At 42.2% G+C, this 72,089-nt stretch overlaps 2 protein-coding genes across 2 annotated transcripts; one reads left to right on the forward strand and one right to left on the reverse strand.

Moving 5' to 3' along the window:
* LOC109715212 (uncharacterized protein At5g49945-like) lies at positions 18,813-26,893 on the forward strand. Its single transcript, XM_020240116.1, has 3 exons — positions 18,813-19,985; positions 25,749-25,952; positions 26,338-26,893. The coding sequence occupies exons 1-3, from the start codon at positions 18,927-18,929 to the stop codon at positions 26,563-26,565; spliced, it is 1,491 nt and encodes a 496-aa protein (XP_020095705.1). The 5' UTR covers positions 18,813-18,926; the 3' UTR covers positions 26,566-26,893.
* Positions 62,733-68,596, reverse strand: LOC109721091. The gene is made up of 3 exons (XM_020248512.1): positions 68,487-68,596; positions 64,051-64,121; positions 62,733-63,628 (listed from the first exon to the last, which is right to left on the reverse strand). The coding sequence occupies exons 1-3, from the start codon at positions 68,536-68,538 to the stop codon at positions 63,017-63,019; spliced, it is 735 nt and encodes a 244-aa protein (XP_020104101.1). The 5' UTR covers positions 68,539-68,596; the 3' UTR covers positions 62,733-63,016.

Consider the following 72,089-nt stretch of genomic DNA (forward strand, 5'->3'; position numbering starts at 1 on the left):
TGTTTTCTTTCAGCAGCCTTCACTTCGAGGAGGCTCGGATCTGGCGGGAAAGGTTTCGCTCCTCGAGCTAGCATCGAGGGATTTGCGATAGGTTGGTCGCCTCTTCTGTTTGTTTTCTGTTGAGAGGTTGTGAGAGTCTTTGGTACGCTTGTTTAATAGAGACACCCTATAACTTTGTTATGCCTGGAGTTTATATGTATCAGTTTTGCTTATGGCTTTAGTAGTATGATGTTTCTTTTGGAATTCTACTTGATTAGAACGCTAGCTATATATTGCTCTGATATTGCTAGTTGTTAGATCTTCTCATGTCTTTACTTTCTTCCGCTTTTGTAGTAGCGCCTTAATATTGTGTAGACATAATGGCGGTCCTGGGCGCGCACCAGGGGCCTATGTCCCGGGTCCCGGCGTGACCCAGATTAATTTGGTATCAGAGCCTAGGGTTGAGTCTCTAGTGGACCTAGTAAACCTTTAGGGTCCGGTTGACTAATAGGAATTGACTCGTGAGAGACGAGATCTAATCTTGATTTATAAAGCGAAAGTATCATGAATTGGGTTTTCTTGATAACTCCAAAAAGGTTGGAGTTCGATCGAAGTGTATGGCTTCTAACTTCGCGGAGGGTTACGTTGGCGGCCGACAACGTAACATCGGGAGTTAGTAGTTGGGGCACTTCTTTACTTTCGCATGATTTGGGGTATTGTCATTTGAGCGGGGTTCCGATAGCATGGGTTATATTAACTTGCGCTTTTATGATGTTGTAGTGTTGATGCCGAATACACACTCTAAGTCTGTTAGAGCGGACGATGCGGCGACTTTTGAGGAAGCGGAGACATCCGCTACCCCCGGATCCGGTGAGGTCTGTGAGTTGAGGAGTCAGCTTGCGGCCCTCGCTGATTTGGTAACACAGCAGGCGGTGACGGCTCGACAGCTGGTGGACACGGCACGCCGGCAGGAGGTACGGATGCAGCGCCTGGAGGACCTTCTTCTACAGCAGACAGCTGCCGGGGAGGCTCAGGTCTCGGTATTACCTGCGCCAGTGGAGACAGTTGCGCCCAGGGGGTCGTCCCCTGTACTCGACCCTTCGCAGACGACACTTACGGTAGCCCTTCGGGAGGAGGTATTGGCAGCACCACCAGCTCAGGTGCCTGTGGCAGCGGCGACTTTTCCCTTGATGGTTGAAAGAGCGGAGCGGCAGCGGCTCATGGATTGCCTCGACGAGTTCAGGAGGTGCGATCCCAGGATCTTTGATGGAAAGAAAGTCGACCACTGGATCGTCGAGAAGTGGTTGATGCATATAGAGAAGTTATTCCGCGACACCTTCGTGGAGGAGAGAGATAGAGTTTGGCTCGCCACTCACCACTTGGATGGCGAGGCCTATAGTTGGTGGGTGGGCATCCAGGATAATCCAAACACCGACCCAGCGGCGATTTCTTGGAATAGATTCAAGGAGCTCTTATTGGAGCATTACTTCCTCGTCCGCGTGAAGAGGAAGATGGAGCAGGATCTACGCGAGATGCGCCAGGGGGATCGGACTGTGGCCGAGTACGAGAGGGAGTTCTCTCGGCTTCTACACTATGCGCCCTTTGTTGTGCGGGACGATGAGGATAAGGCTCGCATCTTCGAGCGAGGACTTCAGCCGTCGATCTTTCAGTTGGTGCAACCCTCCAACCTTCGGACTTACCAAGATGTGGTGAACCGCGCTCGCATCATGGAAAGCTGCGTGGCAGACTTGCAGGAGCGTCGAGAAGGCTCGAACAAAGGAAAAGGCAAGAGGCCCGCGGCTGAGGGTGCGAGTCAGACGCACTCTGGGAGGCCGCCGAGACATTTTAGGAACCGGAGCCAGTCGCGAGGACGTGACGCATCAGCAAAGCGCGGAGGATCTGAGCGTCGCCGGACTCGGAGCTGCGTGATCTGCGGTGGTCGTCATTACCCACGGCAGTGCTCACAGAGGCAGGGCAGGTGCTACTTGTGTGGCCAGGAGGGTCACTTCCACTCAGACTGTCCGAGGGGTTTAGTATCAGCACCAACTTTATCGGGTCCCAGCCAGGGGACGCCTTCTGCTTACTTTCAGACCGGGAGGCCACCTGTCCAGAGACAGACGGAGGGGTCACGACGGGCCCTGATCGGGCGCATGTATGCGGCCCAGACTGAGGAGACGGCAGCAGCCGAGTTTGTGGCTACAGGTATTAGTTTCGTTTGTGGCATTCGAGTTGTGCATTGTTTGTGGTTGGTGCATTGCATCCATACTCTGATCGGCTATTTGCCGAGTTGCATGGCATCCCGTTAGCTCGCTGTTTGTGAAATTGAGTAGCTCCTCTCGAGCTAGACGATTGATTGCGGGTTTGGGGGTAGCGTGTTTGCTATACTTTTGGATCTCACGATGATTGCATTATTTGCATCCCTTGATCGGCTGTTTGCCGGATGGTGCTTGGGGACGATCCGTGCCTAGACCATTGTGGACTGTAGAGCCTGGGCCCTTTGGGTAGGCACAGTCAGCTGTGTGTGACAGCGGCCCGGTACCTTCGAGTAGGGCAGAGTTTGGTCAGGACGGTACTCCGAGCGTAGATCTTGGAGCGTGGAAAGCCACGTGTTGGATCGTGAGATCGAGGACACACCGAGTGTGTAGTGACCCAACCCGAGGATCTGTTAGCGTTGAACTTTTTCGACGCATATAGGACGATCGGTTGATCGGGTGTGTCGTTACGAACACCCTACCATGTGAGATAGTTTTGTGCGCCAACAAATGGATTGGCCTTACTAGGTGTGGAGTTATTGTGGGTGTTTGGTACCCTCGGATTGCTAGCTAACTTGACTCGCCTTGAGGATTTTGAGCACGAAATAGTGCGATTTGAGGATTTAGTTCCGTTGATTGCGATGACTGTCCCTTTACCTAAAATCGGGTAATTTGGGAGGACTTGGGGCCTAGTTGGCCGTCTGTATCTGTTGATTGAGAATCCTCGTAATAGAGGATGTCTTTGGAGTGGTCGTTGTTTTCCCGTCTGAGTCACAATCGTGAGCTCAGTTGTCGGAGAGGTTTTGATACTAGGTGTTTTGCTTCGTGGAGAAGCACCCTCACTTGTTGTGGGACCGGATAGGTTGTTTCGACTGTGTGTCGACTATCGTGGTCGAAACTGAACCACGATTGAGTGTTTGGGCAGTTGTTGAGGCTCATTGATCCTTCAATTGGCCTTGTGTTGTTGGTGTACTCGATAAGATTGTGAGGCAATCCGAGTAGTACCGTTTTATGTTGGAGTTTGAGGCTGTACCTCAAACGGATGTTGATGTTGGGTTGGAACATCACGAGAATTATTGTGATGTTGCTTGAGCCTGTGGTACTCCACCAGTGTTAAGGACTTGTGGAATGATGATTCCAAGCCCTCTGGATGGATTTGTGCAACCGGTCGCGAATGGCCGTGAGTATTTCGATGAAGATTTGCGAGAATCGACTGTAGAGGCAGATTGACGTGATCGAGGAGTGAAACCCTCACTGTTGGATCGAGTGGCGGGAAACTCGAAAAGGAAAAATGCCCGGATGCTATTTTCCTTGTCCGGTTAAGCACCAGGAATCAAGATCTTGAGAATGGAAACTGCTTGAAGGAATCGTTTGGATTGACGTCTTGGGCTGATGGTCACCTTATAGTGACGTTGATAGAGAGTTACAATTGTACTGTGGATGGAGCCCTCTCTATCACTTGAGTTGAGCTCGGTGGCTATGGACACCTGGAGCATTCAATGCTAAGGAAAGTATTGAGGATGAGAATTTTGAATGATTCTTCTGAGGCAACTGAATGATTAATGTATGAGACATTCTATTGAAGCTAAGCCCTTGGCTTAGGCTTGCGAAGAGTTTACTTGGACTCGAGTTGGGACTTAGATGATGATCCTAGCGAAATGATGAAGCTTCGGAGCTTAGTCCCCGACCATATATTGCTGTAGAATTGAGGGTACTCCCGAGTGGTGAATTCGAGATTGACGTGGAAACATCATAGCGCCATGCCAATTGAGGAATCAAGTAATCGCCATGATGGGCGAGTTTGGACGATCAGTTGATTTCTGTTACGTTTGGGAAGTTGGCTACCTTGGTGGTGGATTTGGAACCGTCCGTGCCCAGCAAGGTTGGACGGATGGATGGACGTTGTGAATGGCAGTGGGATGGAAATTACACTGTACTTAAACTGGATTGGATTACGCTTAGTTATGCCATCTCGAGAAGAGACTTGATTTAGGATCTGAAGGATCATTGTTGGAATATGAACCGATTAGCGGACGTCGCATCACCTCTCCTCGGTGAGCGTTGAGCTGATGAGCACTCCGATGGTGTTTGGATAGATGAGTAATGGATTTACTCCCTTGACGCTTGCTTTGGACTGTACTATTGAATCTACCCTTGAGGGGTACTTGGATGAAATCGCATATACCTGAATAATTGAAGCAGAGCAAGGCTTTACCCCCGACTTGGGCGAGATAGGTGAGAATTGGAATTCAGCTTTTGGAAACACTTGATTTCCTGAGAACCGATTGAAGGACTTGAAATCAAGCGTGGCTTTGAGATGGACCTTCCCGGTGAGGACTGGAGTTTGTAGAGCCTTGCGGATGTTTGGCTTGTGTTATGCCAAAGCCATGGCGTAGCGAATTCTTGTTGTNTGTTGATTGAGAATCCTCGTAATAGAGGATGTCTTGGGAGTGGTCGTTGTTTTCCCGTCTCAGTCACGAATCGTGAGCTCAGTTGTTGGAGAGGTTTTGATACTGGGTGTTTTGCTTCGTGGAGAAGCACCCTCACTTGATGTGGGACCGGATAGGTTGTTTCGACTGTGTGTCGACTATCGTGGTCTAAACTGAACCACGGTTGAGTGTTTGGGTAGTCGTTGAGGCTCATTGATCCTTCAATTGGCCTTGTGTTGTCGATGTACTCGATAAGATTGTGAGGCAATCTGAGTAGTACCGCTTTGTATTGGAGTTTGAGGCTGTACCTCAAACGGATGTTGATGCTGGGTTGGAACATCACGAGAATTATTGTGATATTGCTTGAGCCTGTGGTACTCCACCAGTGTTAAGGACTTGTGGAATGACAATTCCAAGCCTTTGGATTGATTTGTGCAACCGGTCGCGGATGGCCGTGAGTATTTCGATGAAGATTTGCGAGAATCGACTGCAGAGGCAGATTGACGTGATCGAGGAGTGAAACCATCACTGTTGGACCGAGTGGTAGGAAACTCGAAAAGGAAAAATACCCGGATGCTATTTTCCTTGTTCGGTTAAGCACCAGGAATCAAGATCTTGAGAATGGAAACTGCTTGAAGGAATCGTTTGGGTTGACGTCTTGGGCGGATGGTCACCTCATAGTGACGTTGATAGAGAGTTATATTTGTACTGTGGATGGAGCCCTCTCTATCACTTGAGTTGAGCTCAGTGGCTATGGACACCTGGAGCATTCGATGCTAAGGAAAGTTTTGAGGATGAGAATTTTGAATGATTCTTCTGAGGCTACTGAATGATTAATGTATGAGACATTCTATTGAAGCTAAGCCCTTGGCTTAGGCTTGCGAAGAGTTTACTTGGACTTGAATTGAGACTAAGATAATGATCTTAGTGGGATGATGAAGAATCTGAGCTTTAGTCCCTGACCATGTATTGCAAAGGATTTGAGGGTACTCCCGAGTGATGAGTTTGAGATTGATGTGGGGGCATCGTAGTGCCGTGCCGATTGAGGAATTAAGTGATCTCCTTGGGGAGCGAGTTGAACAATTGGTCGGTTCTGTTACTATTGGAAGGTTGGCTACCTTGGATGTTAGGTTAGAACCGTTCGTGCCAAGCAAGATTAAACGGATGGATGGACGTTGCAAACGGCAACAGGTCGGAAGGGGTATGCTATACTTAACTTTGGATTGAATTGCACTCAGTTGTGCCATCTCGAGATGAGACTTGATCTTGGATTTGAAGGATCATCAATGGAATATAAGCCGATGAGTAGATGTTGCATCACCTCTCCTTGGTGAGTGATGATCAGACGAGCATTCCGATGGTGTTGGTAGATGAGTAATGGATTTAACCTCCTTATGCTTGCTTTGGTTAGCACTATGGAATCCACCCTTGAGGGGTATGTGAATGGAATTTTATATACTCGAATAATCGAAGCAGAGCAAGGCTTTACCCTTGACCTGGACGAGAAAGGTGAGAGTTGGAATTCAGTTTTCAGTAACACTTGGGTTCATGTGGACCAACTGATAGACGTGTCGATGAAGTGCGGATTGGAGATGGAACTTTCAATGAAGACTTGTGTTCAAGGAGCTATGCGGAAGTTTGAGTTGTGTTTGTGCCTTGGAGTTTTTCGGCACACTTGAGACCACCATGGTCTATTTGGAGCACTGCTGGAGCGCTTCTTCCATCCTCTTCGGATGGGTTTGTTGTGTGATTGACCCGCAGTTTCGCGGACGAAACTCCTTTTTAGGAGGGGAGAATGTAACGCACTGGACCTTTGCAAACTGCGAGGTTCGAGTGTATGGCTGGTGTTATGAGTTTTTCCAGATTTTCTGGTGGGTCGTAGACAGTGTTCAGACCTATGGCTCGTATCCCGAGAATTGTGGTATTTCAAGTAGCACTAAGGTCACCAAAGTGGAGGACTTAGGCTGCTCTCGGTTTGCAAATTTCGGGGTGGCGTACCGGTACGCGGTGATGGCTGTACCGGTACAGCCATCGACCCTGGCAGCCAGAGCGCCAACCCGAGGCTCGGGTTGGGCTGGTTCGTGGGATGTGTACCGGTACACAAACCCGTGTACCGGTACGCAGTGCACTTCGGGCTGTTTCGGGGAGGGGTGTATTTGCAATTGTTACAACACCTATATAGGTGACCCCAGCCCCCTTAGCTGCTCTTTTTGAGCCCTAACCAGTGGAGATCAAGGTGAGTCTCCCCTTCCCTTGTTTGATCCCCATTTTTGGTGGATTTTATGGTGTTTTGATCTCTCCCTTCTCCTCTTCTTTGCTTTTATTGGGTTTTCTCCATGATTGAAGACTTGGAGCTTTGAGAGGAGCTTGTTTGTGAGGAGACCTCCAACCCTAGCTGATTTTGGACTTGGTTTGAGGCTATTTAAGAGGTTAGTAACATGTATTTTTCATTTGATACATGTTTTGTTGGTTTTGGTTAGAGGAAACCCTAGATTTTGAATTTTAGGGTTAGAAATGGGGATTTTCGAGTTGAGGCTTTTTGATCTTGATTGATCTTATTTGAACCATCTTTTAGGTTGGTTTTGAAGGATTCTTGCCTCCTTTTGGAGATCAAGAGAGATATTCACCATTTTCGGTGAGTTTTTCCCCCCTTAGCTTGAAAAGCTTAATGTTTGAGCTATGTGTTGTTTGTAGGGTTCTTGTGACACTTGTTTCCTTACCTTTAGGGTACTAGGAGAGTGGTGGACACCCTCATCGGAACAATCGAAGGGTTCCGTTGTCGTCGGTGGGTTTGACCTAGCCACATAATGAGAAAATCTCATTGTTGATGATTTAAGTATTGTAAAATGAAAAAGCATGCATATTCATGTTCGATGCATTATTTGTGAATTTTAGAATGCTTAAAATGCACATGTTATATACAATGTATATTTGACCTCTATATGGTAGAGAGTTTTCATGTTGGGCTAGGGGCCTATGGTTAGCATTCTTACATTTGATTAAGATCATGTTGCATATGGTGCTTATGGCACATAGATTACACTCTTGGGCTTAGAACGTATACTTGACATGGTTGGTCATATCGACCTTAAGTGACATAGGTTAGAGTGTATACAAATGGTAAGCTAATGTCATAAAGCGGCATTAGGCTTGGACTAGAGATGGACTTAGCAAGCTAATGTCATAAAGCGGCATTAGACTTGATGGATATGTAAATTGCATTTGCATGTTATTATTATGAGAAATTATGCCAAGTGGATAGTTGCATTGGAAAGAACATACATGTGGCAATATGAGAACACGCTAGAGAGCATGTGTATTAATCTATTATTGATAGAACAAGTTAACGTCATAAAGAGACTTAGCAGGTGAAATGTGCTTAGATTATAGCAATGTTTAAATGTCATAAAGAGGCACTAAACATAGTGAATGTGGGAACTTCACCTTGAGATTTGGACTTAGTAAAGCTAAGGTCATTGACATCGAAATTATTGAACGGTTTAACCTTCACATTGAGACATAGTACTTGTAACACTTTGGGTTGCTTGTGCCTGTTGCGATGTTCGAGACATGTTGATTGGTGTATTTCGAGGTTTTGACCATGCTTGGTTGCGGTTTGTGCTCATGTTTCACATGCTTGTACCCAAAAGTTCGAAATCTGGAACTTTGGTCAGTCCTGAGAGTTTTTACTCTCGGGGACCGGTCCCTGGAAGGAGAGACCGGTTCCCCCAGTGAGCAGTGTTGAGGCAGCCTGAGGCAACCGGTCCCTGGCGGGCGAGACCGGTTCCCGAACGCGTCTTCGCAGTGAAAGACCGGTCCCGCGCAGGGAGAGACCGGTTCCCGAACGCTGGTTTTTCGGGTTCGCAGCGAGAGACCGGTCCCAGTTGGGGAGAGACCGGTCCCTCTGGGCGAAAACTGCCCAGTTCGGGCTGATGCAATATTGGTTTTTTGAGGGGCCTCTTGGGATTTTGTTACAATAGAGGGTCTATGTAGCACACTGGACCTTTGCAAATTGCAAGGTTCGAGTGTTCGATGTGTATTCCGAACTTTTCCACACTTGGTGGAGGGCCGTCGATGGTANGTACAATAAAATGCACCATTATGTACAATAAAATGCACCATTAATAACCTCCTTGTTGATGTCTTGCAAAAACATCTCGGCGGGGTTCATTGATGTTCCTATTGTCTGACAAAGGAAGGACATGGTGTATATGCACTTGTGGCCTTCCGCCTGCTCCAGTAAATGCTGGTAGGCGTCGATCCTCCTTTGGTAACTCTCCCTTGCCGTAGTACTTTAAATCCCGGTTAGCTGAAGATAATGGCACCTTCAATTTAAGTTTTCGGGCCTTTTGTTTTTTTGATGTTTCTTCCAACACCGGGATGTCGATGATTATTCTGGAGCTGTATAGCAATCAAATAAAGAGTTAAACACTAAACGCATTACACCATTGCTGGACCTTATTACACGATTATAAGTTGTTACAGTCAATACATTACGCCATTGCTGGACCTTATTACACTATTATAAGCTGAATCGCATTAAAGATCGATAATAGTGCAATATTCACATACCGGTATAGTGCTGGGTTCCGGCATGGAAGACTTCGCAGTGTGGGTAGGAGCCTCTGTCGCCGTTAAGAGACGAACCAAGCGTCTCGGCGGGATATGACATCAACATAAATATAGCAGTGAAAATCTATCTCAGTATGTAAAATATGACATCAAGAAAATTGTACAAATACGTCGAAAAATTGATATTACACTATCATAAAAACAGTGATACATTTTGTGGAAAAGAGTGTAACAAGTTCTCAAGTAGTCCATTAGACTGGTATCAAGTATTACATTTCTTTTGATACAAATTACACGATTTTACAATTCTTTGTAACATACAAGGAGGACTTGCATACAATACATCGTTCTATTACATAAAATTTAACAAACTTTTACAAATAATTATTTAACAAAGTATGGAATCATATAAGCTTCTGCAATTCCACGAGCACGTAGCCGACGAAAACAGGTATAGGCGGCCAGAGGAGAGTGCCGAAGGAGACTACGAGGAGTAGGCGCCTCACTCGGAAGGGGTACGAACCAGAAGAGAGGCACTAACATCGACTCTCATTATCTAGAATGCTTTATTTTCCATGAGTCTGGCTGCTCGTGGTAAATAAAGCACTCTAGATAGTGCGAATCTATCTTAACCTCTCGTTGTGGTGTCGCCGTCGGTGGCTGCCGCATCTCAGAAACTCGGCGTCGGCGCCGCCTCACCGACTGGGAATACGAAGAGCCTTCTCGTACACCGCCGCTGTGCTACCGCTTGTGGGGAACGCCGTTGTCGACTTCACCTCCTTGACCAAAGGTAGTGTCACAAGACCAAAGGTAACGGGGAATGCATCTGAAAAATCCATATTTAAAGATAAAGAAAATACATTTGAAGAGCCTCTTTCACTTCCTGAGGAACTTCAATGTACACGTCACTGTTCAAATCGGCCACTAGCATTAATTAAGTGCGATGGTTACGAAAAATTGGTACAGTCATTGGGTTTTGTAAACGCCGCTTTCCCTCCCCGAGTAGAAAATTTCCTAGACAAACCCTTCGGGCATTAAATGTGGCCTATGCGCTTCACACAACATGGCTCTTTTCCGAAACTCGGACAACATCCATTCCGCTATTCGCCAGTCCCGCTGTTTGCTGTTCGGCTTTAATAATTTTAAATATGTGAAGCTAAAACAAGACTGAGCGGTCGCATCCGGGATAATAGTGCAACGAGAAGGAGCAATGCCAGGTTAAATGATGTAACTGCCCTTCTAAGAGTGCATCACTAGGCTCGCTCTAGTGCAAACACCTCAAAGCAAGGAGGGATAATAGTTCAACATTCTTGTAAGTAGTGTAACGAGGACCATTACAAGTAAAATTCTAATCATATCTTTATAACAAAGGTAATGAGAATTACAATATGTACACCAATTCGTCTTAGTGTGAAAAAAATGACAGTACAAATGAAAGAACTGTAACTCGAATCAGCCTCGACTTATTACGAGTAAAAAAGACGCAAGAATTCTGCTGCTATCTCGCCGCGTCTCCTCATCATATCCTTCTGGGAGAAGTCCAAGTTCCACCCCTTCTGCAAGTATTCCTCGTATGCTGAAAGGAAGATTGCGCAGTCATTTGACTGATCTTGCATGGGGATATCTTCCAGATTGATCATCTCCCAGTCGACGGGACGGGTACCGCGGCGCCGAAACAAATCGAAAAATTTATGTTGCAAATAATTTTCTATGAACTTACACTGCATAAGAAAATATTGCACTAATTAGAAATATAATGGGGTAATGCTGGTACAATTTCTAAGTATTAGGAAACACTTACTGCTTTTTCAAACCCCGCGTTGTATTTAGGATTTTTAATGGACGATAAGTGGAGGTACTTCCCGCCTTGGAGATCAACAGCCAGCAAATGCCAGTGTTCGAAGTCGAAGAGTGGGATGAACCAGTACTTCGCCTCACTGATCCTCCCCTCGGTGATGTCGTCCAAAAACATCTCGGGGCTCATTGCAGTCCCTAGGATCTGATAAAGGAATGTCGTGGAGTATATGCACCTGTGGCCTTCCGCCTCCTTGAGTAAATTCTGGTAGGCGTTAATAACATCGGAGCTGACGAAGGCCATGTGACTTGTTAGGTCAACGAAGTCCTTCCTCCCGACGTCAATACTTTTCGAAGCCACTACTAATGCGGAGGGGGTGGTGCTTGTCAGGAATTTTTCAATTCGCTTCTGATCCTCCTTCGGTAACTCACCCTTGCCGTAGTACTTTAAATCCAAGGGCGCTGAAGATTTTGGGACCTTCAATTTGAGTGTTTTGCCCTCTTTAATTTTTGATATTTCTTCCGAGGGGGGGATGTCGATGATTATTGGTTGCTGTTTAGCAAACAATGAAAGAATGAGATACGTAATTACACCATTGTAGGACATGCTTACACTATTATAAGCTGTATCGCATTAATGAAATGTATCATTGCAATATTCACATACCTCTATAATGCTGGGTTCTTGCATGGAAGATTTCGCAGTTTGTGTAGGCGCCTTTGTCGCCGTCGACAGACGCACCAAGCGTCTCTTCGGGTGAGACTTGTCTATTTTTTCAATATCCTGTACAAAGGAATTTAAAGTAGTGCAACAAACAAGGTTATATTACACAAATAGATATTGCATTATTTCAAAAGTATCGATGTAATATCAACTTACACGTTTAGATGCGCGAGTCGTCTTAGTGTGTATCGCCGATAACTCCGGTGCAACCCCCGGCACTAATTCGAACTCCTTTTCCTCCGCTACCGTAGTCGCTGCCGCAACCTCCTTGTCCACCTCCTCCGCCATTTCCTCCGCCGCATCCACCTTTTCCTCCGCAGTCTCTGCCGCTGCCGCCGCCTCATCCATTTCCTCCATTGTCGCTGTCGCCGCCACATTTTCCTCCTCATCTGCCGCTCCCGCCGCTTTCTTTTCATCCACCGTCGCCACGAAAGTTACCCCCGCCGTGTCCGGTTCTGCCGCCTTGGTTGCCGCCGGCTCCTCTTTCGCCGGAACGTCTGTTACTGTCGCCACCACCGGTGCCCCAAGCGCCAGCACCTCTGGTAGTGAAGATAACGGATGCACGTCTTCACATATTTGGATGTCGATGTTATGCAGCTAAATTTTTAAAAAAATTAAAATTGGCGTCAATTACACTAATTATTTAGAAATTACACTATTTAATTACCGCTTACACTATTACTTACTTCATCGCTTTTCATGAAGGAGTCGCCTGCAAAAAGACCAGCTTTTGGACGGTCATATTCTTCGACATTTTCTTCATATATATTGAGTGGCCGAGGCGCCGGCGGGTGGCTGCTCCGTCTCGGCGGCGAAGCCTGTATACAAATAATGCGATTCTATGTTGCACTACACAAGTATATGATGCACTATTACAAAGAAATTTACACAAATATAGAACTAAAACAAGAATTTATTAATCTAAGTCTGGTACAGTTACATTATTATTGAGTTGCAATAATAGAATCAGTCGTTTGTTGAGAATGTAAAATAATAAGGGCGTCACATACGTCGGCGATTGTGTTGTCGGCTTTATTCTTTCACCCCCAGCGAGGTCGGAGATCGTACAGGCTTCGAAATCGTTTGCCCCTCCCGGGCGTGCGATTTTTTAGACAGTCCTTGGGAGCCTTTGGCGGACTCTCTAGTTTTTCACGTGCCCCATCCTTTCTAGATTTCGAAGAACTTGCAGATCATTCTTTCCTAATTTTGGGATTCTCCTTATTGGCCGAGATCGGTGCGGGCATCGCCAATACGGACGTTCCTATCCTTTTTTTTTTAGTTCCCTGTGTCGATCACTTAGATGGTTTAGACGGTGGGGGGATTGGTATTTGCACTCCTTCGTGCCTCCTCTTCTTGCTTTTGATAATTCCAATAGGTGCCGGGGTGGATTTTGGTGCTGGTAGGAGTGCCGGATTGCTCAGTATGCCGGCAACGGAGGTGGCAAGACTGAACACCACGGCCTCCAGACGGCTAATTGCCGCCATCACCTCTTTATAAACCCCCGGAGGTTCCTCATTCCTAGGGCGGCGGTGGCGCCGTAGAACTTGAGCCACGACACCCACCAGCCGTAGTTCCCCCAGGGAGAGTTCGCGCTTGCGGCGGCACGTAGTGAAGTTAAAATCCTTCTTCACTCTCGATGATCCCCGCGAACGACGAGTCCATCTAATCGTATCTCATCTCTAGACACGAGAAAATATTGCACGGCGGGAAGGCAGAGGGCATCTGTACCCAGTGTGCTCATATATCCACACCTGATAGCAAAGACATTATTACACTAATATCAGAATAATATTACACTAGAGTTCACACAGTTACTTGATTTAATCATACAATAGCTTAATTTGCACTATTTCAAAAAAATGGATTTGCACTATTTAAAAAATGAATTTGCACGATTACTTGAACAATAGACACTTACTGGGAGAAGCAGGGTGCATCCAAGAACGTATCCTACCCGCTTCGAATTAGCTTGCAATTTAACAGTGACGGAGCATAGACTGTCGATTATAAGCCGGTGTACTGCTTTCGGCCAATTGTAGCATGCCAGTGCGGGGAGATCATCGACAAGACCCACCAGTCCTTTGGGGCAGAGATTATTGGTATTGGTGAAAAGAATACAACAAAAAAAGTAGAGAATAAGTAATTTCACGAAGTCGGTAATGTCCTCTTCGTCCTGCTTGGGTGACATCTCCTTCAAAACCACCTCCAGGTTCTTGCGGTCGACCTTCTTCCCCTCAAGGAAACGATTTTGAATATCCGACCCCCAATTGAGGCTTAGGTCTAGAGCTTGGCCCGACAGGGGTAATCCAAGAAGAACTGCCACCTCCTTGGCCGTGAAGCATATGACTTGAGGGCTATTTCGAATTCTACGCCCTCCTTCCAATAACGGAGGATGAACTCCAGCAATGGCCTATCTGAGGTGATGTCGGAGAAGTGTAAGATATTACCGAATATCGTACTCTGGATGATGGGAAGATGATGCGACTTCACGACCGACGCGTAAGTCTTCCTGTACGCTCCGACGAAACACCGAGAATTCACAATGAATCTACCGGCGGGGCCGCCAGCAACCGGCCGCGAAGGCGCCTTACGGCCATTAGCAGACGATGAATCAGTAGATTGCGACGACTTCGACGCCATTGCAAGCAATGTAGATTTAGATTGGTCGTGTATTCGCCGATGGGATTCGAAGCGGACGATGGTGATTACAAATAGAAATGCGGTTGATAGGGAAATGATCGCCGTAAGGCGGTTTAGAGGCCTTAAGGATTAGAATAGGGTAATGGGGAGCAACAGGAGTTTGAAAATTAGTGGGATGCTAGTATGGGCCAACCTTTTTACGAAACAGCGTAAGAGTCCATACAAAACCTGACACATTAGCACACCAAACACCCAACAGCGAGAATGTGAAATTAGTGGCATTAAATGTAGCGACAGATTCGTACATTGACATGATCGTTATACTCGAGTAAGTGAGCGAAGAGGCACTGGCCGGTAAGAGAGGGGAAGAGACACCGGCGACACATCGAAGTTTCCTCGGGAGAATTCATCTCGGATTTAATCCCTGATTAAAACAGATTGTATTTTCTATTACAATTCTTCTTCTTACTCTTTGGGCTCCAAAAGTAAGTTGTAATTTTATATTGGTTAACTTCTTATTGCACCATTCTCAACATACTGTTGAACGTGTATTATAAAATATATGGACCATCATTAATCAGTTGTAAAAATAGTGGACTCGTTGCACCATTACTTTCAAACCATTGATTGATTACTACGATAATATTACACCATTATGTGCTGATTTGAGCTCTTCTACAGCGCGTGGCACTATGAATCGCGTTTAACGTTGTAAACTTAATCGTGTGGTCGTTCCCCAATTAGTGTAATAAATTAACTAAATGGTGCAACAACTCTCTAACCAGTGCAAGAAAAATCGTCGGTGCAAGTACTTTTTTAAAAATATTTGTAACATTGTTTCTTAAGTACTGTAAGTCGTCAAAAAACAGTGTAAGATTTTCTCTGAATTTGTTTATAATATGAATGTAAAGTGCAACATCTATTCAAAATAATTGTATGGGCTATTGGGTTGGAAATAATAGTGTAACATTCGCTGTAATAGTGTAATACAGCTAAAAGCGGTGCAAGAATAGAATGAATTATACAGATATATTTACTATAAGGCATAACAATGTAAAGAAAGGGGTCTCTTTATTAATATACTAACAAATTATACATTGTCTTTGACGAAAATGCAACATATAATACACGTTTTGCATACAATACGATGTTCACAACATCAACTGTAACTTTCGCATCAACATTAATAATGAACAAAATTAGGCTTTCATTTTACAAAAGTACTGAATTATCATCAAAACTAGCCGGCAAATCCACGAGCACATAACAACATCTGAGGTTCCTCTATCGGAAGATGAAATGGCGAAGAGAAGAGGGCTCGCTCGGAGAGGTATGTCGAGTGCTTTATTAGCACTAGGGACTTTGGCATTGACGTTTTGGCACTACATTGTTCGTAAAGAGACAGTATAGTCAGAAAAAAATTAGAATCTATCGATAAGAATAAAGATCTGGAAGAATTTAAGAACCTGGTATAGAGGTGGTGCCTCGTCGCAAATAAAGCACAGTACTTCAGATAGTACGAATCAATCTTAACGCCTACTTACTGGATGGTACACTTACGACCGAGCCTTTTCGTCGTCGATGTCTCCTGCGGCTCTCTCCCCTCGTCTCGTGTACTTCCATCATCGCCGTTTCCTCGTCGTCGGTTGCCCAAGTCCCTAGAGAGTGCTTTTTATATATTGTAATGAAACGAGAATGCATATGAAGAACCATTTTATAGAAAACGAAAAGGCATTTGAAGAATCGAGTCGAGCGACTCCAAGACTGGGAGGTTGCGAAAAGGCTCGCGAAATATTAGTTTTCCTCATGAACAGAAAGTGGCTAATGCTCACCTCAAGATCCGTATTACTGTAACATCGCTTAAAAATATCAATTGTTCATTCAATCGTATAATAATAGTGCAACGATAGGCTGTAATAATAGTGCAACGCCAAGTAACAGAATGCAATATAGCTTCTAAAAGTGCAATACTGGCGCGATATTAGAGTAACATTCATCATAACAGTGCAACGCCTTTACGAGGAATGAAACTGAAAAAGCCATATTTAAACAAAACCAAAATACGCTTGAATAGTCGCTTTTACTTTTCCCGAGGCAGCTTCGATATAACCACCGATGTCTCTTGACCTCACAGAAGAGACGCTATAACGTAGATGTTATACTGCGTACTTTTAGAAGTATTAAATGCGCGCTGCCCGGGGAGCGTATATCCACGCTATTCGCCAGACCGTGTGTTTGCTGTTCCATGAATCCATAGCACTATTATGGTGACATAGTTGCACCCTTATGAACTTAGTTCTACTATTTTACCCTACGTTGTACTATTAACCGCGTTGCGTGCCGTTTCCTTTTCGCTTCCTGAAATCATTGAACTATTCTGTCGGCCACATTGCACCATTACAATCACAGTTGTAGTCTTTTACCCTGCGTTGCACTATTAATCGCCGTGCGCGTCGTACTGTTAATCCCTGTCGCATTTAATGCTAGCGGTAGGCACGAAGAGTGGCGTGTACGTTATATTCGGTTAAGTAAGGAGAAGAGGCACCGGCGGATTTGTTAGCCGACGATTCGTTTTGTTTAAATATCGGTTCTTCAGATGCATCCCCCTTTACGGAGACACTACCTTTGGTAAAGGAGGTGAATCGACAACGGCGTTCCCTACAAGAAGAAGCGCAGCGCTGAAGTACGAGATAGAGCCTCCTCCTACTCCGCTGCGCCGCTTCCTCCTGCCGGGAACGCCGTTCGTTGCCTTTGCCTCCTTGACCAATAGTTGCGTCGCCTTAACCTCGTGGCCTTTACGAAGAGATGAGTCGCCGCAGCCGCCACAACGACTGGTACCAGGCTATAGTTCGTCCATGACGTTTAGGCAACGACGGTAGATGGCCGAAGCAGAGTTCGAGGAGTAGGCGGCTCGCTTCGAAGGGAGCCGAAGCAGAGTTCGAGGAGTAGGCGGCTCTCTCCGAAGGGTACCATCCAGCAATGAGGCGTTAAGATTGATTCGCACTATCTGGAGTGCTTTATTTGCCACGAGCCCATTGGCCCTCCTCTCATACAGATTCTTAAATTCTTACAGATCTTTATTGTTATTGATGGATTCTTATGTTTTGCTGATTGAACTGTCTGTTTCATGGTAGAGCGGAGCTCCAAAGGGCTTGAGGCAAATAAAGCACTCCAGATAGTGCAAATCAATCTTAACGCCTCGTTGCTAGATCTACCCTTCCGAACGACCCTCCTCCTCGTCGTAGTTTCCTTCGGCAGTTTCCTCCTCGCAGTCTCCTCCTCGCAATCTCCTCCTCGCAGTCTCCTGCGGCAGTCTCCCCTGGCCTATACCTGTTACCTTAGGCTATGTGCGCGTGGAATTGCAAACAAGCTTCGATGATTACATATTTCTGTTAAATAATTATATTATGTTTAGTTTGTTATAGTTGATGTAATAGAATGTTGCATTGTAAACAAATTCTTTTTATATTTTGTAAATTTCTATAAAATCGTGTACTCGGCTTTAAAGAAAATGTAATTCTTGTTCACAAATTAATGTACTCCTTAGGAATTTGTTACACTATTTACCAGTTACAATATTTACCAAACAATGTTGCACTGTTTACATTATAGTATAATATAAATTTCGACCATTTTTGCACTATTATGTTCATGTTAACACCAATTCTGTGAAAATTTTGTGCTACATATCGTACTGTTACACGCTTTAGCGGAGAATCTTGAACTCTTTTGATCTGAGTTACACCACTTAACGACTTCTTTAAATATAAATTTCATTTACTCCGAAACCCCCCGGCGACCGTCCAGCCCCGCAGCCGAGCTTCCTGGCACACCGACTCTTATGTCGCACATCGTCGACCGTCCTACCCCGCAGTGACCGTCCTGCGCCGCCGACGCTTCGTCTTCATTTGGAGGGGTAGCCGTTAATTTGCAGTACTATGTTGAGATTATATTAAGGAATAGAGAAAGTAAAATTTTGACTGGTTATAGAAAGGTTGCACTGGAGCGAGCCTAGCGATGCACTGTTGGAAGGAAAGTTGCACCATTTTTTCTGGCGTTGTACTTTGCGTTACACTATTATTCCTGTTGCGGGACGTATAGTTTTTGTCATTTATCTTGAGTAATTGTATTAAAGTCTTAAAGCCGAACAGCAAACAGCGGGGACGACGAATAGAGGGGCGGATGTGGTCCGGGTTACGAGAAATGAGCGAGATTGCGTAAGGCGGAAGCGGCGCATTTAATGTGCGCCAGACCGTACGGCAGGGTAGTAGGGTAGTATACATATATCAAGAAATACGTGGGAGGCTATTGTATAGGAAGGGCATTTTGGTCAGGTGGCAGAAAAAGCGAACCGAATCTGTAAAAACGAAAAAGGTAGTTTATAAAAAAGTCGGATGAGAAGCATTTTTATTTTGAAGCATGTTGTAGTCGAGGGTTCTTACATTTTTCGCCTCTGTTCTTTATCTCCATTAATAAGTACCCACTAACTATTTATTTTTCTCTCCTTCGTCGATCTTGACCTCGAGAGCTCCTCCCATGGCGAAGCCGAGCTCGACCCGGTGGCCCCGCGCGATGGCATCCTCCCTCTTGCCGCGAGGCGACGTCCTCCTTCTCCTCCTCGCCTTCTCCGTCATAATCTCCCTTCTCACCCACGAGCTCTCCCGCCGCTCCGCCCTCGCCGCCCACTTCGAGGGCTTCGACTCCGACGAGCTCGCCTCCGCCTACGACGCCGCCGAGGAAGACGAGGACGACGACGCGGCCCTCGCCTTTACCCCTCTCTCCCCTCCCATCTCCCAATCCGAGTCCCACCACGGACCCCCGCCGCCGCCGTCGCCGCCGCCTCCTTCGGTCGCCTCCGACGATCCCGGCTCCGCGGCGTCGAAACCCTCGCTGCTCGATCTCTGGGACGAGGACGAGTTCGAGGGCATCCCTGTACCCTCACGTGATCAGATCCCCTCCGAGCCCTCCGAACCCCACCCCTCCTCCGATCCGGAGCCCTCGATCCCGACCATCGCATCCCCCGCCTCCTTACTCCGCTCGTACTCGATCGAGATCGCGTGCGTCAGCTTCCTGATCTGCTTCGTGATCAACTACTTCACGGGCAAGCGCGAAAACGAGGCGATCGCCCTCGCTTGGGCCTCCAAATTCGCTACCAAGGACTCGATCTTCGACAAGAACTTCAGCCTCCTCGGCACGGGCGACGGCAAGGACACGCCGCTGCTGCTCAAGGAGGGGCAGGACGTGTTCAAGTTCTATGCCAGCGGCCGCCGCCATTGCCAGGGCATGCTCGCGACGATGGAGCTGCGGAGCCGCCACGACCTGATCTCGAGGATGCTCGACGTGGTGCTCGCGAGAAAGGACACGATCACCTTTGAGGTGGTGATGAACGAGGACGCCATGGACCACGTGGTGCTGGCGATGGCGAGGAGGAAGGCGGCCAAGGCCATGCAGAAGGACGCGCGGGACCTGCAGAGGTTCGCGGGGCTGTTGCTGGCGCCACCGGCTGGGAGGAAGTGGGTCGCCGATGAGTTGCTGGTGGTCGCAGAGTCCAAGGAGGTTGCGGGGGATCTGATCACCGATGCTGTGCTCGATCAGGTCAGTTCTTTTCCCTAGGTTTGATGAATCTGTTTGAGGTTTCTTAGATTTCTTTTGACAACATTTAAATTGAATTGATTGTGTAACACTTAATATTAACCAAGAAGAAAATTGAAGGAGATGATTTACAAATTGCACCTGTTACTAATGTTTTCTTTTCTTTCTTCCACTATACCACTATAATATTTGTTGATTTTATCATCCTGCTTCATTTATGCATGCAATTAATTCACTAGACTAGCCTAGTAAAGTTTGGTCGTTTGTGTGTATCCATTGTTAGCGAGAACCAAGCAAGGGCATCTATCAGCAACAATTTAGGGCTTGTTGTAGTGTTAAGTTCTCTATTGAGACTATTCATAGGGGCATCAAATCACAGATCCACTAGCCATCGTGTCACAAACTTGTATTTAAGCTAAGAAATGATTCACATGAAGCGTTCGAACTGTGAAAGTTGCTTTGGAGGTCAAATTTTCCCAATTTTAACCCATCCTTCGATCTTCTTGCTCTGTGTTACTATTTCCTTTTTTCTGGTATGATTTCCCTTCGTGGTAACATAAACCTTTAACCGCAACAAGAGCGAGAACTCAATAAGTTAGCAATTAGGTTGAGGGTACTTAAACTGACAGAAATATACATCTTTATCAATCACGCCTGGCACTTGCTGATAAATTGATCACATTGCGTCAGTATGTTAAATTTGGGTGATGAAATTGACTATTTTCGAAGGATAAATGAAGAACAATCTTGTAATACTTAATTAAGCCAGAGTTATTAGAGTGGTGTAGATATTTCAAATTTTTTAAGCTGCATGTTTCATATTCTATACCATGGAGGAATAACACTTCATATGATGAAAGCACGTTGTCTTAGAAACTAACTGATTTTAGGCGTGACTTTAACTGTAGTATCTAATTACTTTACTAGATAAATCAAATTACTTTTCCTTGCTAATCTTCTAGTGCATAATCTTTCAACTAAGCAGTCTCTTTTCTTGATTGTAATGTGTAAGAGTGCAGCAATGATAGCTAAAAATATTAATGAACTTGATTCAAGTTTGATGTCTTAAATTTTCTGGAGTAGTGAGATGATTTTCTTTGATGATCTTTTGATATGAATTCTTTGTGGTTACAAAAGTGTAACCAGATAATAGGAGAGTTGTTGGTTTGTTTTTCGGTGTTTTACAAGCTATTCTAGCGACTAATATACATATATATATGAATATTAAAGTGATTAGAAGTACAACAAGTAGTATTTATTTCTTGTAAGTTACGCACAATCTGACAAAAATTTAATTTATCTTACTTGCACTCCATTATCTTCTAGGCCGAAATTACCTTCCATTGTTGTTTGATTGCTGTATTAAACTATTCCATCTTCTCCCAATATTTAACTTTTGAAGGTTTACTTTTCTTTGGTATTCTTTTTTCTTTGAGATTTGTTCTAATATTTCACAGATTCACTTTATAGCAATTGCTAGTGGAATGGTTCTTCAAGATATGTTTTATATTTTATAACCTTTCACCTAATTTCTTTATAGTGCTTGTTCTGCTATTCTTTTGGGCAAAACAAATAGCAATAGATGTTGGTTAGTCAGTGTCAGCTTTACTAACAAAAAGTCTTCAACAAGAAATTTAGTTTCTCTTGGCCTTTTTATGTAGGGTTGCTACATTCGTACAAGATGAATTGCATTTTGAAGTGCATTTGCACCCTTTTCTTTTTGTTATTTATGCAGGGAGATCTATTGAACTTATGAAGGTTTTGTCATCTTTTGTCATCTATAGATCTTTATTTAGATTAATAGTGAATCGAAGACCTTGAATAATTTTTTCTTTCTTCTTTTGTTTGAGATGTACAGTGAGCTGGTACTTGGTCTATTTAGGAGGCCCATACTTTTATATAGAATGACTGTGAATTGATGATCTTGATGGGTTTTGCTTTCTTCTTTTGGTTGAGGACATAGTTTTCAGTAAGGTTTTCTTCCCTAGATTTGAGCCTTGTTATTTGAGACAACTGGTTTCCATTATCTTAGGCTTTACTTTTAAACGCTTGGTTTAAGATTTTATATGCTCCTTTCCATAACTATAATTCCATCTAAGCGTGCTTGGTGGTATATCTTTCAACAGTCAATCTTAGCTCTGACAAGTGAGAACTATTGTGTTACGTTGCTTGACAGCCGGCATACAATTTTTGTCAAGAAAACTGTAAAAATTGGATCTACACATCTTCTAACAACAAATTCTTTTATATTCTCCAAGATCCTTGTTGGATTTTAATTTGAATTCTCTTATCATTCTTATTTTCTGTAAGGACATAATTGTTCAGATTCTGCTAATCGTGCTTTGTAGTTTTTATTTTTACTAAGCATGTAAACTACTCAGAAATAAAATATTCTTTTAAAACCTCTTTGGGGTACCAATTAACTTAATTTTGTCCTGTTGGGTCTCAAAAACTTTATTAGCAGAAATATTCAGGTAATAAAAGTCTAAAATTAACATTCTCCTGCAATAAAGATTTTTTTAGCATTTATTGTTAAAATTTAAATGTGATAGCTCTGGTCATTATTATTCAAAAGAGTAACATTTTGCATAAGGAAGATTCATTTGTATCGATGGCACACATCTTTTATTGTTTCTTGACTACTTGACTAATGTTGGTCACTAACGAATTGATGAACTATAGGCCTAGGTGGTAAATTGCAAAAAATTGAAACTTTAGGTGGCAAATATGAAATTTTTAAAGTTTTGGATGACTGTGCAAACGAGAAAGCTCGGGTGCTTCCAATGCACTTAACCCTAAAATTAAATATAAAAAAAATGTGTGATAGTTTATTGAAATATGTGATAAATGAAAGAGAACATAGAATAATCAGCAAGAATAAGACACAGCTGAATATTGTGAATTTATGCAAAACAATGTTTGAATAATTTAGTGCAAAACGAAGACGAATATTCAAGTGCAATGGTGATGTATCAAAATGAATCAACATAGGAGTATATACCATATTTATATTTAAATTTGAGTGAATAATCTTAGCATTGTCATGCTGAGCCTACCTATATCCTTTAAAATGCAGGATAATAGACGACTCATTTTTCTATTATGCTAACGTTGTACTACATAAGGATGCCGTCTATGTTGGACGGTGTGGCCCCTACATATGTAGTTGCATATGCGGGTGCTAGGGTGCATGCATTGCTTTCCAGAATACTGATTAAAATGTTGTTGCAACTGCAAGCTTAGGATGCAATAATTTGACTCTTCGTGGATAGAATTGTTTGTTGATTTTGACCTTTTGACTTAGACTTGCCAATGTGGCACAGTAAGACGGGCTGAAAATATCCTTTGACGCACGCTAAAGCTGTCGGCTTTACTAGTGTTAAATTATATGAAAAATCCATTATTCTCCAATAGCTTAAGCTACCAAAGATTGATCTCTTAGGAAACAGAGTTAGAAATATACGTTAACACTCCCATTCGCTTGCATGATGGATATGAAAGACACATGAAATTAATAGGTGAGGCAGGGAAGGAGTATGTAATGTGGGAATTTAACCCGTTAAATATTGAAGGTGGACGCTGAACCCAAAACTTTATAAAATGAAGGGGTTTAAAATTGGCTCTGATACTATGTTAAAGAATGTGAAACAACCGTTGTTCTCTAATAGCTTAAGCTTTTAGAGAACAGTGTTTTTAATATTTATATTCAACACTTTTGGAAAATAACGATTGTTTTTGCTAATTTAACATGGTATCAGGGGGGGATTAGTTCAAATCCTGCTAGACTGCCAAACTCATTTAATTTTCTCCCATTTAATTTAAGTCAATATCTTGGGCTTGTCGAGTCTAGACGTGAGGGGAACTGTTGAATATCAAATATTTAAAATACCATTCTCTAGTAGCTTAAGCTATTGAAGAATAATGGTTGTTGTTTTTTATGATTTAACAACTAGACTAAATCTAAAGGGGCATTCTTCAGTATTTCGACAGACTGTTTATCTCTTGGTTAGGCATGAGTATGAAACTCGTCTCTTTGCAACTAATATGAAAGGGAGCAACTTGTCTAGGAGGCAAGAGCATCCATGACTAATAGAGGAGTGGGGATGAAAGCTATTGTTATTTGAATGTGCCGCTAGCATATTCATTTTCCCATTGCGAAAAACTGTGTTCGGTAGGATGAATCGTTGGGAAAACCGAGCAGCTTGTCACGGACTTAGCGTTTTCGTTCGCAAAGCCCGTGCGGCGCCCACCTTTCCTGCTCGAAGATGGACAAGCCTTTGTCCCTGTTGCTAGCCCGGACCTTCGCGTCCTACGACTAAGTATGCAAAGGGAAATGACAAAGAGAAAGAGGCAGAGGTTCTCTCAAAAAGCTAAGTACTACATTACTTAGAAATGAGAATTACAACCTACAAACAGCATACAAACACACTCTCTTGTGTGTCATGGCCTTAGCCAACCCCACTATTTATAGGCCTAATGAGCCTTTTCAACTCACCCACTAGCCACATAACTCACCCACTATTACATACATAATGAGCCCTCATAATGAGCCATCATAATTGCCAAAAGCTCAAGAGTTACCCATAACTCCCATGAGTTTCATAACCTTTGAGTTTCCCACAGCGGGTTGGGTTTGGGTCTCCTTGACAACCTGCTTCGACCCGTCTTCAACCCGAACTCGCTAAGCAGATTTGGGCCAGGGACCGGGCTGCATAGACATTTTTCTAAGTCCCTGACAAGCTGCTACCCACTTATGGAAAACATGAGGTGCATATAGTTTCTAAATGCTGTCAAGTTAAACTTTGTTGTCCTTCACAAAAGTGAGGATATAGGACTCCTATGGTCATTGTGATTATTAGGTGAGTATTCCTAGTGGATCAACCTATATTGGTGCATGCTTGTTTGCTGCTTGAACAACTCTAATGTTCAACAACAAATATATACAATATTTTCAAGTTTTATAAGGATTTACATCTTTTCAAATCAGTGTATAAGTAAGGTCGTTAAGTCATTTAGGCAGTCCCTAGGTGTGGGGATCCCCTAACAATCTAGGCACCGTGTAGTCGCTAAGGTGGACTGTTTCATGACCGAGGTAGCCAATTAAACATTATGTAAATATGATTGCAAGAAAAAAAAAAAAAGGTTGAAGGAATACTGTATCTTTATCTTTATTTGTTCAATACTCGTCAATCATACCCGTTTATCCTCATCAGCTAACTGCCTTTTCTCTTTTAAACTACAACTGTAGAGACAGCACATCAAATCTTCAATTTAATAAATTTTAGGTAAATATCTTAATAAATTGTCTAAGCAATCCCTTGGCAATTGGCATTGGCTTGGTATAGACTGTGCCTATGTGTCACCTTGTTCCTATGTGACTAGTTTATCCAAAAGTAAAGGCTGTTGGATGATTCGGACTTACAAACCACCTAGGCAACACTTTCAACAACTATAGGCATGAGCATATCTTTGACATCTTTTGCTGATTTGAATGCCATTCCTCCTGATTACTTGATATAATCTACAACCTCTGCATAAAGCTCGAACTCAAGTTAATCCTTATTTTATTAATTGTAGTCTCAATTTACTTTAACGGGCGGTGTCATTAATGTGTACCACAATTTTGTCGTTGCTTCTATGTAAATGTCTTGGCCATTTTCACTACACAATTGTGCTGATCTAATTGTTTGAAAGCATCACGATGAGAATTGGAAATATGGCACATTGGAGTACCGCATTGACTTCATTATTTTGATCTCCCTACAGGTTTTTGGTGATAAGGCATTTGAGAAATTTGGGAAGTGGTTCATCTCGCTTCACTTCTCCGACCAACAATTAGGCTCTCACAAGAAAATCCTAATGTTCAAATTTGTGCTTCCTGATACCAAGAACATGGCTGACATGACGCGATTGGTCGCCCTTGTGCCTTATTACATCGATCTAATTGGACGCTACAAACTAAGCTCTCATGTGGGTAATTTATCTTTATGAGCCGCCATTCAAATTTGTCGGACTCTGGCTGTGTTTGGTTATAGGGTATAAAGTAGGGATTGTGATGAATTTCTCCACATCCAACCAAACACAACGGAGTTAGCTATTCCCTTTTTGAATTCAGTAGGGAAGATATCCCTTCATTCCTGGGATAATAATTCCATGGGGTGTTGTAGAACAACAATTTCCCCATGGGTAGGCTCCTATGCCATGCCATCTCTTCCTCACTATTTCAGCCAAACAAAACGGAGATATGATAACACCTTGGAACTAAGTTTGTCTTTGGGGTATTTGTTGCTGTCCCTGAAACAGAACAAACCGCAGCATCTCTATATAACTTATATTGTATTTGCTTTAATTTCAGGCTCGCGCCAAAACTGAAGCTGCAAGAGCAAAAGCCACCCAGGAGGCATATAAAGATCTTCAGAACGCAAGGCAAGAAACTCTTCAGAAGAAGAAGGCAGAGAAGAGGAAGCTGATGGAAGAAGCTGAAACGAAGATGAGTGCAGAAGCACTTAGGAAGAAAGAGGAGAAAGAACGTGCTCGGATGATGAAGAAGGTGGGCCCAAGAGTTAAGATGCTCCGATCATAATTCTTTCTCTCCTTTGATTCCCCTAAATTCCCCTCGACTCGAACTGTAGTTTAAATTCGATCCGGCCACAATGTTGCTTTGGGGACGAAATACACAATTTTTGACTGTAAACGAAACAAAACTACTTGAGACGATTTATACGATGTTTCGGTTGCTGTTTAGTCAGTTAGAAATGTTGTTCGGTTGCGGGGTATTCTATTATGTTGTCTGGAATGTTATGTTGGTCTAAGTTAGGTATAGAACATCCTGGATTCTCCAATATTTATGCTGTATTAGCCTTTTCTTTTGTTGTATAATCTAAGCATCACACATGTTGATTTTTTTTTGAGGCTATCATGTGGTTTTTTTTTTTTTTTTTTTAGGACTTCTTGTGGTTTTTTCTTTCTTTTATTTCAATTTTTTTTTTTCATACATGAAGGTTGAGTGATGAGTTTTGTTGATGATTTATTGAGAGGAAACTAATGCACTAAAAAGTTGATTTACGCAGTATCAAGCAAACCAATTCACAAATCGTTATAAAGTGATTTCTAAATAAATATCAGCAAGTTTGTGCGTATTAAATGCATAAATTCAGGAAAAGATACTTTTTGGAATATATATATTATCTAGCAGGTCTCTCTACAGATTAGTGCACAAGTGAAATGATTTTTAGCCATATAGTTGTTATAATACTCATATACCTTTCATTCTCTTTTAGATGTAGCATTTCTTAGTTTGGTTCGCATATTGTACATTTACGAGAAAGCAATGGTAAATGTTTGAGATACTAGGATACATTATTATTCTTGTCCAACGATGCAAATTTTGGAGATAGTACATTTGTTGTGAATTGTGATTAGTAGTAGTAGACCACTGTAATGACTGGGGCGACAACCAGGAGGAAGAAGGGAGGTAGAAGGCCGTGGGAAAGGATGGTGGAAGGAGCTAGGGCAGCAAAAGAGGAGACCGATAGGATCAAGCTAAGTCAAAGGGTATAGGCATAAATAAACAAGCTTATTGGAGCGGGTACTTATCGGTAATGGAGCGGGGCAACGAAGAGGATTTGTCCGGTTGGGAAGATCAAGGGGGACTCTAAGAGAGGCCCTTATTGAACCGCCCAATGCATCTCTGAATTAGGCCTGAGTCGGCCCATTTAGTATTCAGTAATTTACATCTCCAAACATATGCAATTTACATTTCAGTACTAGAAGTAGAGAGTAGATAAGGTCATTATAAACAAAATGGGGCATGAATGGAAAATTGGTATTCTTCTTCCCCAAACTTCTTCTTCTCTATACCTCTTCTCCAATCCTTCTCTTCCTACTCCCAGTTCCCCAATTCTCAACTCTCTACCTCAATTCCTCACCCCTCTCTACCTTTGTCTCTTTTATTTTACCTTTTCTAACAGCAATTTACCTTGGAACCGCAACTGGAAGCCACCATCATCCTCACTGTCGTCCTCACCTTAGAGAATTCTCATCATTGATGGGTTGCAACTAGTCCGGGATTTTACAAATTGGTATCAGAGCACACGATCCCTCGGACAGGTAACCGAGCCCACTATTCGCATCGCGATCTGTATCAAGGGAAGAAGGTTCAGTCATTATTTCATCGGATATTAAAATAGTAACTCTGCCTTAGTACGACATCACAGGCTCCATTGAAAAATTGCAGTTGTCAGGAAGATTGGGGGAAAGAAAGAGAATCGATTCAAGTACAATAGCAGAAAAACCCTAGAGGGAACAAAGATAGCTGAGGGTAATAGACTAAGAGAAATAAATGAGCACGTCAGAATGCAATGACTCACCGTAGAATGTAACGACAAGGTAGAGGAGAAATTGCAGCAATTCAATATTGATTGTACTAAGAAGATCGACATCCTTGCACAACAATTAGATGAGATACAACAGGAGAGTCAATAGACGTACGAAGCACTGCAGATTGAAGCGGCTAGACGGCATGAGATAATGCTGGAGGAGAATGCTCGCAGACATGAACAATTACTTAAACTGTTCACTGCACCACCACAGCCAACGAGTCTGCAATCCTTGGGCAATGCAACTATAAGTAATGCATTAGTAATTATAAGAAAGGGAAAGCAATAACGCATACTCACCATAGGGAAGGCTCATCTAAATCACCAAGCGAAGACAAAGGCAAGGGGATAATACCAAACCCCTACAGAACCAAAGGGAGGGTGGAGGAGCAGCTGGGCAAATTCCACCAGCACACGCCCTACCCCAAACTAGATTTTCCAACCTTCTAGGGGGATGAGCCACGGGAGTGGAGTAGCAAATGTGAGCAATATTACAAGATTTACCAAATACATGAACCTCAGTGGGTGGAAATTGCCACAATGCACTTCACTGGGAAGGCCCACAAGTGGAAGGAAGGGTACTTTATCGACAAACCTGATATCAGTTGGAAGGAGTTGGCCGAGATAGTTTGCAAGAGGTTTGAGGGCTTGGACATGGGGAGAATAATAAGGGAATTTAACAAATTGGTACAGACACCGACCGTCCCTAGAGCAAGTGGCAAAGGGCTTGGTGGTTGGTACCCGAGACCCAAGTTCGAATCCTAGTTGATTCACATTTCCAGCTAAGTTTATTTCTAAATGAAATAAATGAAGCGGGTAGCGTGCTACCTATCTCTCAAAAAAAAAAAACCAAATTGGTACAGACCAGCATGGTGGAGAAGTACTAAAAAAGATTTGAAGAATTAAGGGTGAGAATGCTGTATCTCAACCCTGCGCTTAGTGAGAGGCACTTCATAGAGAGCTATATAAGTGGGCTAAAAGAAGAGTTGGTCCCTTTCTTAGACCAGTCTTGGCCAACAACACTGGAGGAAGTGTACGAGCAAACTAAGTTGCACGAGTAGGCATTGTCTATTATCCCAAGAAAGAGTAAGGTATCTTACCGTGCAGCCATAGGGCCTTCTCAAGGAAATAATGCACGTAAAACCGTCGCGGCAGGTAGGGAATCTAAACCTTATTACCTAAAGCCCCCAAACCAGTATCACGGCCTCGATAGGCAGTTATTTGAGCAAAGAAAGGCAGCGGGACTATGTTATAAATGTGGGGAGAAATATCAACTAGGACATCAATATCGAAACAAGACACTGCATCAAATCTGTGCCAATCTCACAACCGATGAAGTATTTGATGAAAAGTTACTGCAATCAGAGAATGAAGAGGATTTACCTACTCCTAAGAAGGGAGGAGAAGATGGCATCTCAGTGCATGCTCTCAGTAGACAAAACCCACCCGACACAATCGAGGTGCAAGGAGAAGCAGGAAGTAAAACCTTGACTATTTTAATAGACAGGGGAGCACACACAGCTCATCAATTCCAAGTGGCCAAAGTGGTCAAGGCCAACATGACTGCAGCTACTACTCTCGTAGTAACCGTAGCTAATGGCCACAAGGTTATGAGCAAACTCAAGTGCGCCAACTTCCAATGGACTATGCAAGGAGAGACTTACTAATCAAAATTGAGAGTAATAAAACTAGACGGTTCCAGTATAATTCTAGGTATAGATTGGTTGAGAGCTTACGGCAATGTTACCGTTGATTACATCAACAACTCGGTTTCATTCACCAAAGAAAGGAAACCAATAGTACTAAGAGGTATAGCCGAGGGGGATAAGGTGAGGACAATAACTGCTGAGTTGAAATCAATATCCGTGAAGCAATGGTGCAAGGCTGGAATGGAAGGACATTGTTGTACCATAGGGCAATATTACCCAGCTGATGCTGCAGAGAAGGAAGGCACAATACCTACACCAGTTCAGTTGGTGTTGGATCAATATCATGATATATTTCAAGAGCCGAAGGGGTTACCCCCTAGGAGAATAAGGGCCACAAGATTCCTCTACAAACCGAGACAACACCTTTCAGCATTAGACCCTACCGCTACAGTAATGACCAAAAAGATAAGATAGAAAGACAAGTAAGCGAAATGTTACAGGCCTCCATAATCCAACCGAGCACAAGCCCGTAGCATCCCCCGTGCTCCTAGTAAGGAAAAAGGACAACAATTGGCGATTTTGTATGGATTATCGGCAACTGAATAAGGCAACTATAAAGGACAAGTACCCAATCCCTTTAATAGATGATTTGTTGGATGAATTAGCAGGTTCAAAATATTCTTCTAAGATCGATTTGAGATCCGGATACCACCAAATAAAGATGGATGTTGAGGATGTGCACAAGACAGCCTTCAAGACTCATCGAGGGCACTACGAATTCCTGATTATGCCTTTCGGGCTAATGAATGCGCCCGCGACATTTCAAGCGATTTATGACTGAGGTATTTGATCCTTTCTTAAGAAAATTCATGCTAGTATTATTTGACGATATACTTGTGTACAACAAAGAGTTGAAGGAGCATATGGAACACTTAAGAGTAGTGCTCCAAGTACTCAAGGAGAAACAATTGTATGCCAAACAGAGTAAATATTTTTTTGGGCAAAGGTGAGTAGAATATTTGGGGCATCTGATATCGGAGAAAGGCGTGGCCATAGACCTTATCAAGATAGAAGCTATGAAAAGTTGGCCCATACCTACTACGATCAAGGAATTACGAGGATTCTTTCACTGGATACTATAGGAGGTTTATAAAAGACTATGGAGGAATAAGCAAACCCCTTACGGAGTTACTCAAGAACAACCAATTTGCATGGAATGAGAGGGCAAAGGAGGCATTCGAGAAGCTCAAGGAAGTCATGNATTTTTAGTGGTGGAGTGTGTAAAATTATCCGGGTAGGGAGTGTGTCGAAGGTAATGAGTGGAAGTGGCATACGATTTTGTCGGGTTTGATCCCTAGATCACAACAAGATAGAGAATTGATCTTGCAGTTAAAAGATTCACTCCCTGCAATTACTCTAACCCATAGAGAGGACTATCTGCCGCGAACGAACCGGCCCCGCCATAGGTATTTCTAAGGCGAGTGGTTATTCAAGGTACAGATTAAATTTGTTTAAATTTTATTTTGAAATCAGAATTATAGGTTCATGGCTTCCAACAGACTCAAGAGTCTACTATTAATTACCGCACACTTTCAGTGTTAAGGAACCCTCGATTAAGAGACGAATATGAATGGTGATAATAAAAGAAACCAAACAGGCAAATAAAATTTTATTATTATGATTTGCCGTGTACATGGCTTAAGCAAGGGCATTCCCCCACGATACATAGATTTCATAAAATTAAATACTCAGTTTATAGACTTGATGGTCGATTGGGATCAGATTGCTCAGTTTAATGACATGGTGGTCGTATCTGAACATAATTTGCTCAGTTTAGCGACTTGGCGGTCGATTGAAGTTGAGATATTCAGTTTAGTGACATAGCGGTCGGTTGAAGTTGAGATGCTTAGTTTAGTGACATGGTGGTCGGTTTGAGTTGAGATGCTCAGTTTAGTGACATGACAGTCAGTTTGAGTTGTGGTGCTCAGTTTAATGACATGACGGTCGGTTTGAGTTGTGGTGCTCAGTTTAATGACACGGCGGTCGGTTTGAGTTTTGGTGCTCAGTTTAATGACATGGCGGTCGAATGTTCAGTTTAATGACTTGATAGTCAAATATTCAGTTTAACGACTTGACGGTCATACCTGAACTTGATTTGCCCAATTTAGCGACTTGGGAGTCGATTGAAGTTGAGATGCTCAGTTTAGCGACATGACGGTCGGTTTGAGTTGTGGTGCTCAGTTTAATGACATGGCGGTCGATTTAAGTTTTGATGCTCAGTTTAATGACATGGCTGTCGGTTTGAGTTTTGGTACTCAGTTTACCGACATGGCGGTCAGATGTTCAGTTTAACGACTTGATGGTCAAATATTCAGTTTAACGACTTGATGGTCATATCTGAATTTGATTTGCTCAGTTTAGTGACTTGGCGGTCGACTGAGATTGAGATGCTCAGTTTAGCGACATAGCGGTCTGTTTGAGTTAAGTCGCTCAGTTTAACGACATGGCGGTCGGCTTGAGTTGAGTATCTCAGTTTAACGACATGGCGGTCGGTTTGATTGGTTGCTTAGTTTAGCGACTTTGCGGTCGTTTGATTTTGGGTTTAGTTTAACGACTTTACGGTCGTTTGTATTTGGTTGTTTAGTGTAGCGACTTTGCGGTCATTTGATTTTGGGTTTAGTTTAACGACTTTGCGGTCGTTTGATTTTGGGTTTAGTTTAACGACTTTACGGTCGTTTGATTTTGGATTGTTTAGTTTAACGACTTTGTGGTTGTTTGTTTTTTGGTTGTTTAGTTTAATGACTTTGCGGTCGTTTGATTTGATTGTTTAGTTTAACGACTTTGCGGTCGTAGGTTTTATTTGTGGACTTTGGGTTTTGGGTTTTATTTGTGGACTTTGGGTTTTGGGTTTTATTGTGGACTTTAAATTTTTGGATTTTATTTGTGAACTTTGGTTTTGGGTTGGCTTGGACCTTTTGTATTTTATTTGATTTGAGCCGCCTTAGGTTTTCACTTGGTTTATTCCTTTCGAGTTTGGTTTGGGTCGACCGTTATGCCTTGGTTCAGAACCTGTTGAGACTTGGTTTACGTTGGACCCTTATGATGCAGTTCAAGATCCCTTTGAATTTAATTTGGGTCAGGCCCTTATGGTTTGGCTCAACTTGGATCTTCTGCTTGATTCGAATCGAACCTTTATGATTTGATTCGAGATTGGTCTACATTTGATTCGGGCTGAGCTCTTGTGGTTTGCCTTGGCTTGAAACCCTGTTGTATTTGGTTTGGCTGAATCACCTATTGCTCTCTCCAAGTTCGCTTTAGAGTGAATCAGTTTATGCTTGATTCGGCTTGCTGCGATCCTCACATGGTTCCATTTGAGTTGAGCTTGCCCTTTGATTTTGATTTGGGATCGAACTGGTTCATGGTCCGACTGTGAGTTCAGTTGGCTCAGCTTGAATCTTATATGGTTCAGTTTGGATTGAACCGGCTTGTAGTTCGGTTTGGCTTGGTTTGGACCTTCTATAGTTTTGTTTGGTTTGAACCGACTTCGAATCAAGTTGAAGTAGTTCGGCTCAAATTGGCTCAGCTCGAATCTCCCATACATCTGTTTGAGTTGAACCCGACTTATGGTTTGGTTTGGTTTAGCTCGATCTTCATGTAGTTCGGTTCAGATCGGATCCACTTTCGCTCGAGTTGAATCTTCTATGGTTCGGTTCAAATCTGATCCGCTTCGGTTCAAGTCGAATCCTTTGCAGTTCAGTTCAGATCAGATCCACTTTGGTTCAAGTTGAATCCTTTATAGTTCGTTCGGATTGGATCCACTTCGGTTCAAGTCAAATCCTTTATGGTTCGGTTCGGATCGGACCCACTTCAGTTCAAGTTGAATCCTTTACGGTTCGATTCGATTCGAATTTATTTCGGTTTAAGTCGAATCCTTTATGATTTGGTTCAAACCGGATCCGGTTTGGTTCAATTCGGATCGGATCCACTTCGGTTCAAGTCGAATCCCTTATGATTTGGTTCAGACGGGATTCGGTTCTGTTCAGTTTGGATCGGATCCACTTCAGTAAAGTCGAATCCTTTATGATTTGGTTCAGATGGGATCCGGTTCGGTTCAGTTCGGATCGGATTCACTTCGGTTCAAGTTGAATCCTTTATGATTTGGTTCAGACCGGATCCAGTTCGGTTCAGTTCGGATCGGATCCGCTTCGGTCAAGTCGAATCCCTTACGATTTGGTTCAGACGGGATCCGGTTCGGTTCAGTTCGAATCGGATCCGCTTCGGTTCAAGTCGAATCCCTTATGATTTGGTTCGGACCGAATCCGATTCAGTTTAGTTCGGATCGGATCCGCTTCTGTTCAAGTCGAATCCTTTATGATTTGGTTCAGCCAGGATTTGGTTTGGTTCAGTTTGGATCGGATCTGTAACACACTGGACCTTTGCAAATTGCGAGGTTCGAGTGTTTGGATGTGTTTCGAGCTTTTCCACACTTGGTGGAGGGTCGTAGAATGTTTTCCGACCTAAAAAGTTCGAAAACTGAAATTCTGGACAAGTCCTGAGAGTTTTTACTCTCAGGGNACTGAGCTGAGGTCAGTAATTGCCCACTGGGAACTATAAATCATAGTTCTCACGCCCTCTGTTTTGTGTTTTCTTTTAGAGCCTTCCACGCCGGGAGAGGCTAGGGACCGCGGGAAGGGAGTTGCTTCGAGCTAGCTTCCTTTGAGGACGATTTGATAGGTGGTCTACCTCTCGTAGTTTTATTTTGTGAGAGGTTGTGAGTTGTACCTGTATTTGTAGAGAGACCACCCTTTTTTTGGATCCTTGTATTCCTGTTGAGGAGATATTATTTGTACTACTTATGGTTATCTTTGTTTGACTAGCTTTATTTTCTTTACCTTGGTATAGATGATAGAACCTTATTTGCTCTGATATCAGTAGTTGCTAGTTATTTCGCTACTTTTATTTGTTCTATTTCTTGCTTTTACTTCCGCTTTTATTGTAGACGCCTTATATGTGTTGACATATGGCGGGTCTGGGCACGCCACCGGGAGGGCCTCTGCCGGTCCCGGGGCGTGACAGGATCTGCTTCGGTTTAAGTCGAATCCTTTATGATTTGGTTTAGACCGGATCCGGTTCGATTCAGTTCGGATCGGATCCGCTTCGGTTCAGTTCGGATCGGATCCGCTTCGGTTCAAGTCGAATCCCTTATGATTTGGTTCAGACGGGATCCGGTTTGGTTCATTTCGGATCGGATCCGCTTCGGTTCAAGTTGAATCCTTTATGGTTCAGTTTAGGCCGAATCGACTTGTAATTGGTTCGACTTGGCTTGGCTCGAACCTCCTGTGCTTTTGTTTGAGTTGAACCTGGCATATGCTTTGGTTCGGCCTGACTTGGAACCCTTTTTTGGTTCAGTTTGATTTGAACTGACTCGTGGTTCGGTCTACTCGATCCTCACGTGGTTCAATTTGAGTTGAACCGACTTGTAGTTCGATTCAGGTCGAACCACTTCATTATTTGGTTTGGTTCAAAGGTCTTGAGTCTCAATTCGATTTGAGTTGAACCGCCTTATGAGTCGATTCGGTTCATCGTTTTGGGTTCGGTTCACCTCCTTAGATTTGGTTCAACTTAATTTGGTTCGGTTCACTGTTGCGAGTTCGTTTCAATGCCATATATGTGGCTTGGTTCATCGTTGTGAATTTGGTTCACCATTTTAGACTTGGTTCACCAGCTTGGTCTATAATTTATTTTTGATCTATCACTTGCGTGAACCGACGTCAACTTGGGTTGGTTCAATTAGAGCTTGTATCCAAGCCGATTTGACTTAAGCTTAACTCCTCCTTTCATTAAATTTGAACTCGTAATTATGTTGGATTCAGTTCAAACCAAATATTATGCAATCGATTTGGTTTAACCAAATCGAAAAGTAGTCAAGCCTATCACGAAAAAGGCGATCCGACTAAATGAGTCGAACCCGGGTCAAGCCTATCACGAAGACGGTGACCCGGTGAAATGAACCGGACTCGGGTCAAGCCTATCACGAAGATGGCGACCCGATTTAATAAACCGGACTCGGATCAAGCCTATCACGAAGATGGCGACCCGATTTAATAAACCAGACTCGATCAACCATTTCGACCATGTCGAGCCTATCGCGAAGATGGCCGCACGGTTTAGAGATTAGCGATGCATACGCACGGCGCAATTGACGATTTGATGTCAAATTTGATCAGTTTGAAATCTATCGCGAAAATGGTCGGGTTGATCAAACCGACAAGAAAATCACACTTACGCTATTCGTATGCATGCATATCTCTTGTTGTCGTAGAAGTCGTCGTGATCGTCGTCATCGGAATCGTCATTGCCATCGCCGTCAAAGAACAAGAGTAGAAGCTCTTTCTTTTCTTTTTGGGGGAGGGGGAGGTGTGCATAGCACACCCCCTCCCTGCTCGCTACCAGCGCACTCAGGAGAAAAAGAGGGAGGGAGGGGTAATGCGCATGCACCAAGAGAGAGATTGAGAGTGGAAAATAAAAAAAAAACTTCCCTCTTTTTTATTCACCTTTTCTTTTCTTCTCTTTTTTTTTATTTTCTTTCTTCTCTTTCAGGTCATTTCTTTTCTTTCACTTTTTTTTCTTCATCCCCCTTACCAAAAGAAAAAAATTTTCATTTTTGAATCTCATAGTCCTTTTTTGTAGTGATTTTTGGACCTCTTTATTTTGGAAAATAATTCAAAATTTTTTGAAGGTAAGGTAAGAATATTTTTTTTTTATCTCTTTCCTTGTTGACATCTAATCCTCTAAGGAAAATAGTAATTAAATCACAATTAATTTCTTTCCTTCTACATCCTCAATTTGAATTTGAATTTGAATATATATTTTTTTATCTCAAACAAAGTATTTCATTAATTTGAATTTGAATTTTTTTTTTTTATCTCAAATAGACTACTGCCCCTGTACTAGCCATGCCTAACTTTGACAGACCCTTCACTGTGGAGGTGGATGTGTGTGGAAGTGGTATTGGAGCAGTATTAACACAAGAGGGTCGACCAGTAACATATATCAGCAAGGCAATCTGCTAGAAGAACATGGGGCTGTCAACATATGAGAAGGAATTCTTAGCTGTAATATTGGCAGTGACAAAATGGAAACACTATCTCAGTACCAGCCCTTCATTATAAAAACCGACCACAAAAGTTTGAAATATCTCTTAGAGCAAAAAATCGCTATGGCAGTACAGCAAAAATAAATGATAAAGTTGATGGGACTCGATTACACGATACAAGACAAGAAAGGAAAAGAAAATGTGGCTGAAAATGCTCTCTCTAGAAGAAACAGAGAGATGGGAAGCAGTCAAACCATTACAACCGTTATTCCGACTTGGGTGCAAGAGGTAGCTGAGAGTTATGAGAAAAATCATCAAATAAAAAATATTATCACAGAATGGCTGTTAAATCCTAAATCTCAATCAGACTACACCTATAACTAAGGAGTGCTAAAGTATAAAGGGAGGATCTATATAGGGAAAATAGGGGGCCTAAAATTAAAGTTAATGGATCAAATGCATGCCTTATCCTTAGGTGAATATTTTGGCATTACCCACACCTATAAAAGAGCTAAACAACTCTTCTACTGGCCGGGAATGAAACAGGACATAGAAAGGAGGATCAAATAGTGTGAGTGTGAGATGTGTATTAAGAACAAGATTGATGGCACCCCCTATGCTGGGCTTCTGCAACCCCTACAGATTCGAGCGCAAGCGTGGTAAGAAATCAGCATGAATTTTATTGAGGCTCTATCGAAATCAGAGGGCAAGGACACCATTTTAGTAGTGGTGAACAAACTCACAAAATACACCCATTTTATCGCCCTCATTCACCTATATACCACCAAAGAAGTAGCGCAAGCATTCCTGGATACAATTTATTGCCTACATGGACTGCCAAAAGGAATGGTCTCGGATCGAGATAAGATTTTCACCAGCCGAGTGTGGCAGGATCTATTCAAATTACTAGGGGTGAAGCTGCATATAAGCATCGCCTACCACCCATAGTTGGACGGACAAACAGAGAGGGTCAATAGGTGCTTGGAGACCTACCTATGCTGTATGTGTTTCCAGTACCAAACAAATAGCATAGGTGGTTGGCCCTGGCTAAGTGGTGGTATAACTCTAATTACCACTCGTCCCTAGGGATGACTCCCTTCCAGGCCCTTTACGAGTACCCACGACCAGCCTACGTGGTAGTCAACCTGGGCATGGACATCGGCCCGACAATAGGAGAGTAGAACAAGGAAAGGGAGAAGTTGGTATAGGTGTTAAGGAAAAAACTCAAGGAACTGCAAAATAGGATGAAACAGAATGCCGATAGAAGAAGGGTGGACAAGGAGTATGAGGTGGGAGAGACGGTATACCTGAAGCTCCAGCCTTATCGATAGAGTAGCATCGTGCTACGGCACAACATCAAGCTTACCTCAAAATACTACGGACCCTTCAAGATTGAAGCCTGGATCGGGCCGGTAGCTTACCGGCTGCAACTTCCTGAGGGCTCAAGGATCCACTTGGTGTCACGGCCCGTGACAGCCAGTTTGGTCGGTTCGGGCACGTACATAGACGCCGAAGGGGCAGAGCCTCCCTATCTGCCTAAAGCTCAACAATTACAAAGCATGTATAGAGAATTTGCCTAGGAATAATTTTCAATATACATGGCTTGCACGAGGGTAAGCAACAAGAGCAAGTGAAAGTAAACTAAGTATTACATTCACAGTTGTATCTTGATTACATACATGATTCTTATATCCATTTTCAAATACATGTCTCTCAAATTGTAACATACCGAATTTCTACAATTATGAAGTTTTGGTGGGGAATAACTTAAAAAGATAATTTAGAGATAATTTGTGGTGAAATTGGAATAGAAACAAAAAATTTAAAATTTTCTGTAAGAAGCGGGGCTAATCTTTTAGTAGAAAATTCACAGTGTCAGAAAGTTATGAAAATTTGAGAATATGTCGGAATTATTTTTTTGAGGCTAGATTTAAAGTTTCACGTCATTCTGACACCCGAAAAGTAAAAAATAAAATCTGACTGCTATTTGCTAGAGATTTTAGTCGGTAGAGCTTTCGGTGATAAAAAATGGTCCAAACTGAAAAGTTAAGATATCGTTCTTCTTATTAATTTAAACTGAGCCTGACTGTCAAATTTGAGCGCAAACGAATATTCAGAAGGGCTCCGGCGAAAAGTATCAGATTCTGAACTGCTTGAAAATTGTAATAGTGTTGGGGGACCTGCATATAAACCCACACAAGTCTCTCTCTCCTTGGTTTTTATCCAGCATGAGAGAAGCTTGGAGAGAGCTTCTTTTCCTCTCTTTCTCTCTAGTTCTCACCTATCTCTCCCTCTCTTGTAATCTCTCCATCAAAGAGAGGAATTGGAGAAGAAATTGGAGGTTAAACTTGGAATTAGGAGGAGATTAAGGTTGCTTGGTGGTGAAGCAAGCCTTGGGGAGAAGAAGCTTCATGAAAGCAAAGGATTCAAGGTGAGATTTCCTTAAAGTTGAGTTAGGATTTTGGTTAAATCCTTTAAAAACTGATGTATTTAGGATCTATGTATGATTCTAAGCTAGTTTAATGAAGAGATTATCATGATTAATGAGATTCTCTTGATGAAATGGAAACTTGGGGCTTAGAGTTGGGGGTTTTGGGATTTATGGGTTTTGATCTCATTTAACTCCATAGTTCTCTAATTGAAGGTTAGAGATGTACCCTTGATGACTCTAGACTGCGGATTGTTGGGCGTTTGGCGATTGGTGCGAGTTGGAGCCGAACCGGACGACGTTTGTTGCGGGAGCCCGATTGCAAGTGTCGACAAGCAATCGGAGAGCGTTAAGAGGTAGGTTGTGCTCACCGAAGCGATTAGGTCGCTTCCATGCCAAAGTGTAGTGTGTTTCGTCATTGATGCATGTAATGGTAGCCAATTGCAAAGCAAGTGAATGCATGAGTTAGATGTTAAATGAATGCATGAGTTAGATGCTAAATGAATGCATGAGCTAAATGCTAGATGAATGTATAAGATATATGCTAATAATGAAAGCATGTGATAGATGCTAATGAATGCATGAGATATATGCTAATCAAGAGCACATGAGATATATGCTAATAAAGAATGCTTAAGATAGATGCTAATGAATGCATATATTAGATAATAATGAATGCATAAGATATATGCCAATGAATGCATGAGATGTGTCGACTACCATTTTGATAAGAACCTAGGCATGTGCATGAGATGCTAGAGAACACATGCATGTTGATATGTTGTGAGCATATGCTAGATTCATATGAATGATGAACTTTAAGTATAATAAAGAACTCGACAAGTGTGGCATGTAAAGAATACTAAGTGTAGATAACTAGAATAACAAGTATCATGTGTGGTATTGAAACCTAGTGTCATAGGTGATTCGTGAGTGGCATTGAACCTAGAGTCGAATGGACCTAGGATGGAAAAGACATTGGACCTAGAGTTATAAAACCTAGGTTATGAGTATAGTGGCATTGGACCTAATGTCATTAGACTTAGGTTGAGTAATGGCTTGGACCTAGAAAGGTCGTCTGTATAGGGTGAGACCAACCCTTGAGATGTGAAAGTGGATTTCGGAAATTCCAGGACTTCTGAACTCGACAGTTCTTGGCCGCGAGTGCGTGTGGCATATTCCCCTCCCACCGGAAAAACTTAGAGGATAGGCTTATAGATGAATCTTGGATCGCTAAGGTGCGTGTGGCATATTCCCCTCCCTATCGGGGGTCTTGGGCCGCGGGTGCGTGTGGCATATTCCCCTCCCACCGGGAAGATCCCTGAGCAAGGGTGTGCATTGCTCTGAGTGACCCGTTGGGCGATGTGGTTTGTAGATCGAAGGCTGAGATGTATGTGATAGTTCCTTCACCTCGAGCCTAACTGAGCGTGGCTTTTCCGCGGTTGATTGACTCTGGACCGAGTCGAGTGGCGTAGTTGGCTAAGGTAAAATTAACCTTAAGAAAGAATGGCAAATGAGCATAGTGTGGCTAATAATAAATAATAAAGAACGACTAATATTAAAGAATAGAAAATAGTAAAAAATGGCAAAGAATAAAGAACAGCTAAGAATAAAGAATGGCAAGTGATAGAGTAGAATCAGTTAATCTACTCGCATGAGTTACATGATTTGCATAGTTGCATTTGTGAGGCATATGCATCTATTTAATACTTGCATATATTATCTATGTATATTTATTGGATTAACATGTTGTAGTGCCTCTTTTGGACCTGGTGGGTCGAGCTCTTCTCTTGGGTGGCCATACCCACTGGGAACTACGAAAATAGTTCTCAGCTCACGTTGTTTTGGGGGATTACAGGTTCACACGTGAGCGGCGCGGCGGCGAGAGGAAAGGGCGTAGCTCCGTAGATAACGCCCTACCACCGAGACCAGAGATAGCAATACCCTGAGTCGGCTTAGCTAGGGTTATAGAAAGAAAAGAACAAAGTTGTAATAAGTGGATTGTATTTGGAAGCTAAGTAAGAACAAATGTAATGTAAATGTAAAACTGGGATGAATGCTTGTAATAGTATAGTTGTATTTATGTTTTTGATACCTTCCTTTTACAATTTGTGTATGAATGCTGTTCCTGGTTGGAATCTCGCGCATTGTATGGATTGTGATGCCTTGGACGTACAGGGAAAACTCTGTCTCAGGTACAGGGGAAACCCTGTCTGTTCGGCGGTCTGTTGGCGTGCCCGAATCCGACCAAATAGACGGGTCGTAGGGCGTGACACAAATACAACTATTACATGTTCATTTCATTAACGACAAAAGATGAAATACAAATGGGTACAACTATACTCAACGAAGTCCACTACCTAGAGCGCGATGCCCTTGCAGCGATCCTCGACTGCCCCGCTCGCGCTAGGATCTACAAGGTTAGTGGGATGAGAACTACTAAAAGTTTTCAGTGGGTTCTGCCGCGGACCCCGACGACTCACCCACTAGGCCTAATCAGGCATGCGTAGGAAAAGGAATAGATAGCAAACCAAACTAATGCAACTACAATGCCTGTAATAACTGAAACAACGAGTATAATGCTGATGACGCATGCATTTCTCTTTTACCTTTACATTTATCCAATCCTCTTGGTTAATCTTTTGGTTAAACCCAACTCACCAAACCAAATTCCTTTTTGTCGGAGAGAATTCCGCTACAACCCGATGGGACCGTCTGCTGGGGAGAATTTCGCTACCGCCTAGTTGATGACAACTTCGGAGCTCACCGCTTGAGGTGGAGTGACCACTCTCAAGCATTTCAGACTACCTATGAGTACGATCCAATCCTCAACTTTGAGGATACCATATCACTATTACCACAAAGTTCATAAGGTTTTTTTTTGTCTAGCATTCCCTATTTCTAGGTGCTAATCAATCCATCTAGTCACAATGTCACCTTGTTTACTATTGTCATAGTCCAACACTTAGTTCATACATTTATAGGGTTTCTATGTGCATAGTCCATTGTCATTTCACATGTGCTTTTACATTGAAAGCATACAAGAGATCCCACATCTCGCCACATATCATATTACCCTACAATGCATGAATACAATACTATACATATACATATATACTCAAAAAGGTGATATAGGCATAATGAGAAATTCGATGATTTCAGATAGCACCACCCATCTCGTAGGGATGCCGAGATGCGAGAATCCAAGTTCCGTGATTTTTAGATGCCCATTTGTCTCGACTCACAGCTGACGAAAGCAAAATGAGGTTTTCCTCAATATTTCACCATAGACTCGTCGGAACTTCGATCCGAGTCTCCCAACACATCGAATTAACCTTCAATTAGGAATATAAGAGATCACTTTCATAATAGACCTCAATTCCTACAAAACCCTATTTTCAACCCTAGGGTTTACATACACTACCCATACTCCAAATTTCTTAGGATTTCATGGAATAATCCAAGCTTCCAAAACTCAAGAATCTCAAAAACTTGCAATTTAGGTAATTAAATTAAACCCTAACTCATACATGCAAGAAGACTTACCTAGACTCATGGCTCCTCAAGTTCTTCCTTGCCTTGAGCTTCTTTTCCTTCCAAAAGCTCCAATTTCCCACCTTTAATCTCCTCCAAAATTCTTTGTTGGAGCAACCCTAGAGAGAGAAGGAGAGAAGGAGAAGAGAAAATAAGAGGAGTAGGAGTGGAATGGTTTACCCGTACAAAGGAAACAAATGCATCGGGCCCCTAATATAGGCCAGCACAATTACATTTAAACCCCCTATCTTTTATCACTCTAAACTATTTAATTTCAGCCCTTCGCAGGGCTGAGTACTGGTACTCGGGTTGGAGTACTGGTATGCGGGCTCCTCAGTACCGGTACACGCTTCTGAGTACCTCAACTTGAGAGCTGCGCAATCTGTTTTCATCCTGGGTTCCGGTACGCACTGCCCAGTACCGATACCCAACCAGTCCAGTACCTGTACCAGTACCGGTACCAGTTACGCAGTACCGGTACACAACCTGTCAAGGTCCTGAACCCGTGAGCTCATCATTTGCACTTCTATTGGGTACCGGTACCCTCTTTCCTGGTACCGGTACTCAATGTCATTTCTGCAATTTCAGTAGCTGTAATCCTTTGGAGTCCGTTTTCGCACCCGATTTGCGCCGAGAACACCCAAACACTCCCGAAACTCACTTCTAACAATTCCAACGCCTTCAAGGCAACTCGGGGATCTCGCTTATCACCCTCACACCTCACTTTGATTGTAAGGAAGTGAATTCTCGAAATCCGAAAGTTGGACTTCGCTCAGAATCGACTAATTGTCGCATGGGTACGCTTTGGAAAGGCCGAAGGTGTCAAAAATCCAAAAAGTGCATTGGCGAGGGTCTCGGAGAGCAAAAGAATGGAAATCTGCAACTTGGCAGATTTTGCTCTCGGGGACCGGTCCCTGGAGGGAGAGACCGGTCCCCGTAAGCTGAATGTGCGGCAGAAAAATTCTGCGCGCGATGTTTGCTCTCAGGGTCCGGTCCCTCGAGAGAGGACCGGTCCTTGAAGGTCCGGTCCCTTAGGCGAGGATCAGTCCCCGTATGCGTAGAAGCTGGCTGAGAGTCTCTGCCCGCGGGGGTTGCTCTCGAGGACGGGTCCCTTTCAGGACAGACTGGTCCCCGAGCACGAAAACTGCCGAGTCTGAGCAGTGTGAGAGAAGCAAAGTTGAGGGGCTTGGATGCAATTGTTGCATTAGTTGGGGGTATAGAGGGGAAATCACTCTCTCTCCCTCTCATTTTCCCACCCAAACATATATCTCTCCCTCTCTCTCTCTTGAAGTGAAGAAGGAGAAGAAAGAAAGGAAGGGGAAGAAGGTGGAGAAGAAGGAGAAGCAAGCTAGAGAAGGGCCTTGATCATCTTCTTCTTCCTCTTCACACCATTAGAGCAAGCTTAGAGGTAAGTTTCTAAGCCCTATAATGGTAGAAACCTAGGGTTTGGATTTCTTGCTCTAGAAATTGTTTGATTAGAACTCTAGCATGCTTAATAGAGATTTAAAGCTTAAATCTAGAGTTTTGATGGAGTAGTTTGCTATAGTGCAAACCTAAGGCTCCAATTTGGGGCTTTGCTTATTAATGGGATTTGATCTCAATTGATGGCCTCTAAACCTAATTGCTAGGTGTTTAAACGCGTTGGCGAAGACGGATTGACGATTCGTCGAGTCGCTGAAAAGATATCAGCAAAACAAGACCGAATGGGCTTCGTTTCCGCCTCGGAGGCCGAGACGACATCGTAGTAAGTGTCGAGAAGCGTTCTTTGAACCCCTACATCGTCGAAAGGTGGGTGGTGTCATCCCGAAGCAACCGGGTTCCTCTCTATGTCTTAGCACACCATAATTTATGCATCTCTTGCATGTTGCATTGTAGGTTTGCATTGTTTTCCATTCCTTATGCTTTCTAATTGATATCATAGTGTGAGTTGAATGCTTGGTATAATGGATAGATAAGGATTGGGTCTTGACATTGAATCCTATAGTGCCGAGAAAAAGAGATGGACTCGATGGTTACCTAGTGACATAATGAGTGGCACATGATTGATAAATGAACAGAACGAGTGGCATATAACTTAGTGTAAAGTGACACTAGTGGATTGTGAACTTAGGGATAGGTGGATTCCCTAGTGATGACTCGTTGAGCAAGAACATAGTGTAGCTAAACACTTGCATATGAACATTGGGATAGGTGGATTCCCGAGTGACTACTAGCCCTAGCGGATAGGGTATCCTCGAGTTGAGAGGATGGATCATACTCACAGTCTGTTTATACTTGTGGTGGTCACGCCGCACAAGTCGTCGTGCACTCCGGAGTTTGGCACGAGAGGGGCAGAGTTGATATCCCACAGACGGTCCCGGGTTTTAGAGCGAGGTGAGTCTCCTTACCATACGGGATAGCGAGGTGAGTCATGGGCGAACCCAAGGGATCGCCAAGGATTGAGTAAACAAGAGAATAGCACTGTTATTGAACATTTGCTTATTGGACATGGTTAGTGGACATAGTGGCATGTTAGTAAACTATTTACTATCTGAGGCATGCATGCATTACACATGATTGGGTATAGTAGCATAGTTTTCTTACTATGTCATTTACAGTTTTCATATATATCTACCTATATATCTGCTTTTGCCGCCTCGGACCTAGTTGGGAGATCGGCGGAGTCGGCGGTCGAACCTATTGGGAACTATGGAGAATAGTTCTCACCCCACTTTGTTGCAAGGCCTAGTACGAGTACGTCGAGCGAGGACCGCGACAAGGGCATCGCGCCCGAGCAGTAGTGCATAGTAGCTTTCCTATTTTCCATTAACATTACCCTATATATTTGAGAGACTTATGTAGATGAGGATTGGAGAGCTATGTATGTATTTTGGTGATTATCTAGTAAACCCTGTACACATTATGGAAAGATGTAAATGTAAATGGATGCAATGTGATGTAATAGTTAGTAGATCTCTCTTTTGTTCACTTGTATGCACATGTGACTCTTGCTCTTAGTTGTTGGCACTTGTTGTGCCCTTCATTGATTGTGTCTGTATAGAATTTTTATTCCTGGGCAAATTCTTGTACATGATCAGGTTGTTTAGCCTTGGGCGGATAAGGGAGGTGTTGTCCGTTCGGCGTCTGTTCGACGCGCCCAAATCGGACCAAATTGGTAGCGGTCTCGGGGCATGACAGATAGAGATGGTATCAGAGCAGTTAAGAGCAAGTAAAGAGAGAGTCTAAGATCAACCTAGGAGGCCCTAGGACGGAAACCTTAAGGCTATAGGTGCGTGAGTGGAACGTGGACCTATAACGGTGGCGGAAGTGATTCGATTGGGTCGAGATTGAGGTTATGTCTCTAGTAATCGCTAGAGATGGATTCAAGTGGTATTAGTTCTTGACTTTAGGTAGTTGTGTTGGCGGCCGACAACATGACGCCAAGGGTTTCGAACAAGTACGCTTGTGTGCTTTCGCCCGATTTTATTATTGATTCGTTACGTGTCGTAGTCACGACGAGGTAATCCGGTTAAGGCGATTAACCAGGTATTTGCATTTCAGGAGCTAATGGCACCAAAGAGACGCTACACACGTAGATCGATTCCGACACCGCTTCCCGAGGTGCCAGATCAAGCTGGACCTCCCTGGGTGCCAGAGCCTACGGTAGCCCTTGAGCAAGCCTGGCCCAGTAAGATGCAGCAGTTGCGGGCGCAAGTGACCGTGCTAGCTGGTCAGTTTGGGCTACTCCGGGAGTTAATAGAGCGGCAACTGGCAGCGACGGCTGCAACGGCAACTAACGGCCGTGATCTACCCCCGCCCTCGGCATGTGTACCTGAAGCGGCGAAGGGTGAGGGTATAGCGCGGTTCCGGTGGCGGCACGTCCCCCGTCAACAATTGTTCCTTCGGCGGCGTCGGGTTCGGCGACACCCGATGCGGCGGCCGAGGAAGTGGAAAGGGAGCATGCGTTGGCGGCTCTTATCAAGTTCAAGAAGTTCAACCCGCCCATCTTCGAAGGGGAGAAAGTAGAGCCGGCAATGGTGGAGTCGTGGATCGACTCGATGGAGACGCTCTTTGAGCACCTATCCACCTCGGAGAGGGACAAAGTGTATCTGGCCACACATTGCTTGGAGAAAGCGATGAAAGTGTGGTGGAAGCGAGTGAAGTGGGATCGGCTTTCTGACCTTCTGCCGATGTTGTGGGAGGAGTTCAAAAAGGCGATGTTCGCCAACTATTTCCCCGATGCACTGAAGCGGAAGCTCAAGGAGAAGTTTCGCAAATTAAAGCAAGGGGACCACTTAATGGTGGATTATGAGCAGGAGTTTTCCCACATCATAGACTGTGTCTGGGATGTGGTGAGAGATGACCGGGACCGGGCCGACTGGTTCTTACGAGGACTTCGGCCGGGGATCTACAAGGCCGTGCAGATACTCAAGCTCAAGACCTTTGCGGAGGTCTTCGATAGGGCGCTGTGGGCGGAGCATGGTGATGCCCATGTCCGGGAGGAGCGTGAGCTGCTGGCCGAGTCCAAGGACAAAGGGAAGAAGCGACAGAGCGGTGGTTTGGGGGGGACAAGCAAGCTCTAAGAAGCCCCCGAAGTATCCGCGGACTCAGTACAAGGGTCGTGAAGTGCGATGTGTAGTATGCGGCGAAGACCACCAAGCGTCGCGTTGTGACCAGCGCCAAGGCAAGTGCTTTAAGTGCGGGCAACCGGAGCACTTCATACGCGACTGCCCGGGAGGAGGAGCCTCGCCTGCTCCATCCATTGCGTCGGCTCCGGTAATTCCAGCTCATTATGGAGGAGCTCCACCGACGGCAGTGTCGGCAGGACGCGCGATGGCACTGCGTCAGCCCGAGATGACGCGATCAGCTCCAAGTGGGCGGGTGTTCGCCACTCAGACACAAACCGAGGAACCTGTTGAGCCCGAGGAGCGCCATATGGTGGCAGGTATGATTTTAATTAACGAAGTTCGCTCCAGGGCTATGGTTTATACATGTGCCACGCATTCATTCATCAGTAGGCCATTTGCACAAATGCATGGTATCTAGTTCCAGTTTAGTAAGAGCACTTGGCATGTGTCGGGGCCTGGGTGTGATTTCCTTATCCGCAAGGAGTGTTCGGCGTGTCCAGTGCAAATAGGCGACTGGATAATGCCGATCAGGATGTTAGTGCTCAAGAAGCTGAAAGAGTTCGACGTCATATTAGGCATGGATTGGCTTTCGAAGTACCATGTGATGATCGACTGTGAGAGCAAGGAAGTTGGTTAACAGCTGTTGCGCAGCTTACTTGGCAACCGTTGTGGAAGTGGACCGAGTGGCTCCGACCCTGGAGGAGTTATCGATAGTACGTGAGTTCCCGGATGTATTTCCCGTAGAGTTGCCGGGGATACCGCCGGATCGGGATATCAAGTTCGTTATAGACTTGATTCTCGGTACCGCGCCGATCTCGAAGGCCCCATATAGAATGGCGCTGGCGGAATTAAAGGAGTTGAGGGATCAACTGCAAGACCTCCTCGACAAACAGTTTATCCGGCAGAGTGTATCACCGTGGGGATCCTCGGTGTTGTTTGTGCAAAAGAAAGACGGATCGTTCCGACTCTGTGTGGATTATCGCGAATTGAACAGAGTCACGATCAAGAACAAGTACCCACTTTCCCGAATCGACTACTTATTCAATCAGCTGCAGGGGTCGTGTGTGTACTCAAAGATAGATTTGCAGTCCGGCTATCACCAGCTGAAGATTAAGCCGGAGAATGTCAAGAAGACCGCGTTCCGCACGCGGTATGGACACTATGAATTCATGGTCATGCCTTTTGGGCTTACGAATGCCCCGGCGGCGTTCATGGACTTGATGAAACGTGTCTTCAGGGAGTTTTTGGACCAATTTGTCGTGGTCTTTATAGACGACATATTGGTCTATTATGGCAACGACGAGGAACATGCCGAGCATCTGAGCGTAGTGCTTCAAGTCCTTCGAGAGGAGAAGCTATACGCGAAGTTGAAGAAGTGCAACTTTTGGCTCCGTGAAGTTGCATTTCTGGGGCATGTGATTTTCGAAGGTGGAGTTTCTGTAAACCCGAGGAAAGTTGAGGCAATCAAGGATTGGCCGCGCCCAACAAATGTCACGGAGGTTCGAAGCTTCGTGGGCTTGGCGGGCTACTATAGACGGTTTGTGGAGGGCTTTTCGAAGATAGTAATTCCACTCACCCGTCTGACTCAGAAAGGCACCAAATTCGTTTGGAGTGACGAGTGCGACCGGAGTTTCAAAGAATTGAAGGAAAGGTTGACTTCGACTCCAGTGCTCGCTTTACCGGTGCAAGGTGAAGACTTTGTGGTCTATAGCGATGCATCTTATCTGGGATTGGGGTGTGTCCTGATGCAGCCCAGGAATGTAATCGCTTATGCGTCCCGTCAGTTGAAGAGCTATGAGAAGAACTACCCTATCCATGACTTAGAGCTAGCGGCGGTGATCTTCGCCGTAAAACTGTAGAGGCACTATTTGTATGGTACGCATTGCGAGATCTACACCGACCACAAGAGTCTGAAATATCTGTTCACACAGAAGGAGCTTAACATGCGACAACGGCGGTGGCTAGAGCTATTAAAGGATTATGATGTGGATATCCTTTACCATCCCAGGAAAGCGAATGTAGTCGCTGATGCACTTAGCAGGAAGTCAACGGAGAACCTCGCATTGTGGGTCACGAATCAGAAGCCTCTGTGGAAAGAAATAGGGCGAATGGACCTTGAGGTTGTGGCTCCGGATATTCCGGCTCAGTTGATGACGCTGGTTGTCCAATCGACCTTGTTGGAGAGGATCAAGAATCTGCAACCCGCGGACTCAGGTCTCCAAAAGGTGCGGCGCAACATCAAGAAGGGTCGTGGCAGCGATTTCGCTATGGACACTGGTGGTGCACTTCAATTTCGAAATCGATGGTGTGTGCCGAACAATGAGGAGATCCGAAAGTTGATTTTGCAAGAAGCACATTGGTCTCCTTATAGCGATCACCCGGGCGGCACCAAGATGTATCAAAGGTTAAGAATGCACTATTGGTGGCCGGGAATGAAGGGTGATGTGGGACGCTTCGTGGCGAAATGGTAGTATGTCAACAAGTGAAGGCGGAGCATCGGTTTCCAGCAGGAAAGCTTCAAAGCCTACCAATCCCCGTTTGGAAATGGGAAGATGTGTCAATGGAGTTCGTGGTCGGCTTGCCTCGCTGAACGGGCGGCCACGATGCAATTAGGGTGATTATGGATCGATTGACGAAGTCGGCACACTTTCTGCCGATCCACACCACGTGGGCAGGTGACAAGTTAGCGCAGGCATACCTTGACGAGATAGTGACGTTGCACCGGGTGCCGAAGTCAATCATGTCGGATCGAGACCCCCAGTTCACTTCGCACTTCTAGAAGAGCCTTCATGAAGCGCTTGGCACACGACTCGACTTTAGCACAGCCTTCCATCCTCGGACAGATGGGCAAACAGAACGAACCATTCAAACTCTGGAGGATATGTTGTGAGCGTGTGTCATCGACTACAAAGGAAGTTGGTGTGATCATCTGCCGATGGCCGAGTTTGCCTACAACAACAGTTATCATACTAGTGTGGGCATAGCACCGTTCGAGGCTCTTTATGGGCGGAAGTGTCGATCTCCCATACACTGGAGTGATGTAGGTGAACGTGCCGAGTTCGGCGCCGACGTTTTGCGGGAGGCAGAGGAGAAAGTCCGCCTTGCTCGTGTAACATATTGAAATTTGAGAACGATTATCGAACTTTAGCCAAATTGACTAAAGTATGCGAAAGTGATGGATGGACAAGTTGCATTTAGCATTCCAACAATGTTGGAAGGGTTAAAAATGAGTTTAAGAAGAGTTAGAAAGGTTTTAGCATCGAACGGCACGAAGTAGAGTCGAATCGGAGCTAAAACTGCAATCTGGTGTATATGTACTGGTACAACCATCGAGTTGTAATCGGTACAGACCAGCAGCTCGAGAGAAAGCTGCTCTCGTGTTTGAGTTTTCGCAGAAATGTACCGGTACACCCCTGGTGTGTACCGGTACACTTTGGTAAAATTCGAGAAGATTGCTCTCGGGTTGCCTCTGCGCAGAAAATGTACTGGTACAAAATCCCGTGTACCAGTACACTTTGGTCTGGCAGCACCAAATTGGTCTGCTGCAAATAAGACTTTTTAGGGGGCTTAGTTGCAAATGTTACAATATGTAATAAACCCAACCCTCCTCTCCTTCACAGCAAACACCCCTCCACTCTCTCCCTCTCTTATTTCCCTCTCTCTCTCTCTCTAGAAAGCTTGATCTAGAGCAAGGAGAAAGTGGAGAAGAAGCCTTGGAGTGGAATTTTGGTGATTTTGGTGGTTTTAGAAGCTCTCCAACAAGGAGGACTTGGTAGAGCTTGAGACTAGAGGTGAGTTCTTGCAAGATTACTTTTAGGGTTTGGTTTTAAACCCCAAGTTTTAGAGTTTTGAGCTTTTTAGAGGCTTTAGAAACCTTTTAGGGCCATGAACACCATGAAACTCATGGGAGCTTCATGTGCTCTAATGGTGAACATCTAGGGTTTAAAGTAGATACCCTAAGGATGCTTGGAATGGCTTAGTGATGGTATTAGAATGCTTCCTAGTTGATTCTAAGCTAGCTTTTGCTTAGGAATGAGATCAATCTAGGAGAAATCCCATTATGGCATTGTTAGGGCATGGATTTTGGGATTTTTGCCTCCGGTTGTTTCCGAGATAAATTGACCTCTTGGAAACCTAATTAAGGGCATTTCTCGCGTGGGACAACTCCGTTTGACGTTACGAAAAGACTAAGTAAGAGTTCTATGTATTAAGCCTAATTTAGCTTTATTTTTGGGTTTAGGTCATGGGATAGGCGTCCTAAAATCGCGAGAGTTGAACTACAACCCTACTACAATATTTAAGGTGGGGGGTGCATACCGGAATCATCGGATTCCCCTTTATGTCTATTTCACTTTTGTTGAGCATATTTATAAAACCATTCATGCATGATAGGGTGTTTGACATGTGGTTAGTGGTTAGAATTTCAATATTATGCTTCTAACGTAGATGAACATAGTGATTGAACAAGAACCATAATGGACATGTATAATAGAACCCTAAAAATTGTATGAATATGAGACTTGGACTAAGACAATAGTAAACAAAGGTGATATTGACAATAGAGACGAGATTGGCATTGAGACATTGGTTGTTAAACAAAGTTTAACCATTAGAGGCATTGTGGCAAGAGTAGCCTAGAAAGTGGCAAACATGATACGGTAGAGACCTATCATTGGTAAAGTGGCATTGTGATAAGTGGCTATACATTCTCTATGTGGGGATTGGATCGATACTCACGATAAGTCTTGGCTTGAGGGAGGTAGCTCCCTCTCGGGCGGTGCACTCTGGAGTTGGTCACCACTGGGCGTGGTAAAATCCTCCCAAAGAACGGTCCTTAGGGTGGTTCGAGTCCCCCGTTATTTAGGAATTTTGGGTTGTGAGTTATTGGGGTTAACAAGGTTAAATGGCAAGATTGGGTAAAAACCCAACGTAAAGTTATGGAATAAGCATGCATGCATGAGCATTCTACATTTGTTTATATATCCACTGACATCTTTCTTGCAGGCATAGTATTAGCATTAGTATGGTTACCATTTTCAATTCTTTGAAATACTTATGCCTGAATAGACCTAGTGGGTAAGTCGGCGAGGTCGGTTGCCGAACCTATTGGGAACTTTTTTGTAGTTCTCACACCACTAACCCTACAGGTCCTAGCACGAGCGAGGCGGCGGAGGACCGAGGCAAGAATATTGCGCCATAGCTAGTGGCCACCGAAGTTTATGCATTTAGTCATTCCTTTTGTGTACATGTATCAACTTTTATTTTGTTAATCTATAGTTGTATAATTAAATTGAAACCATATCATATATTTTGGTGGAATGATTAAGATGTAAGAAACCTTGAATGAAAGCAAATGAATGTAATAGATTAGTTTACTAATATTTGGTTTAAATGTAATCAAGTATTATGTATGATTGAATGTTGTAGTTTAGAGCTTTCGCTTCCGTTGTTGCTTGCCCTCGTGCAAGCCTTGTATCATTGCAAATTACTTTGGTTGATTGCTTAATCATACTTGTGATTAGAGCCTTGGGCGGACAGGGGAGATGCTGTTCGTTCGGCATCTGTTGACGTGACCCGAACCCGACCAAATTGGCGGGGAGCGGGGTGTGACAGCTCGCAAGAGATTGCTCACGGCGCAGTCGAGACAGAAAAGTTATGCGGAAAAGCGCCGGAGAGATTTGAAATTCGCGGTGGGCGACCGCGTGTTCTTGAAGGTTTCGCCAATGTGGGGTGTGAAGCGATTTGGAGTGCGAGGAAAGTTGAGTCCTCGATACATCAGACCTTATAAGGTGTTGGAGCGAATTGGTGCGGTGGCCTACCGGCTCGCATTGCCGCCTAAGCACGCCGATGTACATAATGTATTCCATGTCTCTAATCTTCGCAAGTACATTCATGACCCTGAGCACGCGATGCTATATGAGCCGCCGGAACTTCAAGAAGACTTGAGTTACGAAGAGTTTTCGGTGATGATTATCGCTCGAGAGGTGCGCAAATTAAGAAATCGTGAGATTCCCTACGTCAAGATACGGTGGAGCAATCACGACGATCGCGAGGCCACCTGGGAACTCGAGGATCTGATGAGAAAGCATCACCCTCACCTATTTGAGGAATGAGGTATAGATTTAAGTTTAGTTGAGGAATTGGATTAGTTTCGAGGACGAAACTCTTTTTTAGGAGGGGAGAATGTAAGGAAGTGAATTCTCGAAATCCGAGAGTTGGACTTCTCTCAGAATCAACTAATTGTCGAGTGGGTACGCTTTGGAAAGGACGAAGGTGTCAAAAACCTAAAAAGTGCATTAGCGAGGGCCTTGGAGAGCAAAAGAATGGAAATCTGCAACTTGGCAGATTTTGCTCTCCGGGACCGGTCCCTGGTGGGAGAGACCAGTCCCCGTAAGCTGAATGTGCGGCAGAAAAATTCTGCGCGCGATGTTTGCTCTCGGGGTCCGGTCCCTCGAGAGAGGACCGGTCCTTGAAGGTCCGGTCCCTCAGGCGAGGACCGATCCCCGTACGCATAGAAGCTGGCTGAGAGCCTCTGCCCATGGGGGTTGCTCTCGGGGACCGGTCCCTTTAGGGACAAACCGGTCCCCGAGCACGAAAACTCCCCAGTCTGAGCAGTGTGAGAGAAGCAAAGTTGAGGGACTTGGGTGCAATTGTTGCATTAGTGAAGGGTATAGAGGGGAGATCACTCTCTCTCCCTCTCATTTTCCCACCTAAACACTTATCTCTCCCTCTCTCTAAGTTCTCTCCCTCTCTCTCTTGAAGTGAAGAAGGAGAAGAAGGAAAGGAAGGGGAAGAAGGTGGAGAAGAAGGAGAAGCAAGCTAGAGAAGGGCCTTGATCATCTTCTTCTTCCTCTTCACACCATTGGAGCAAGCTTAGAGGTAAGCTTCTAAGCCCTATAATGGTAGAAACCTAGGGTTTGGATTTCTTGCTCTAGAAATGGTTTGATTAGAACTCTAGCATGCTTAATAGAGATTTAAAGTTTAAATCTAGAGTTTTGATGGAGTAGTTTGCAATAGTGCAAACCTAAGGCTCCAATTTGGGGCTTTGCTTATTAATGGGGTTTGATCTCAATTGATGGCCTCTAAACCTAATTGCTAGGTGTCTAAACGCGTTGGCGAAAAGGATTGATGATTCGTCAAGTCGTTGAAAGGATATCGGCAAAACAAGACCGATTGGGCTTCGTTTCCGCCTCGGAGGCCGAGACGACATCGTAGTAAGTGCCGAGAAGCATTCTTAGAACCCCTACATCATCGAAAGGTGGGTGGTGTCATCCCGAAGCAACCGTGTTCCTCTCTATGTCTTAGCACACTATGATTTCTGCATCTCTTGCATGTTGCATTGTAGGATTGCATTGTTTTCCATTCCTTATGCTTTCTAATTGATATCATAGTGTGAGTTGAATGCTTGGTATAATGGATAGATAAGGATTGGGTCTTGACATTGAATCCTATAGTGCCGAGGAAAAGAGATGGACTCGATGGTTACCTAGTGACATAATGAGTGGCACATGATTGATAAATGAACAGAACGAGTGGCATATAACTTAGTGTAAAGTGACACTAGTGGATTGCAAACTTAGGGATAGGTGGATTCCCTAGTGATGACTCGTTGAGCAAGAACATAGTGTAGCTAAACACTTGCATATGAACATTGGGATAGGCGGATTCCCGAGTGATTACTAGCCCTAGCTGATAGGGTATCCTCGAGTTGAGAGGATGGATCATACTCACAGTCTGTTTATACTTGTGGTGGTCGCGCCACACAAGTCGTCGTTCACTCCGGAGTTTGGCGCGAGAGGGGCAGAGTTGATGTCCCGCAAACGGTCCCGAGTTTGAGAGCGAAGTGAGTCTCCTTACCATACGGGATGGCGAGATGAGTCATGGGCGAACCCAAGGAATCGCCAAGGATTGAGTAAACAAGAGAATAGCACTGTTATTGAACATTTGCTTATTGGACATGGTCAGTGGACATAGTGGCATGTTAGTGAACTATTTACTATCTAAGGCATGCATGCATTACACATGATTGGGCATAGTAGCATAGCTTTCTTACTATGTCATTTACAGTTTTCATATCTATCTACCTATCTATCTGCTTTTGCCCACTCGGACCTAGTGGGGAGATCGGCGGAGTCGGCGGCCGAACCCACTGGGAACTATGGACAATAGTTCTCACCCCACTTTGTTGCAGGGCCTAGTACGAGTACGCCGGGCGAGGACCGCGGCAAGAGCATCGCGCCCGAGTAGTAGTGCATAGTAGCTTTCTTATTTTGCATTAGCATTACCCTATGTATTTGAGAGACTTATGTAGGTGAGGATTGGAGAGCTATGTATGTATTTTGGTGATTATGTAGTAAACCCTGTACACATTATGGAAATATGTAAATGTAAATGGATGCAATGTGAAGTAATAGTTAGTAGATCTCTCTTTTGTTCACTTGTATGCACATGTGACTCTTGCTCTTAGTTGTTGGCACTTGTTGTGCCCTTCATTGATTGTGTATGTATAGAATTTCTATTCCTAGGCAAATTCTTGTACATAATCAGATTGTTTAGCCTTGGGCGGATAGGGGAAGTGCTGTCCGTTCGGCGTCTGTTCGACGCGCCCGAACCGGACAAAATTGGTAGCGGTCTCGGGGCGTGACATTGATCCATTCGATCAAAGTTAGCATCACGATTTGGGGATTCAGTATATTACACTTGGTGTTCCATGTCTCTTTTATCAAGCGGGGAACCCCCTTAACCACTCAGGCCATACCCACCATGCCATTGATTGGAGAAAAGGGTCAATTGTTAGCACAACCAAAGAAAATCTTAGACTGCAATATGGTTCAGAAGGGAAACATGGCAGTTACGCAGGTACTAGTTATATGGAGCCACTTGAGCGAGGCCGAGGCGACTTGGGAAGACTACTAGCAGCTTCCAAGCTCCCCGACTTTGACCCTTGAGAACAAGGGTCGAGTTAAGGTGGATGGCGTGTAACGACCGGGGCGACAACCAGGAGGAAGAAGGGAGGTAGAAGGTGGTGGGAAAGGATGGCGGAAAGAGCTAGGGCAGCAAAAGAAGAGACTGACAGGATCTAGCTGAGTTAAAGGGGTTTAGGCATAAATAAACAAGCTTATTGGAGCGGGTACTTATCGATAATGGAGCAGGGGCAACAAAGAGGATTCGCTCACTTGGGAAGATCGGGGTGGACTGTGGGAGAGGCCTTTACTGAATGGCTCAGCCCATCTCCGAATTAGGCCCGAGTCATCCCGTTTAGTATGTAGTAATCAATTACAATGTAATCCCCAAACATATGCAATTTACATTTCAATACTAGAAGTAGAGAGTAGATAAAAGGTCATTGTAAACAGAATGGGACATGAATGAAAAATTAGTATTCTTCTTCCCCAAACTTCTTCTTCTCTATATCCTCTTCCACAATCTTTCTCTTCCTACTCCCAATTCCCCAATTCTCAACTCTCTACCTCAATTCCCCACCCCTCTCTACCTCTATCTCTATTATCTTACCTTTTCTAGTGGCAATTTACCTTAGAACTGCGACTAGGAGCCACCATCATCCTTGCAGCCATCCTCACCTCAGAGAATTCTTATCATCGGCGGGTTGCGACAAGTCAGGGATATTACAACCACTAAAAAGGCCACATAAGTTAGTATCCCTTCAGTAGTTTTGTAGCAGTAGAATTTCACCTTCTTATCAGAAAAAATTAAGTTGAATCTTTTGTCGGTGCATCCGAGAAAGGCTTTCGTCGCATGTTCCCACTTTAAACAGTGATGCTTTTACATAATAAAGCCGTCTCATTCCTTTGTGCATGTTTTTTCTTTTCTATATATATATTTTTTCATGGGTTAAATGCATCATTGGCCCCTCCCCTTTGTCCGTTTTTATGATTTTGATTCCTATTTTTCTTTTTTCTTTTCAATTAGGTTTCTAATTTTTATTACTTACTCTAACCAATTCTTTTTGTTAATTTTATTAACTCTATCAAAAACCGTGAGGTGACATGGATTGGTGTTGATGAGGCAAATTTGCTTGGTAGACAAGATAGTTTTTTATTATAATTAACAATATTTAGTGATAAAGGGTTAACTAGAAAACAGATAACGAATGTTAGGAACTTGATTGCCGAAAATAACATAGGAACCAAAATGGACATAGCGTAAATGCTGGGATAAATGGTACAATTAACTTCTTATCCAAGAAGTCCAAAAGCTTAGCAAAAATAGTTTTGAAAGTATGAATGCCTCAATTCTTTTAATTTGTTTCATTGATAGAATATCCGAATCGACGATCAGCTTGAATTACACATGATCTACACAGTAAAAATATATAAATACCAAATTTCACAATTTTTCAATATAATTTACTAAAGATCTGAAAATCGACAATTAAGTGGCTAATAGGAAGCATTTGTTGTTAAATTCAATAGTAAAGAAAATTTTAAATTAAACAACATTTTGATAGAAGATTATTTCCACTGTCCAGAGTAAGATAGAAAAACATTGATTTAAAATTTAAGTGATGTATTATCGTTTTCCATAATTTAAATTATTTTTGAAGATTTATATAGAGATTACTTATTTGTTGGAAAATGATGCAAATCTTATGATGTTAGTGGTCCTACTATTGTGCAAGTACTGGGTGTAGTGGGCTAAGATCATGGAAATAGTGGATTAGTGCCTTAATTTGTGTAAGTAGTGGGTAATGTTGTGGAGTTCATGGTAGCTAGTTTCTAGGAGCACATGTGTAGTGGATGTAGTGGAGAACATGTGTTGAGTTAGGTTTTCTTAAGCCTCAAGTTTCTTCTTTTATTTAAGTCCTTTAATTGTAAGCCTTTAGCAATCAAGTTTTTTGAATGAAAAGTGTTTATTTTTCCTTCCACTTAATTGCTGTAGCAAAGTGTATTAGCAAGCCTTAAATTACTTTCAAAAGCAACTTCCATCTACATTATTCACTAGGTAAATAATATTAAAAATTGTAATATTTAATTTTCTACATATTTTTAATAATGCAAGTCGTATCTAACAGAATCAATTATCGATTCAAATGTCCCACACAATAAAAGTCTGAAGCTTCTGTTTTTCTAAACACTGAAAGTGAATTCAATCGATACATTCCCAAATTAATACATTTTCACTAGCTAGGCGAGCTCACTGTGTGGCCAAGTAACACTATTCACTTGCTTACCCATTGGGTTTTTTTTTTTCTTTTTTTTTTCTTTTTCTTTTTCTTTTGTGGAGAAAAGCCCACAGGTATTTTTCATTACTGATGCATATAGGTTTTAATACATCATAAACAACATGTGAAAGAGAGAATAATAATCCTAACATGGATGCATACAACAATCGGAGAAGATTTTTTGGAAGAGGCCCCCAACCTGAATAAAGTAAGGCTGGTATGCTTCTGGCCATCCATGCTTCCAAATCGTTTTCTATATTGGGACTTTCGAATCGACGATCATTGATTCGAAAGTCTAAAGGAGCCTATTAATTTGTCTAATATTTATCTGAAAAGTGCTCTGAAATATTATAAATTGATAAAATTTTATCAAAGTATTATTTTTAATATTTTTTCAATAAAATTTAAAATATCTAGTAGGAAATACATAATTTAAAAATAACTAATTTAGAAAATTATGCTTAACTCGGAATATTAAAAGTTTCAATATGCGTGACAAATAGTAAATTTATATATACGTATACGTACGTCAAAATTTGTTTAAACTTATTTACTGCCATTGTCAAGGAGATGACAATTCGATTATGAGTTTGAATCATAATATAATAATAATCTAATGATATATATACATGCATATATAATTTGAATTTAATTTTGCACCATCTTCACCATTAATTTTTCCTTCTATTTAGGCATGTTGTTTGAATTGCGATTACGTTAATGAATGAGTTGAGAATGAGTACTGCGATGTCGTCGGCAAACAAGTTGAGAAAGAGAAAAGATCGGTGTAGGATCCACCCGAGACAAAAACTACCACCACCAAAATTCACTGCATTCGGCGCCTGTCGCTCCTGCTGCGACGAAGCATGGGTGCCCTATGGCCTTCTCACCCTAGGGCCCCTGGGAGCCCTTGCTCCACTATATACTGTCGCACCGTGCCTGGCCCTCGGGCTCCCTTGCCGCGCCACGCACCCACTGTTGCCTTGCTGCGCCTACCTCGACCCCTTGTCGCTGCTCGATTTCCACAACGAAAGCCCCACAAAAATGACAACAAACCATCGTGTGTACACCAACCTTGTACACATAAAGCGTACGTCCAATATGATAACAGGAACGACGACAGAAGCAAGTAACCCTAAATTCCACAAGTAAACTATACCACGAACCACAAACAACAATTTTGGAGCTACTAGTATAAAAATATAAACATGTATCACAGCCTATATACAAAAGTAGACTAATCTATATCATTATACAGAAATAGTAAGGAAATGCACGCACGTGCATGCACATTTAATGCAGCAAAAATAAATTTTATTTATAAAATATGATCCTATCATGTATACTTTAATATCATAACTTTCATAATATTACTATATATATATATGTATATATATATATATTAAGATCATCTCGTGTGACACACAAAAATTATTATTCTATATATCGGCTTACTATTATATTCCTCTTCACATGCTTCATGATTATCATTTATATACCTCATTGTATTGGACATATAACATGTAAAGTAGGATTTGAATGGCACATGATTATTTTTTCGTGGATTTTGACCTTATTTGTCGGTTCCATATGGATATGAAATATGATTGACCTTATGGTCAGCTATACTCTACATAAGTTTGGCCCTTAGTAGTCGGCAGACAGCTCGTGAGCTTTGCAGCTTCTTGGTGTGGTTTGATGACCTGATTGCTCCTTATGAGCTTTGCGGCGCCCTATCACGGTTCCATTACTTGACTAAGCTTTGCGGCTTTCCACTGCGGTTCGGTTATTTAAGCATACAGCATGATCTGCCACAGCATCAATATGCATTTATGTCCACCAGTTTGGCCACTGATAGTGGATGTTCTTTTTCAAAAAAGAGATCGAAGTAAACCCGCAAGTCAGGTTCGTGCAAGCATCGCTTTTACCTGAGATCTATAGACCAATACAGTGGTTGTGGATTGGGTTATATGTTGGACTAATTGTTCGGTTGATGCATGCATGGCATATTTGCATCTTGATTTGATTACAGTAGCGGCATATCTTACGTATTGGTATTCTTGCTCTTATTCATTTATTATTATGCTACTGTAGTTGTTATTTTACCGTTATTTTACTTCTCTTCTCTATTGACCAGCGGGTGCAGCTTGCCCTCGGCAGCGCATTGCCTCTATCAGAAAGTATTTTTATATGTTTCTCACCCCTCCCCCTTTTCATAGATAAGGCGGGTGGTGAGGGTCTGAATGCTGTGTGAGGTCGTGATAGATAGAACCTCGATAACTTCCCTAGTTTTTGCCTTATCTTGGAAACCTCAAGTTTTATAACTCTATAAACCTTCATTAACCCCTTTTCAATATCGTATTATAGTTATATTTCATAATGTGAGTTGTAATGTTGATGTTTTGGATTAGACTTGTTAAATCTCTCTACTTGTTGGTGGATAGATTTGTAGACACAGTAATACTTGTGATTGACTTTTTCTCCTGTAGTAGCATACTATATATAGTTGTTGTTGTTGTGATCGATCGTGTGGTTGAACACCGTAATTTTTGCCCCTACACTGTGTATGTACTAGGAAGACTTTGTTCGTTTGTACAGAGGAGACCCTGTCCATGAGGCAGGTCTGTGCACACCAAGTGGGCTTCCAATTACAAAAATAAATAAAAAATAATTTCTATATGTTTTCGCTAAGCTCTATTTTTATAATGAAAAAGCTTTACAAAAAGCGCTCCGGAGTGTGACAGATTAAGATAGTACGTATCAAAGCAGTTTTCACCGTAAATCAACTACGGTTAGATCAATCCACTAAAGTATCTAGAAACGTGGGCGCGCGGGGTATTAGTTTGAGACTAAGTCTTAATGTGTCGAGTCAGGTTAGTTGTAACCTCACTCAACGGTAACCCGTAGTGTGCCTCGGATCATGAGATGTACGAGATGTACTACTAGGAGCAGTGGTAAACAGCCATTGGTGCCGAGGAGCCAGGGGATGTGGATTGCTTTCAACAATTCGTGGACCAAGTGGCTGTGTTGTTGAGTCTCGTCTAGCAGGTCGTACAGTAGTAGGCTGCAGATGATACTAGCCAAGTTCCATTATATGGGCATAGAGCGGGAGTGTATAAGGATACTCCTGCAGTTGTTGCTCCTAATTCGGCTATTGCTGCAATTACTACTATAGCGCTCGTGATCTTCAAAGTACAGAGTGTTAAAAGGCATCGGACTATCACGCTCCTGTAAAGAGACGACATGTAAGTCCCCGATATAATTATCGAGTGACTGGTATCAGGTAGTTGTATTTGAACACATAGTATCTATCGTTGAGTGCTCATTTTGTATTCTTCGATTGGGCTTTGGTATGTGCCGTGTCTCTAACGAGTTGTTGGCGATAAACCGACTGGTATTTTATTTTATTTTTTTTAATAAATACGTTGGCTGCATACAATGCATTGTTGAAAATTAGGATAAAATACTCTATCCCCTCTTAGCCCCGAAAATGATAAAAAATAGCCACGTAAAGTGAGATAACATGAAACGACCACGTAGAGAGAGAGAGAGAGAGAGAGAGAGAGGGGGGAGTAGAAGGAAATTCCAAACCGGGCAGGGGGAGAAAGAAAGAGAGGTAGGGTAGCACAGACTAGCAAGAGAGAAATGTAGGGTTTAGATGGGCACAATAAAAACATATAAATATGGACCATAGACCAGTGAAAGAGACATGAAAAGACAAAAGGCGGTAAGCGAGAGGAAAGGCAGGGCAGCTACGAGAGGAATGGTTGGGAGTGAGAGGGGCCGAGAGAATGATACATGGCACCGACAAACTCAAAATTAATGTCTTGTATGGATATGGATTATTAGCCTAAAAAATACGACATTGAAGAAACAAAAATAAAAGAGGAAAAACTATATCATTTAACGGCGTACCGAAATGTATGGACTAACATATTTTCAGTGTATCACTTCAATCATCACTGTTGTACAAGTATACACCTTCAGTAGAATTCAATGGAAATTCCTGCCAACGAAATGTGAAAGGAAACGAAACTTACATATCATTTGTGTTTTGTACCAGATAAGTCGAACATGCTCGGAATTATGCAATGGCCCCAGAAATAACTTACGATCTTCAGTAAATAAATGAGAGCCAAATCTTCTTCATGAGGAAGGCATTAAAATCGAACCCAACACCGAGTGCACTTAGCCATGCAATCTCCTCTACAGTCCACATTATATCCAAGAACTTTGGGGTTTCTTAGAAGGAGATTTCGAAGTGCCTTTCCTTTTATTCCCCACTCCTTTTCCAAAGTGCCGACATTCGCCTTCACTTCATTATCAAGACTGCACCCGAGCACCTCGGGAAATTTCTTAAGTAATTTGTGAAGATCTTCATCCGAAAGCCCTAAGCTTCGAATGTAATCCAATATTTCATTTACGATTTCTATTTTGGGAATTTCTGTTTTTCTCTCCTCGCTCCAATAAGGCGAGTGAACCCACCCAAATGCTTTTTTGAGCATTCGGTCAGCTTCATCAGCCGAGAAGTTTAAACCAGAGAGTATTTGTTTGGATTCTTCCCATATTTTCTTCTCATCATCTTCTAGTATCGTAACTTGTGCTTGATCAAAAGAGCGTATTTTCCAACTTCTGTGCATATAACTTGAATTTCTGAGCATATAACTTGAATTATGAGATTCTTGACTTGGTAAATTTGGTCGAAGATAAGGCTTTACTCCCTCTGCCCTCATAGGTAGCAATGAAATCCGTGTTGAATTTGAGACATCATGCTGGAAGAAAGCAATGAAATGTAAGAGCTAAGTAATAGGACAAACAGCAAAGCATATATATAGAACTGTATCTGCTCTATGTTAAAAAAACAGTATAACTGAAAATCAAAAACAGTATAACGGAAAATCAAAAACAGTATAATCGAAAATCAATTGCCTAACCATATAAAGAACAACTTCATTGCGTGTCTAGGACTAATGTGTTATAAAGAACGCGAAGTCCTCGAAAAAGGAAAAGAAAACGAAAAAGAAACATCCATTTAGAAGAGAGGATTAGCAGATTTACAAGCTAAAGTAAGAAGATGTTTTATCCATTCTCATTTTTAATGAATAGATAAAGCCCAAACCAGGTTCATAGTTAGCATGATTTTCTTTAAATACAGTATGCAAGTAGAGATGAAAATTTAGAAGAAGCATCTTACAGATGAAAAGAAAGAAAATGCAGAGGTTTCGAAGGTACGGAAAGGCGATGCTGATAATTTTCCCAGCATCCCTGCATTTTTGCAACTAGGAAAGTTAGACAGCATGGACTAAATTCAAAGGAAAAAGAAACAAAAGACAAAAAGAAATATAGATCTAACAAACGATAGTAGTATCTTTGCTAAGCAGCATGTTTATCATGAGTAGCAGAAGAGGAAAAGTTGGAAGGAAACACAAATAAAAGGAAAGGAGAGTTGAAGATATTGAAATGGTGCGGAAGCGTGACCTAAATGTTCAAAGAGAGTGAACTATATCCACTAAACTACAGATGACACACAATAAGAGAAATATTAGGCATGTAAGTCGATATCTGTTTTTCTTGGACAAAAACATGGCCCTGCAATAAACTTAAAAGGCGCTAGCTTGATGTTGAGATGTCCTGCGAAAAATAGGTAAGAAAGCACACTAACATGATTTGATCATACAGACCAAGATATATAAAATCAAATGAAAAGAAAAAAGAAAGAAAAGTTGATGCAAAGCAAACTTTCATTGTGTTCTTTTTGACCAATCAAGATGTTTCACTAAGATAATTGAAGAGAATCCAATCATACCTAAGAATGTTCATCTGACAAGAACCAAGACATCAAAAGACTTGAGAGAGTGTTTACTCTCATTGACTATCCGTCTTTCTCTTCTTTACCTTCCGATTCTCCATGTATAGACCAATAAAATTTTCCATTTTAATGTGTATTATTTTGCTGTAGCTCAAAATGAAACTCAGTTGAGTAAATACTAATTTGTAAAGAAGTAGCAAATAATGTCATAAAGAAAAGGGAAGGATGTTTCAAGTACTAAGCTTGAATGAGATAATGGGCTTTTCATAAGAAAATATAATGGGAACAACAAACGGAATTAATTCAAGAGAAGAAAAGGTAAAGAACATCTTTAGCCAGTAGTATAGCTTCAATATATCAAGTGATTCTCAAGAGAGGATTCATAGATAGATAGAAAGGAATTAAAGTGGCAGCTCTCAATGATTCCTCTACAAAGAGTATGTTCTATGCTGCATATATGTTGATACAGGGGATAAAAATCCAACATGGTTACGGTGATGCTACAAGTTATGAAAATTATAAAATATTATATGGAAGAGATATATTTTTAATATATATTATTATGGTTCTTATTTTTCACGAATCCTCTTCTGAATGTACCATTCTGGTTCAGTGGAAGCTGCTTTGGCAGTGATTGGGATGCTATAGAAGTGGATCGTATCATAAACCTGAATGATATAGGTATATTTATTATAAGTAGTTTAGATGGTTAGATAACATTAAACTCTATACTAAAGGAGAAACCAAACGACGTCCCTCCGTCGAGTCACGTTGTCATTTTTTCATATGAGTTTTCTCTCTCTCACATGGCCTCTCTTCCCTTTCACATGGTCCCACATGGACTTTATATCCATAAGCCATGTACTTGCCTATTTTACATCCCCTCTCTCTTCCCTCTCTCTCTACATTTCTTTCTATCCTAGCACACACGCACACATGGGCTCACATCGCCTCTTGAACAGGGGGCATGTATTTGCTCTCCAATTAAAACTGTCATCTCTCTCCTCTCTCTTCCTTCTCATTCTCTCTACATTTTTTCCTAACCCAAGACACGCACACACAAAAGAATTCAGGAAGGAAAAAGAAAAAAAGAGAGTGAAGTAGTAACAGAGTGGTTAAGAGAAACAGGAAATTTGTTTGCTCTCTTTTTTTCCCCTCGTCTTTCCTAATTATTTTACATTGTTTTTTGCATTGCCGAGCTGCTTAAATTTAATTTCCTTTCGGGGGAATTTTTTCGCTAAATTTGTTTTGATTTTGTGTAGCAAAAGACTTCATCGAAAAATGGCGCTTTGTCATAAAATCGCGTCGCCTGTTTTTTTAATTTGAAGTTTTAGTTACTCTAATTATTTACACTGCTTTAACATTGCGGGCTGCTTACATTTTAGTTTTTTCGGAAGAAATTTTTCGCTAAATTTGTTTTGATTTTTGTGAAGAAAAAGAGTTCGTCGAAAAACGGTGTTCCGTCGTTAAGCCACATCGCTTGTTTTTCTCTAAATCTAAAGTTTTAGTTACTGTGAATATTTTATATTGTGTCTTCTATTTTTTTTGCCACAGTTGACATTTTATTTTATTTTTCTCTTCTCTTCCTGCAGAATGTGAAGAGACAGTTTACATACTCGGGGAGGTTAGAAGCGCACCCAAGTGAATATCCGCCGTGAATTGTATAGTGATCTCATCTGCAAAAACTCTAGATCGGCATAGGCGGTATGGAAATTGAATGCCACGTTTGCAATAGCCGTGACATACTTGAATTCGGAAATAAACTTAAACTCTAAAAACCAACATGATACACACCGAGAACTGCTGACTTGACCAGATAAATAAAAAATTATCAGTGAGTCTCTGTGCTTGCAATGCACTCAGACATAATGATAAACCAATATATTTGCAGTAGCCGTATATATGTGAGATATTGTTCATACTTATGCAGTTCGAAGACTGGAGAAGGGCCAGGCAAGATTAACACCCACAAGAAATTAAGTGGAACAGATAGGCCATAATATGGAAACTGTTTTACCAATTATATTTGCATTATAAATGACATTATATCATATTAGATTATCTGTATTATATATTTAGTTATCTTAAATAATGTGAATGTTATATATATCTCTATATTTCTTAATAAATAAATATAATAAAATAATCATCTTATTACCTTCCTGCGTTATTAGCTCCCGCCGCGAAGCGCGGACCATTACACTAGTGAAGCAGTAAACTTACTCTCGTGTGCAAAGAAATAGAGACAGTCAAACTTTGTTCGTTTGGGAATGAAAATTTTCAAACAAACATTAATCTTGACTTCTAATATCCACGAATGCTCGATGGATGTGACATCGAGATGCATTAAAGAGGTATCTTTATAACAAGTTATTTAAGATGCATCAAGCCATCAACTAAGATTGGTTCCATCCCAAATTCAACCTGAGATATGCCACCCCACAATTATACCTCGCATATACTTTAAGCAACTCTCTAGTATCCGGTATGTTTATGAGTCTTTCAAATTGTCAATCATTCCAATAAAATATCTGATACATAACATACGCACAGTAGGCAAGTATATGTATTTCATACGTATCTGATCCACGACCATGGTAGCTAAATTGAAGTATCCACGCATTATAGGTTGTGTTTAAAGGACAATCTTAATATACTACAAACTAGAATTCTTGGAAGTCTCACCTATTCTCAGATTGGTATGAACCCCAAATCCAACTTCAAAGTAAGATGCAACAGTCCAACCAGGAAAGAAAATAAACGGATCAAAGTCAAATTGTACGCTAAAACCTCTCTACAAACAGTAGTAGGTCACTCTAGGATCTGAATCAAATACCAGAATGCATAGTTCCCTGTATTTCGACTAGCACTGACACAAATATAACAAAATATTCCAGGTGAAGTGGGTAGAAACAAAAAATTGAAAAAAAAAAAAGAAGAAATATCTCCGTCAAAAATGTACTGATCTTTCTTCCTTTAAGTGGTAACAGTTTGAATAACCTACAAGATTGTCAGTCAGATGTGAACAGATAGGGTTCGACAACTCCATTTAAATTCTAACAAAGGGAAGTTATCGAAACAGCAAATTGGATAGAATTATTAATCATAAACAATTTATTGCATCTTTACATATTCTTATCGCAACCATCTATACGAGGCACTAGAGCAGAATACTCTCATTCTCCCTTAATCAACTTCCGATCGAAATCCACATTATATTCATCCCATTAAATTCCCTCAGTATACTCCATGCTCAGCTAGCTCTCTGCTAGAATCCACTGTCCAATAAGCCCGAAAAGGCCAGTTTGATAAAACCTGGAGCTTCTGCTTCTGACTGGAGCAAGAAGCTGTCCAGAGAATCAGTTGTGATAAAAGGACTTCAAGTAATTCTTATTTCTACCGACAGATCTTCTGAGGCCGAGTTTGGAATGCTCAAATCTCACGTTTATACTTTGATTGTCTCATAGATTGTACGATCAACTGCTTCTCCTCACATCCCACTTCACAAATTAAGACTCATCTTTATCCCGAATTCAATACATCTGAACCCCGCAAATCAAATTCTATTCCTCCCAATTTAGTTAGATAAAAAGCAAACAAATCCATCAGCTACTCTATTTGACTACACACACACACACACAAAAAAAAAAAAAAAAAAAAAAAAAAAAAAAAAAAAAAAAAACTACTTTCATCTCTAATTCGTCGGATAAAAAATAAAAAGAAAAATAATAAACCATTAGATCAAAAAAAAGCGCGTTCAAATTGAGTACAATGGAAAATTAAAAAAAGAAAAAGAAAATAGAGGGGAAAAAAAAAAATACCTCGCGAAATTAGTGGGGGGATTGGAGAGCGAGTGTTTTGGGTTCCCCACATCCTCTCCCGGCTTCTCCACCTGGCCTAATTTATGTGAGATTATTAAATATTAATTAATAATTAATATTCGCGTTGTCGTTGCTCGCGTAGAAAATCCTATGCGGGGTCATGGATCCACCCTACGAATCGGATCCTGACGCGTGTCGAATCCGCTCCGCGTTGTCGTTGCTCGCGTAGCTGTTGTATCCATACGCCTCATGCACCACACGTAAGTGCTCCATTAGGTATAGGGATGTCAATAGGTGTGGATACCCGAAATTTTATCCGAATTCGAACCCGAATGAAATGGATATATCTGATGGATAGGGATATGGATTCGAATATGGATATCAAAAATAGAAACCCGACGGATGTGGATTCGGATATGGATTTTGATTGTACCCAACCCGAACCCGAACCTGACCCGAATTCGAATTTATTTTGTATTATATATAATATATATATATATAAATTTAATGTTATATTTGAAATTTATATTTTGAATAAAAGAATTTAGATTTAATAAACATATTTGAAATATTGAAAAAAAGAAATAATTGTTTCGGGTTCAATATTATTTTCGGGTTCGGGTTCGGATTTTTGGATTTTGGTCGGATTCGGATTTGGATATGGATTTTTAAAATCCGTCGGGTTCGGGTTGGTTCGGGTGGATTTTTGAAAATCCGCCCCGAATCCGACCCGTTGACATCTCTATTAGGTAGATGCAATCTAACCGTGTTGAAGACTTGTAGGGCGGCAAATGAGCGAGCCGGCTCGTGTGTTCGACTCGTGTTCGGCGTCGATATTCGGCTTGCTCGAGGTCGACTCGAATTAATTTCAAGCAGCTTGACCTAAATTTAGGCTTGAAATTAATTTCAAGCCGAGCTTGAGTATTATTCGGCTCACTCGAATTAGACTCGAAAAGCTCAAATATATATATATATATATATATATACTAATATAATATATATATATATATATATATATATATAATGATGAGGCTACTATGCTATCGGAAGCGGAGCCTTTCGTGCTTCCAGCTCGTTTTCGATGTTGCGACTTTCGAATCGTCGATCGGCTCGTTAAACTTGATCTAGAGTATTTGAAGTACCTAGAAAATAATTTATGATTTTACGATATCATTTGCCTAGTGACCGAAGGGGCTCAAAATCAACGGCTGAAAAAAAAATCTTACAAAATGTAATAATATGACATTAAATTTTAAATCAAAGATATTGATCTTGTTTATATAGTATAAGAATTTCTATCAAATTTCACGTGATTTGAGAATTTTCTACACCGTTAAACTGCAAACGGCTCACTACGGCCATTAAAATTCGTATTTTGAGCTCATTCGATCACTAGGCAAATGATATCGAAAATTAATAAAATTTATTTTCTAGGTACTCCAAAAACTCTAGATCAAGTTTAAACGAGCCGATCGACGATTCGAAAGTCCAACATCGAAACAGCTGGAAGCATGAAAGGCTCCGTGCTTCCGATAGCATAGTAGCCTCACTCTATATATTATACTAGATATATGATACTTATAATAAGAAGAGTAAGAATACTTTTAGAAGCACCAAAGAGGTGGTGCTTCTAAGTTTTTAGCCCTTGGATCTACTCCTTGATTATTAATAGCATTTGGATCAAACACTATTCCATCTACCACCACCTACCACCACCTACCATCATCATCCCAACCCTACATTTCTCCATCCAAGGGTTAAAAACTCAAAAGCACCACCTATTTGGTGCTTTTGGAAGTATTCTAACTCAATTATATATATATATATAGGGTTAATTACACCAATAGTCCCTAACCTTTATACTGTTTTTCAATTTGGTCCCCAATCTTTTTTTTTTTTGCAATCAAGTCCCTAATCTTTTGATTTCATTTCAATTAAGTCCCAGCTGTTAAATAGCTGTTAAAATTGACGAAAAATACCACGTCAGTACCACGTCAGCGCCACGGAGACGCCATGTAAGCACCACGGTGACGCTGTGTCAGCGGATTGCAAAAAACAAAAAGGTTAGGGACCAAATTGAAAAACGATGCAAAAATTGACCCATGGTGTAATTAATCCATTAAATTTATAAATTCAAAAAAAAATTTAATTTAATATTTAAATTTTAAATTTAAATTTTGATTTTGGATTCAAATTTAAATTGGAATTCAAATTCCGATTTTGTATTTAATTTTAAATTCAAATTCACATTTGGAATTATAAATTCTAATTTAATTTCAAACTTTGATTTGAAATTTCAAATTCAAAATGTGAATTTGAATTCAAAGTTTAAATTCAAATTTAGAATTGAAATCAAATCTTAAATTCAAATTTAAATTTTGAATTCAAATTTAAAATTTAAAATCAAAATTTTGAATATGATTTTAAATTTAAATTCAGATTTTAAATTTAAATTTCGGTTTCAAAACTTTCATTTTAAATGTAAATTGAAATATCAAAATCAAAATCAAAATTTTAAGTTTGAATTCAAAATTTAGATTCAATTAAAAATTTAAATTTAAAATTTGGAATTTCAATTCAAAATTTAAATTCAGCTTAATTCAAATTCAAAATTCTAATTTCTCGTTAGTTTTTAAAATTTAATTTTAATATTATTTTTGAATTTAAATCTTAAATTTGAATTTTACTTTTTTGTGACTAAAATGAAAAATGTGCAAAAATTTGGTACTTAAATTGAATATGCAAAAGGTTGCCAAATAAACGTTGACGTGGAAATTCGTTAATTTAATAGTTTTTTAACGGTTGGGACGTAAATTGTAATAAAATCAAGATGTTAGGGACTCAATTGCAAAAAATAAACAAGAAGGTTGGGGACTCAAGTGAAAATTGGTGAGAAGGTTGGGACATACCTGTGTAATTAACCCTATATATATTATTTATATATATATATATATATATGAGAGAGAGAGAGAGAGAGGAGAGAGAGAGAGAGAGAGAGAGAGCAGGAATGCTGTGCTCTCAGGAGCACGGAGGGCTCTCCGTGCTCCTGAGCCGTTTTCGATGATGGAATTTTCGAATCGACGATCGGCTCCGTTAGACTTGATCTAGCGTATTTGAAGTTTCTAGAAAATAATTTTTGCGATTTTTCGATATCGTTTACCTAGCAATTGAAAGGATTCAAAATTAATAATTTTTAATGGCTGAAAATAAAAATCCTATAAAAAGTGGTGATATAGCGCTAAAAATTTCGATCAGAAATATTGATCTTGTTGTAGATAGTATAAAGAATTTTGTATCAAAATTTTATCTGATTTGAATACTTCTATACCGTTAAACTTGAAAACGGCAGATATCAACCATTAAAAATTATTAATTTTGAATCCTTTCGATCACTAGGTAAATGATATCAAAAAATCGTAAAAATTATTTTCTAGAAACTTCAAATACCCTAGATCAAGTCTAACGGAGCCGATCGTCGATTCGAAAATTCCATCATCGAAAACGGCTCAGAAGCACAGAGGCCTCCGTGCTCCTAAGAGCACAGCGGCCCTGCTCTCTCTCTCTCTCTCTCTCTCTCTCTCTCTCTCTCTCTCTTTCTCTCTC

The sequence above is a fragment of the Ananas comosus genome, linkage group 1 (genome assembly GCF_001540865.1).
Source record: "Ananas comosus cultivar F153 linkage group 1, ASM154086v1, whole genome shotgun sequence".
Lineage (NCBI taxonomy): Eukaryota > Viridiplantae > Streptophyta > Magnoliopsida > Poales > Bromeliaceae > Ananas > Ananas comosus.

Excerpts from the sequence above, each read along its gene's own strand:
- LOC109715212 (XM_020240116.1), top strand. The coding sequence starts at position 18,927 with ATGGCGAAGCCGAGCTCGACCCGGTGGCCCCGCGCGATGGCATCCTCC. Across the intron at positions 19,986-25,748 it reads CCGATGCTGTGCTCGATCAG|GTTTTTGGTGATAAGGCATT; the intron begins GTCAGTTCTTTT and ends ATCTCCCTACAG. Across the intron at positions 25,953-26,337 it reads GCTACAAACTAAGCTCTCAT|GCTCGCGCCAAAACTGAAGC; the intron begins GTGGGTAATTTA and ends CTTTAATTTCAG.
- LOC109721091 (XM_020248512.1), bottom strand. The coding sequence starts at position 68,538 with ATGTGGGGAACCCAAAACACTCGCTCTCCAATCCCCCCACTAATTTCG. Across the intron at positions 64,122-68,486 it reads CCCCCCACTAATTTCGCGAG|GGATGCTGGGAAAATTATCA; the intron begins GTATTTTTTTTT and ends GCAAAAATGCAG. Across the intron at positions 63,629-64,050 it reads CATTTTCTTTCTTTTCATCT|CATGATGTCTCAAATTCAAC; the intron begins GTAAGATGCTTC and ends GCTTTCTTCCAG.